Source organism: Tachyglossus aculeatus, assembly GCF_015852505.1.
Source record: "Tachyglossus aculeatus isolate mTacAcu1 chromosome 12 unlocalized genomic scaffold, mTacAcu1.pri SUPER_6_unloc_1, whole genome shotgun sequence".
Classification (NCBI taxonomy): domain Eukaryota; kingdom Metazoa; phylum Chordata; class Mammalia; order Monotremata; family Tachyglossidae; genus Tachyglossus; species Tachyglossus aculeatus.
Window position 1 is genome coordinate 17,451,751 of NW_024044828.1, and position 68,181 is coordinate 17,519,931.

The following is a 68,181-nucleotide window of genomic DNA, read 5'->3' on the forward strand; positions in this document are numbered from 1 at the left end:
TTATTCTAAGCGCTTGGGTAATTACAAGCTAACCAGGCTGGACACAGTTCCTGTCCCACATGGGACTCACGGTCTTAATCCCCATTTTTCAGATGAGGTAACTGAGGCACAGAGAAGTTAGTTGAATTGGATAGGATAGGAGAGAAGGATAAATGGATAAGGATGAGATCTCGCATTGGTAATTGGGTCTGGTAAGATAAGCAGGGAAGGACTCCCCTGGCTGGAAGTACCTCCTGGAAAGGTTAGCGGGGAGTTGTGGCCTAGTGGATAGAGCTTGGGCCTGGGTGTCAGAAGGACCTGGGTTCCAATCCCTGCCCTGCCACTTGTCTGCTGTGTGACCTTCAGCAAGTCACTTAACTTCTCTGTGCCTCGGTTATCTCATCTGTAAAATGGGAATTAAAACTGTGAGCCGCACGTGGGATATGGACTATGTCCAACCTGATTACCTTGTATCTACCCCAGCACTTAGAACAGTGTCTGCTACACTGTCAATGCGTAATGAATACCATTAAAAAAAAAAACCACCAAAAAATACTTGGTTCCAGGAAGGCCCTGCCTCGTGTCAGCCCAGATTTGAAGACCGTTTGGGGGGCCATTGAAGGACCGGCCCTTTGACCTCTTTCCTCGGCTAAGCTCGAGGACACCAGGCCCAGAATAAGGGGCCCAGAGACCGAAGCTGAGGAGGGACGGAAGCCAGGGGGACACTGAGCCACGGGCTGGACCTGGCTCTATCTGAATCCTGGCATCCTTGGCACCCTTTTGTTTTACGATATTTGTTAAGCACGTACTATGTGCCAGTTGCTATTCTAAGCGCTTGGGTTAGCTAACCAGGCTGGACGCAGTTCCTGTCCCACGTGGGACTCACGGTCTTAATCCCCATTTTTCAGATGAGGTAACTGAGGCACAGAGAAGTTAGTTGAATTGCCCAAGGTTACCCAGCTGGGACTAGAACCCAGGACCTTCTGACTCCCAAGCCTGTGCCCTTTCCACTAGGCTACACTTCTTCTCTTCTGCTACGAGTTAGGAGGGTCTGTCGGAGGTCTGGGGTCCCCCAGGTAGGGGGGGCACTGCAGGGGACACAAGAGTCCCCGTGAGCTGACGGGGCTTATGGCAGGAGCCCGGCCTATTCCCGGGACCCCCGCTTTTACCCCATCTCCCCGCATCTTTACCCAGCGACCCCGCCCGCGCATCCTCTCCCGGGCTCCTGTTGCCTGGCTCGAGTTCTCCTTCTCTGCCCGCCCGCAGCCTTCGGGGCGGAAGCTGGGGGTCCGGCCCAGCCCGCCCCACACTCCCCGTCCTTGTCCCGCAGGCCTGGCTGCAGCAGTATGGGTACCTGCCCCCCGGAGACCTCCGCACCCACACCCAGCGCTCCCCGCAGTCTCTTTCTGCCGCCATCGCCGCGATGCAGAGGTTCTACGGGCTGCGGGTCACCGGCGCGGCCGACGGGGACACCATGAAGTGAGTGATGGACGCTTGGCCCGGAGTGTGCACGGGGACACACAAACACACAAACACACATCCCAGCTGGCCTCTATCCCCACCCCCTCACCGACCTATCTCCTTCCCCTCCCTCCACCCACACTAATCCTGTCCCCTACAATCCTGTGCCTTGACCCTCCCCCAGTCCCACCCTGGACTGCCCCCTTGCCCTCTCCCTCGCCCCCCACTACCCTGGACCGACCCCCTCCCTCGCCCCTCCAGGGCCATGAAGCGTCCGCGCTGTGGGGTCCCGGACAAGTTTGGTGCCGAGATCAAGGCCAACGTGCGGAGGAAACGTTATGCCATCCAGGGCCTGAAATGGCAGCACAATGAGATCACCTTCTGGTGAGTCCCGGAGGGGTTCAGATCCCAGCCCACGGCAGATACAGGCCCCACCCCACTGCAGCACAGACCCCAGCCCAAAGCAAGACCCCACAGAAATCCCAGCCCTAAACAAGACCTCAGCCCACAGCAAGCAGTGTTGATGATAACAAGGAACGTAGCCTAGTGGAAAGAGCTCGGGCTTGGCAGACAGAGGACTTGAATTCTGACCCTGGCCTAACCATTTGTCCGCTGCGCAAGTCACTTCACTTCTCTGTGCCTCAGTTTGCACTGGCAAAATGGGGATTAAGACTGGGAGCCCCGTGTGGGAAATGGACTATATCCAATTTGATTGTCTTGTATCTACCTCAGTACAGTGCCTGGCACACAGTAGGTGCTTAACAAATACCATTAAACACACACACACAAAAACCAAGACCCCAGCCCGAGACAAGACCCAAGTCCACAGCAAGTCCTTGGCAGCACAGAATCCAGCCCACAGAGATAGTGATCCCAGCCTTCCTCAGGGATCCTGATACACCTAGGGAAACCGAGACATCTTGCCTCAGGGAGCAGAGATGAGTAAAGAAGCACGGACCATCCCGGGGGGACCACGGCAGGGAGGGAGCGACGGGGCAGGGGAGCAGCGATCGCTCTGACCCCCGCCCGCCCTCCCGCCCTCCGGGCCCTCTCTCTCCCTTCCCGCGTTTGCCAGCATCCAGAACTACACGCCCAAGGTCGGGGAGTACGCCACGTTCGAAGCCATCCGCAAGGCATTCCGGGTGTGGGAAGGGGCCACCCCGCTGCGCTTCCGCGAGGTCCCCTACGCTTACGTGCGCGAGGGCCACGAGAAGCAGGCCGACATCATGATCTTCTTCGCGGAGGGCTTCCACGGCGACAGCACGCCCTTCGACGGCGAGGGCGGCTTCCTGGCCCACGCCTACTTCCCCGGGCCCAACATCGGCGGCGACACTCATTTTGACTCCGCCGAGCCCTGGACCGTCCGCAACGAGGATCTCAGTGGTGAGTCGGGGTGGGCGGGCACCGGGGCACGGCCTGGGGGAAACCGAAGCACGGGGGGTGTCAGGGAAGGACTCACGAAGTTGTGGAGCAGTGGGCCTGTGAAGAGGAGCGCAGCGGTAACTCTCACGGTGGAGTAAAGACACCAGGGCCTCTCTCCCCTCTGGCTCTTTCTGAAGTCCGGGACGTCCTCCTCCTCCTCCTCATCATCAATCGTATTTATTGAGCGCTTACTATGTGCAGAGCACTGGACTAAGCGCTTGGGAAGTACAAATTGGCAACATGTAGAGACAATCCCTACCCAACAGTGGGCTCACAGTCTAGAAGGGGGAGACAGACAACAAAACCAAACATACTAAACGAAATAAATAGAATAGATATGTACAAGATAAATAAGTATCTCCAGAGCAGGCCAGAGCCAGAAGTCGATCCCTGCCAGGTGAACGGTAGATTGCTCGAGAAGCAGCATGGCCCAGTGGATACAGAAACGGGCCTGGGCGTTATACTAAGCACTTAACAAATACCATCATCATCGTTATCTTGTATCTACCCCAGGGCTTTGTACAGTGCCTGGCACACAGTAAGCGCTTGACAAATACCATTAAAAACAAACAGAAAAAAAAAACAAGGCCCCACTCCAAGACAGCACAAACCACAGCCCCAAACGAAACCTCAGCCTGTGGCAACCCAGCCTCCAACCCGGCTCTGCTAAATGTCTGCTGCGTGAGCTTGGGCAAGCCACTTCGCTTCTCTGTGCCTCGGTTACCTCATCTGTAAAATGGGGATTAAGACTGTAAACCCCAGGTGGGACAGGGACTGTGTCCAACCCGATTAGCTTGTATCTACCCCAGAGCTTAGAACGGTGCTTGATACATAGTAAGCGCTTAACAAATACCCTCATCGTTATTATTATTGTTTCATTCCCCCTGGGCCTCCTGGGGAGGCTACAGCCCACTGGACCAGACCCTGCTGCGGGCAAATGGAGAGAACCGATCGAGAGGGGGCTGAGGACAGGACGGGGGCCAGGCGGAGAGGATCCAGACAGGAGGGTGATAGTCCAGGCCTCCCCTTCCTCCTCTCCCCCCTCCAGGCAACGACATCTTTCTGGTGGCGGTGCACGAGTTGGGCCACGCTCTGGGCCTGGAGCACTCCAACGACCCCTCGGCCATCATGGCGCCTTTCTACCAGTGGATGGACACCGAGAACTTCGTGCTGCCTGAAGACGACCGCCGCGGCATCCAGCAGCTCTACGGTGAGCCCTCTCCACTCCAGGCATCCCCTGACCTCCAAATGTAGTCTCTCTCTCTGTCCCTCACATGCGTTCACTCCATCTCTTCACACCCTCTCAATCCATGCAGCTCCTCAAACGTGGTCTTTCCAGCTCCTACACCTTGTCTGTCTGCCCATCTCCTCACATGCCATCTCTCTCCTCACACTCAGTCTACCTGACTCCTCACACAAAATCTGCCTGTCTCCACACAGCCTGTCCGTTTTCTCACACCCAGTTTGTCCATCTCTTCGAACACTGTTTCTGTCGCCTCACACCTGGTCTGTCTGTCTCCTCACACCAGGCTGTCCACCTTCTTGCACCCAGTTTGTCTTCTCTCACCAAGCTGTGTCTCCTCACAATCTGTCTGTCTTCATCCGTCTGACCATCCCCTCGCACTCCGTCTGTCTCTTCACACCCTGTCTGTCTCCTCACACTCGGTCTGACCGTTTCCTCACATATTGTCAATCTCGCTCCATCTTCGTCTCTCCAACTCGTCACACCCTGTCTGTCTCCTTACACCTCAACTGTCTCCTGGCATCCCGGAAGTCCATCTTTCCCTAACCTTCCTTCTCCTCCCTCCATCCATCTTCATACTTTGTACCCATCCCCTCTCGTCTCCTCACCCCCTGCCCCAGGTCCTGGACGGTTACCCCCTTCCCCTCGACCAGTTCTGGAGGGGGTAACATCTGTCCATCTGCCCAGCCCCTCCCTCCCTCTCCCCTCCTCAAACCACTGTTGCCTGAAATGCCGCTTGTGTTCTGTGCCCTAGGGAGCGAGATGGGACATCCCACAAAGGCGCCGGCTCCCCCAAGGACAACTTCCCGGCCCGTGGCCCCGGACAAGCCCAAAAACCCAACATATGGACCCAATATCTGTGACGGGAATTTTGACACCGTGGCCATGCTGCGTGGAGAGATGTTCGTGTTCAAGGTGAGGGGGCGGGGAAGGTAGAGGGGCCCAACTGGGTGAATGGGTGAGCTGGAGGGGCCAGGGGTCAGAGGGCATGGGGGGTGGCACAGAGCCATCTCCATTCCAGGCCCATACTGGGCAGCTGGGGTACAGGGGGGAAGAAGAGGTAGAGTGGGGTGTGGGGAGACCGAATGGGGTGCTTGAGGGTGCTGGGGAACCAGGCTGGACGTGACTTGCCTCCTCCTGGGTTTCAGGAGCGCTGGTTCTGGCGGGTCCGAGACAACCGGGTCATGGACGGTTACCCCCTTCCCATCGGCCAGTTCTGGAGGGGGCTGCCGGCCTCCATCAACACTGCCTATGAAAGGAAGGACGGCAAGTTCGTCTTCTTCAAAGGTAACCGGGGCCGGGGTCCCTCCCGGCGGGGGGATCGGCCCGGGAACCCTGTCCCAGGGTCCCTGCCCAGTCAGGGCCTGCACCGACTCCCCTCCCACCCCCGCCCGCAGGAGACAAGCATTGGGTGTTTGACGAGGCCTCTCTGGAGCCCGGGTACCCCCGACACATCAAGGAGCTGGGCCGTGGGCTCCCCACCGACAAGATCGATGCCGCCCTGTTCTGGATGCCCAACGGCAAGACCTACTTCTTCCGTGGGAACAAGTGAGGCTCCGATCCCCTTTGACCCCTGCCCCAGGACCGAGCCAGTGGCTTGTTCCCAGGAAAGGGGGGAGGCTCTTGGGCCGCCGGGCCGCTCCCTGCCGAAGCCCAGCATCCCCCAGGCCCCGAGACCAGTCATTAGGGCCCCTCCCGCCCCCGGCTCCTCGGCCCCCGCTGCCCGGGCCATCTGGCCTTCCTGCCGGCTCTGTCATTAAGGCTGGGACGGTTCCTGGATGGGTAATGACGGGTGGCACGGGGACACTGTCCCCTGGCCGCCTCCTCCCCCGCCCTGCTCCCTTCCAGAAGAGGATGGACTCCTCACGCCCTGGGGGGGATGCCCGGGGGGGATGCCCAGGGAAGCCTCCCGCCCCCCATTCCCACCTCACTCGTGCCCCTCCCCCAGGTATTACCGCTTCAACGAGGAGATGAGGGCCGTGGACAGCGAGTACCCCAAAAACATCAATGTCTGGGACGGTATCCCGGAGTCTCCACGGGGGGCCTTCATGGGCCGGGATGAAGGTGAGGCCGGGGGTGAATGTCTGGGGACCCCGGGTGAGGGCACTGGCCGGGTGCGGGGCGGAGGGACGACTCCACGCAATGCAGGAGAAGGTGTGGGTCTCAGAGTGACCCTCTTGGGGCCCGCCCCCTGATTCCTTTCCCGACCCCCCCCACCTCTCCGGGGACCCCCTTCTTTCTCGCCTCTCCCCCGTCACCCCCACTGACTCCGCTCCCCCTCCTCCCCGCCCCGGCAGTCTTCACCTATTTCTACAAGGGGAACAAATACTGGAAATTCAACAACCAGCAGCTCAAAGTGGAGCCAGGGTACCCCAAGTCCGTGCTGCGGGACTGGATGGGCTGCCCGGCCGGGGGCCGGCCCGACGAGACCAAGGAGGAGACGGAGGTGATCATCATCGAGGTGGACGAGGAGGGGGGCGGGGCCGTGAGCACGGCGGCCGTGGTGCTGCCCGTCCTGCTGCTGCTGTGCGTCCTGATCCTGGGCCTCGCCGTCCTGTTCTTCAAGCGTCACGGGACCCCCAAGCGACTGCTCTACTGCCAGCGCTCCTTGCTGGACAAGGTCTGACCCCCGCCCGCCCGGGCTGGGGGGCTGCTGTCCCTCCCCCGCCTGGCCCCGCCACACGAACATTGCCTCTGGGGGGGCGGGGGGGAGGCGAAGGGGCAGACGTCATTCCCGGGTCATTCCCCCCCAACGCTCTTTTTGGTGGCCCACGGCTCCCCCTTTGTCTCCCCCCACCCCCTGCCTCTTCCTCCTCCCTGCTCCTGACCAATCTTTCCACGCTGCCTTGCTTTTCCTCTCCCCCGGTCCTGGGGGCTCGGTGGTACCCAGCTGGGTTCCCCTGCTCAAACCCTCTCCAGGAGTTCCCCTGTTTGGTGCAGCACCCTCTCCTCCCCTCCACCCCCCAGCTGGACATCCTGGGGGCTCTATTTTGGAAGGCCAGGGCCCCCTGACCTCGCTGGTAAAGGTCAAGTTTGGGGTCCCCCCCCCCTCCTGTTTCTCCCCCCACCTCTTCACCTTTCATCTCTAAACTTGGATCTCAGGAGGCTCCCAAGATTTCTAGCCCCGCTGGCCCAGGGGCTCCACAAGGCAGCCTCCCCAGTGCCTTTTTGGCCTAAACGAGCCCCTTTGAGGGATTGGGGGGTGAGGAGGGGGAGAGGCTCTCCTGGGGGCCAGACGGGGCAGGGACGTCAGGGGGCTGGAGCTTGGTAGCCATCTGGTCCCCGGGGACTCTTCCCCCATTCAGCCACCCCAGGGAGCTTCCTGGAGTCAAATGTCCAGTGAGGGATCCTTAGCTTCTCTCCCCAATCCCCCTCAAACACTTTTTCCCTCACTTTAATCTTGGGGGTACGAGGAGTCCGAGGTGGGAAATGGGAGCCCCTCGGGACAAAACTGATGAGGATGGGCTGGAAGAAGGGCAGTTGTCTTCAAAAAGCGGGCATAGGGGATAGGGCTGCTGGGAGTTAAGTGGCTGGAGACCAGGGCAGTCCTGCTGGGGCAGGGACTGATAAGAAAGGGATTGGGGCCTGGGTGGAAAGGGGCAGGGATTTGGGGGTCAGCGGGTAGGGCCTGGGGCCTGATCTACGGAGAGTGGGGTCAGCTGAGCTGAGAAGATAGAAAGGTGAAATGTGGGGTGCTGTGGAGGGGCGGAGCCAGAGTTGAAAGTGGATGAGGAGAGGAGCGGTTTCCAGAGTTAGGAGCGGGAGGGGCGGTCAAGGGCAGTCCTGGGGACCCCAAAATTTCCAGAAGACCCCCACCCCAGCTGGACTGATTCATCGAAGACAGCCACCTCCTAAGGTGGGGGTCTTGGTGTCACGGCTCGGAGCCTGGGGGGGAGTCTTGACTGGCAGGGTTGGGGGTGGAAGTAGCAGCCCCCCACTTCTTTTCAGCTGGCCTAGGCACACACCCCCCTCTGACCTCAACTTAAAATCCTATGTCCTGTCTCTCCACCCCCACCTGCCCCCTTCCGATCTCCCTCAGCCACCAGAGAGGGTGACTATGGTACCAGGGGACCCAGGGGAGGGGGAGGGTCTTGGGGGGGGGGGTAGGAACGGGGTTCAGGAGGGAGGGGGCGGGGGGCATAAGGGTGGGGTGAACGGTGCTGGCAGTTCGGCTAAATTCCTGATTCTGGTTCGTTTTTTAATGTGTATATTTTTATTATAATTATTATATATAAATTTCATTAATAGTTCCCTTTTGTTAACGAGGGGCATGGGGAAGGGGGGTGGGAGGGTCGAGGGCGTCGGACCCCAGGAACCTGCAGGGCGGGGCTGGGTCATGCACCTCTTAAGAGGACATTTTTGACATTGTTAAGTCTCCACAGAGAATAAACCTTTGTTTCACATTCTGGCTGTTGTCTCTAGGGGTGGGGGTTGAGAGTTAGATTGGCGGTGGATGGGGGCAAAGGTGATGGGCCGGGGGAGGAGGTGATGCATCGTGATGCTCTCCTCCCCCCGGGTTTCGGGGGCCTTTTTCCGAGGACGGTCCCACCCGGGGAGGCTGGAGGTCAGGCCTGCTCTGAGCTGCTTCCCCAGGGTTTGGGCCAAGGGTCCCGTGAGGGGAGGGGATTTCCTGGATCCAGACCTAGCCAGGGCCCGGGGGGCCAGGGCGTAGCAAGTGCTCGGTCTTGGGGGCCAGGAGGAAGCGGTCGGTCAGTAGGACCGGTGGCCTCTCAGAAAAGTTCCCGGCCGGCCATGTGATTCAACCGCAGATTCCCATTTCTCCTTCTCCAGCTGGGGGAACCCCGTGGCCCATCAGCTTTTCCTGGCAAAGTCAGTCAGTCAGTCATTCAATCGCACTTACTGAGCGCTTATTGGTTGCAGAGCACTGTACTAAGTGCTTGGGAGAATACAAGAGAACAATAAAAAAGATACATTCCCTGCCCACAGTTACCTTACAGACTGGAGGCGGAGAAGCCCCCCACCAGGGGCAGGAACTAGGGTCCTCCCCTCCACGGGCACAGAGAGTGGCCCCCATCCCCTCTCTCCACAGAGGGATTATTCCACCCCCAACCCTGCGTCTCGGGTCCCAGGGCTGAGCACTGTGTGCCAAGTCAGCCAGCTGGAGAAGCCCCCCCGTCCAAGGAGGGAAAGAGCCCTCGCCCCTGCCTCCTGGCCTAGATTAATGCTCAGGGCCTGCAGAAGCATTGGAGGAAAGCTCGCCCCATCAACTTCGTTCCCCTCGACCCATCCACCCCCAGTCACCTAGTTTTTCCAGCTGTCTCTTTGGGGTTGGGCTGATTTTTCCGTGAAGGAGAGGTTTCTCCCACCTTCCTGCTGTCCTCCGGGAACCCTAGCCCCAGGCCCACCCACTCCCCGTCCTTACAGCTGTTGAGCTGGCCGCCAAACTCCGGAGCTGGGCCTGGGTCACCCGGCAGCCCCTCACCTGGGACTTTCCATCTGGGAAGAAGACTTGGGGAGGGGGCGGAGGGGGGATAGATGGCCTGGTGGGGTGGGGAAGGGTCCAGGCCCGGGTCAGGGCATGTGGCAGGGTGCTCGGAGATGAGCTCATAGCCCCTTTTGTGTTTTTGTGTCCCACATCTGGAGGCAATTACAGATCTTATCCAGTGGGAGTTCTAAAAAACACAGTTGGAGCCAGTGAGGGAGCGTGGTGGAGCCTAGAGGGGAGGGGGGAGGACGGTGAGGCCGGGGGGGAAGGGAGGGAGGGGGCTTCTGCCGCTGGACTGCGGTTTCCCCATCACGAGGAAATTGTTTGGAGCTGATTCTGGAATCACAACATACCCTCAGCAGCCAAGGGGGAGAGACTGGGTTGGAAAGTGACGGGGAGGGGAAAATGAAGGGGAGATGGGGTGAGGTGGACACGGGGAGCGGGAGGGAGCCAGCTAGCGGGAGAGGGTGTCGGAGGCCTCCCCTGGCCCGGAATGACCCACTTTCCCTCCTTCCAAGTTCCTTTATTCGAAAGCAGCGGCTCAGCACGTGTGGGAAAGGAGCCCAAATCAAACGGCGAGAGGATGGGTGGGGATGGAAGAGGGACAGAGGGGTGAGGGGGGTGCGGAGGAGGCCCAGGGGTGGGTCAGGTCTGGCGTCCCAGAGGGAAGGGGGGGGCAAGGCAGGACTCCCCTCAGCCTTGTCTCCTCTCCTGCTCCCGCAGTCCTGTGGTCAGCCAGGCAGCCTGCTGGCCCCCCGGGAATCTAGCCAGGCGCTGGGTCAGCAGGATGGAGAGGGAAGGACCCGCCTGGCCAGGGAGCCCCCAAGCAGTGCTCCTCCTCTTTTTCTTTAAATGGTATTTGTTAAGCGCTTACTAGGTGCCAGGCGCTGAGCTAGATACAAGCTAATCAGGATGGATACGGTCCATGCCCCACGTGGGACTCACAGTCCTAATCCCCGTTTTACAGATGAGGGAACTGAGGCCCAGAGCAGTGAAGTGAGTTGCCCGAGGTCACACGGCGGACAAGTGGCGGAGCGGGGATTAGAGAAGCAGCATGGCTCAGTGGAAAGAGCCGGGGCTTTGGAGTCAGAGGTCATGGGTTCAAATCCCGGCTCCGCCAATTGTCAGTTGTGTGACTTTGGGCATTTCTCTGGGCCTCCGTTCCCTCATCTGTAAAATGGGGATGAAGACTGTGAGCCCCCCGTGGGACAACCTGATCGCCTTGTAACCTCCCCAGCGCTTAGACCAGTGCTTTGCACACAGTAAGTGCTTAATAAATGCCATTTTTAAATGCCATTATTAACCCAGGTCCTTCTCACTCCTAGGCTGGTGCTCTAGTCAGTAGGCCACACTCCTCCCTAGCCCCTTCCTTCCTCTCACCTCACTAGGGGCCCAGGGCCAGTCCGCCCACCCCACCCTGGGGTCTCCCCTCCCTGTGGGTCTCCCCTCCCCCTGGTCTCCCCTCCAAGCATCCTCCATCCCTCCACTGGGAAACCTCTCCCCTGCTCCTCTCTGCCTTTCCCTCCTCGTCCACGGCCACTCAGGGAACTCAGCATGTAGTTTCCCCTCCTTCAAAGCCTTACTGAAGGCACATCTCCTCCAAGATGCCTTCCCTGACTAAGCCCTCATCTCTTCTTCTCCCACTCCCTTCTGTGTCGCTCTTGCACTTGGATTTGCTCCCTTTATTCACCCCTCCCTCAGCCCCACAGGATTTATGCTCATCTCTGTAATTCATTTATTTATATTAAAGTCTGACTCCCCCTCTAGACTGTAAACTTTTTGTGAGCAGAGAAAGTGTCTACCAACTCTGTTATATTGTTATATTCATTCATTCAGTCATATTTGTTGAGCGCTTACTGTGTGCAGAGCACTGTACCAAGCACTTGGGAAGTTGGCAACATATTAAGACGATCCCTACCCAACAGCGGGCTCACAGTCTAGAAGAAAATGATTTTATGGTATTTGTTACACACTTACTCTTTGCCAAGCACTGTTCTAAGTGCCTGGGGAGATACAAGGTAATCGGGTTGTCCCACGTGGGGCTCACAGCATACTCTCCCAAGCGCTTAGTACAATGCTACGATTGACTGATTGATTATTTGCCCATGAGAGGGAAGGTAAGAGGGTGATTGAGTGGACTTGGATGTCCAGGGGGCCTGGGGGTCCAGAGGGCCCTGGGTATGGTGTCTGTGAGGATATTTAGTCATTTGTGTGCGTGTGCATGTGTGTGCGTGTGTGTGACAGGGTGTGGATATGCCTGCACGGGTTTCTGGGACTACGTGTGGCTGCAGCTCTGTATTTGTGTAGCTGTGTATGTGTGTAGCTCTAGGGTCCACAGACCCTGTTTCATCATCCCTGCCATTGGCCACTTCTTTCCGTGGTTGTTGCGTTAGGATTTGCATCCTTTATTCACCTCTCTCTCGGCCCCACAGCTCAGCACTCAGCGCTTACAACAGTCCTTGGCACATAGTAAGCGCTTAACAAATGCCACCATCATCATCATCATCATCATTATTATTATTATTATTATGTACCCAGCCGTAATTTAATTTAATTTAACGTCCATCTCCCCCTCTTAGACTGTAAGCTCACTGTGGGCAGGGAACTGCCCAGCTACTCTGTTACGCTGTACTCTCCCAAACGCTTAGTACAGCGCTCTGCCTAGAGTAAACGTTCAATAAAAATGATTGATTGATTGATAAAATGGGGGGGAGGGGGAGAGGGGAGGCCCCCTCCCTCCCCCTCCAGGAAACCTCAAGCAAAAAGCCCATTCTCTCCTGGGGCGGAAGTGGTGGCCACTACCAGGCTTCTCCATTGTTCCTGTTACCCCGCGGCCCCCCTTTCCTGCCATTTCCCTCCCACCTCCCCACCAGAGCGAGCCCTGACTTCCCATCCGCAGGCTGTTCCCACGCACCCAGCCCTCTCCCTGGGGCCCCCCAGGCTGTGGTCCCTGCTCCCCACAACCCCCACTCTCCGGAGAAAAACGGAGAGCAGCACTGGGAAAGGCAGGGGGAGAGCCCGGCCCCTCTCCAAGTGAGATCACTCCCACATACTTTCCACCCTGGCCTGGGGCCGCCTCTCTCCTCCTCTCCCGCCAGGCTGGGCTTGTCCTAGCCAGAGCCCGGCCCTCTCCCCAACCCCCTCTGGCCTCCACTCCCTCCAATTTTAATTTTCCTTGCCTCCAGAGAACCTAGGCCTGGGCAGGCCAGAGCCAATTCTCTTTCTGGGGCAATCTGTAGGACCCTTTAGCCCCTGTCCACCCTCCCCTCATTGTGGCTAAGGGCCTATAGGGCCCTAGGCCCCAAGCGGGTGGCTCGGAAGGGAGGCAGAGGAGCGGATGGGCTTCCTGGGAGACATTGTGACTCACAGAATGGGGCGGGATACAATAATAATAATAATGATGGCATTTATTAAGCGCTTACTATGTGCAAAGCACTGTTCTAAGCTCTGGGGAGGTTGTCCCACATGGGGCTCACAGTCTTCATCCCCATTTTACAGATGAGGTAACTGAGGCCCAGAGAAGCGAAGCGACTTGCCCAAAGTCACGCAGCTGACAATTGGCCCGGCAGGGATTTGAACCCATGACCTCTGACTCCAAAGCCCGGGCTCTTTTTCCACCGAGCCACGCTGCTTGGCAGGGGATGCCCAGACACGCTCTCTCTCTCCGTCACATCCTGAACGTTCACCCCACTTCGCGCTCAGCATTTCGGACTCATATCCTGAACGTTCACCCCACTTGGCGCTCAGCATTTGGGACTCGGAAAGAAGGTCCCACCGGACAGGGGGATGGCCAGGTGGGGAGGGGTCACGGACAAAAAGGGACCTCAGCACATTCCCTCTTACGTAAGGGCTCACTCATAGACATATCCTCCTTTCCAGAATTATTCTTAAATTACCCGGTAGATTGTCAGCTCCTCGAGAGCGCGGATCAGGTCCACTTGCTCTACTGAACTTTGTACAGTGCCCTGCCCAGAATAGATGCTTAACAAAGGCTATCGATGACTGTGAGCCCGCTGTTGGGTAGGGACTGTCTCTATACGTTGCCGACTTGGACTTCCCAAGCGCTTAGGCCAGTGCTCTGCACACAGTAAGCGCTCAATAAATATGATTGATTGATTGATGTTTACTCAAAATTCACTGAGCGCTTACGGTGTGTAGAGTCCCACACTAAGCTCTTGGGAGGGTACAATATAGTAGAGTCGGCAACCATTTCCCTTGACCACAGTGTTCTTACAGTCTAGAGAACTGTCAGTTTTCTGTGGCTGGAAATCCACTGACTCAACCAGGTAGTTGGGCAACAAGGCTGGCAACTGGCCGCCCAGCCCCTCCAGGCATCTCTCGTGCCAACGTGGTGGGGTGGACTGGTTGGATGGATGATACTATCTTGAGTTTCCTCCCCAACCCCCAGTCAACTTTCTCTTTATAGTTTAGATACTCTTCTCCCACTCCACCCCAGTTTGCCACTCCTCTTCTCTTGAGCCAATCCTCGTCCCTCCGGCTGCTCACACCGTCCCTCCCTCCCGCTTCACATCCACCAGAGCACAGCTCTCCCCCATCTTCCAAGCCCTTCTGGGTTTTTTCCCCCCCCCTGTGGTACTGGTTAAGTTCTTACTATGTGCCAGACACTGTACTAAGCTCCGGGCTAGAAACAAGCTAATTCGGTTGTACACAATCCATCAATCAATCGTATTTATTGAGCGCTTACTGTGTGCAGAGCACTGTACTAAGCGCTTGGGAAGTACAAATTGGCAACACGTAGAGACAGTCCCTACCCAACAGTGGGCTCACAGTCTAAAAGGGGGAGACAGAGAACAGAACCAAACATACCAACAAAATAAAATAAATAGGATAGAAATGTACAAGTAAAATAAACAAATAAATAAATAAATAAATGAATGAATGAATAAATAGAGTAATAAATAAATAAATAGAGTAATAATACACAGTCCACGTCCCACGGGGGACTCACAATCTTCATCTCTGTTTTACAGATGGGGTCACTGAGGCATGGAGAAGTTAAGTGACTTGCCCAACCGAGGTCACAAAGCGGACGAGCGGAGGAGTCGGGATTAGAACCCAGGTCCTTCTGACTCCCCAGGCCCGTGCTCTAGCCACTGGACCACGCTGCGTCTCCAGGAGGGCACTGCTTCCTTCCCACCAGATGAGCTGCCAACCTCTTGCAACCAGGCCCTACCGAGGGAATCAATCAGTCAATAGCACTGATTAACCACTCGCTCGTTGCTGTGCACTGTACTAAGAAAAATTAATTGGGGGAAAGCCTCCTGGAGGAGGTGGGCTTTCGAAAGCGGTTCGAGGTTGGGGAGAAACGTGCGATAGTTACTTTTTAGGGTGTGCGGCAGAAGCAGTGTGGTCTAGCGGTAAGAATCCGGGCCTGGGAGTTGAGTGACTTGGGTTGTTATCCTGATTCTGTCACTTAAATAATAATAAATAATGATGGCATTTGTTAAGCGCTTACTATGTGCGCTGTTCTAAGCGCTGGGGTAGATACAAGGTGATCAGGTTGTCCCATGTGGGGCTCACAGTCTTCATCCCCGTTTTATAGATGAGGTAACTGAGGCCCAGAGAAGTGAAGTGACTTGCCCGAAGTCACACAGCTGACAAGTGGCAGAGGCAGGATTAGTAAAAACACGTGGCACTTTATAGGACCAGGCAAATATGGCTCATTTCAGGAATATATGGGTGCTTGCTCTGTGACCTTGGGCAAACCACTTATGTTGCCGACTTGTACTCCCCAAACGCTTAGTGCAGTGCTCTGCACACAGTAAGTGCTCAGTAAATACGATTGAATGAATGAATGAACTTCCCTGGGCCTCCATTTCCTCAACTGTGAATTGGGGATTAAACCCAACTCCCTCCTACTTGGGTGGCAGCATGGCTCAGGGGAAAGAGCCCGGGATTTGGAGTCAGAGGTCACGGGTTCAAATCCCACCTCTGCCAATTGCCAGCTGTGTGACTTTGGGCAAGTCACTTAACTTCTCTGTGCCTCAGTTCCCTCATCTGTAAAATGGGGATGAAGAATGTGAGCACCTCCCGGACAACCTGATCACCTTGTAACCTCCCCAGTGCTTAGAACAGTGCTTTGTACATAGTAAGTGCTTAATAAATGCTATTATTATTTAAACTCTAAACCCCATGGGGCACAAGGGACTGCGTCCAACCCGATAAGGCGTATCGCACCCAGCGCTCAGCACAGTGGCGCTTAACCAATACCACAAAAAAACCCAGGCTGCCCCACCTCTCTCCATGTTTTGTTTTGTTTTGTTGTCTGTCTCCCCCTTCTAGACTGTGAGCCCGTTGTTGGGTAGGGACTGTCTCTATATGTTGCCAACTTGTACTTCCCAAGTGCTTAGTACAGTGCTCTGCACACAGTAAGCGCTCAATAAATACAATTGATTGATTGATTGATTGACTGTCTCTATATGTAGCCAACTTGTACTTCCCAAGCGCTTAGTCCAGTGCCCTGCCCACAGTAAGCACTCAATAAGTACAACTTATTGTATATAAGTTGTAATAAATGAATAATAAATGAACTTCCCTGGGCCTCCATTTCCTCAACTGTGAATTGGGGATTCAACCCTACTCCCTCCTACTTGAGCTCTAAACCCCATGTGTGGCAAGGGACTGTGTCCAACCCGATAAGGCGTATCGCACGCAGCGCTCAGCACAGTGCTTGACCCCTAGTGAGAGCTTAAGCAATCCCACAAAAAAAACCCAGGCCGCCCCACCTGTCTCCATGTTTTGTTTTGTCGTCTGTTTCCCCCTTCTAGACTGTGAGCCCATTGTTGGGTAGGGACCGTCTCCGTTGCCGACTTGTACTTTCCAAGCGCTCAGTACAGCACGCTGCACACAGTGAGCAGCGTGGCTCAGTGGAAAGAGCCCGGGCTTTGGAGTCAGAGGTCATGGGTTCAAATCCCAGCTCCGCCGCTTGCCAGCTGTGTGACTCTGGGCAAGTCACTTCACTTTAGACTGTGAGCCCACTGTTGGGTAGGGACCATCTCTATATGTTGCCAACTTGTACTTCCCAAGCGCTTAGTACAGTGCTCTACACACAGTAAGCGCTCAATAAATACGATTGATTGATTCTCTGGGCCTCAGTTCCCTCATCTGGAAAATGGGGATTAAGATTGTGAGCCCAGAAGCAGTGTGGCTCAGTGGAAAGAGCCTGGGCTTTGGAGTCAGAGGTTGTGGGTTCAAATCTTGGCTCCGCCACTTGTCAGCTGTGTGACTTTGGGCAAGTCACTTCACTTCTGTGGGCCTCAGTTACCTCATCTGTAAAATGGGGATTAAGGCTGTGAGCCCAGAAGCAGCTTGGCTTAGTGGAAACAGCCCGGGCTTTGGAGTCAGAGGTCGTGGGTTCAAATCTTGGCTCCGCCACTTGTCAGCTGTGTGACTTGGGGCAAGTCACTTCACTTCTGTGGGCCTCAGTTACCTCATCTGTAAAATGGGGATTAAGGCTGTGAGCCCCCCCGTGGAACAACCTGATCACCTTGTAACTTCCCCAGCGCTTAGGACAGTGCTTTGCATGTAGTAAGCCCTTAACAAATGCCATCATTTGTTAAGGGATTGATGATGATGATGATGATCATCATTATTATTATTATGGGACAACTGAGCCCACTGTTGGGTAGGGACTGTCTCTATATGTTGCCAACTTGTACTTCCCAAGCGCTTAGTCCAGTGCTGTGCACACAGTAAGCGCTCAATAAATACGGTTGATTGATTGATCACCTTGTATCCTCCCCAGCGCTTAGAACAGTGCTTGGCACATAGTAAGCGCTTAACAAATACCAAAATTAGTAGTAGCAGCAGTAGCAGTATTCTCCCCCTCGTCCCCCTCTCCATCCCCCCATCTTACCTCCTTCCCTTCCCCACCGCACCTGTTTATATGTATATATGTTTGTACACATTTGTTACTCTATTTTACTCGTACATATCTATTCTATTTATCTTATTTTGTTAGTATGTTTGGTTTTGTTCCCTGTCTCCCCCTTCTAGACTGTGAGCCCAGTGTAGGGTAGGGACTGTCTCTATGTGTTGCCAACTTGGACTTCCCAAGCGCTTAGTCCAGTGCTCTGCACACAGTAAGCGCTCAATAAATACGATCGATGATGATGATGATAGTGGTAAGCGCTCAATAAATACGATTGAATGAATGAATGAATGAATGAATGAACGAACGGCCGCTTCTGCACCCCGCCCCCTGGCGCATGCGCATTGTCCCCCCCGTGCGGGTCTGCAGGGCAGCAGCGCCCCCTGGTGGTGGGTAGGTAGAGCACCGGCAGGGGGAGGGGGCTGCTGCTGCTGCTGCGCCGTCCCTTCCCCCTCCATGACCTCTGACCCCCGCCCCCATTCCAGGCACCTGTATTTAAGGAGGCAGGAAAACCAGGAGGAGTTTCCTGCAACGTTGGATGGGAAGGCCAGGAAGCCGGCCCTTTCCTAAAGCTGCGGAGAGACACATGGGGGTGAGAGAAGACAGGGGAAGGGGCTGGAGAGGGGGCTTCCCGGGACTTACCCTGCCTTTTCTCACGTCCTCAAACCGCCCCCCACCTCCGTCAGCGAGGCCTCGCCAACTTCGGGGTCGTCCTGAAGTCCCAGGTCCCCCAGGAGGCCTTACCGGAGTCATTTTTCTTCTCCCTAAATAATAATAATAAATAGTGATGGCATTTCTTAAGTGCTTATTATGGGCCGAGCACTGTTCCAAGCGCCGCAGATAATAATGATGGTAGTTGTTAAGCGCTTACTAGGGGCCGAGCACCGATCTAAGCGCTGCAGATAATAATGATGGTAGTTAAGCGCTTACTATGGGCCGAGCACTGTTCCAAGCGCCGCAGATAATAATGATGGTAGTTGTTAAGCGCTTAGTATGGGCCGAGCACTGTTTTTAGACTGTGAGTCCACTGTTGGGTAGAGACCGTCTCTATATGTTGCCAACTTGTACTTCCCAAGCGCTTAGTACAGTGCTCTGCCCACAGTAAGCGCTCAATAAATACGACTGATGATGATGATGATGTTCCAAGCGCTGCAGATAATAATGATGGTACTTGTTAAGCGCTTACTATGGGCCGAGCACTGTTCTAAGCGCTGCAGATAATAATGATGATACTTGTTAAGCGCTTATTATGGGCCGAGCACCGTTCTAAGCGTTACAGATGAATGAATGAATGAACCCATGACCTCTGACTCCGAAGCCCAGACTCTTTCCACTAAGCCACACTTCTTCTCTGTATTAATATTATTATTACGGTATTTGTTAAGCGCTGCAGATAATAATGATGGTATTTGTTAAACGCTTACTATGGGCCGAGCACCGTTCTAAGCGCCACAGATAATAATGATGGTATTTGTTAAGCGCTTACTATGGGCCGAGCACCGATCTAAGCGCTGCAGATAATAATGATGGTATTTGTTAAGCGCCTACTATGGGCCTAGCACTGTTCTAAGCGCTGCAGATAATAATGATGGTATTTGTTAAGCGCCTACTATGGGCCTAGCACTGTTCTAAGCGCTGCAGATAATAATGATGGTAGTTGTTAAGCGCTTATAATAGGCCGAACACCGATCTAAGCGCTGCAGATAATAATGATGGTAGTTGTTAAGCGCTTACAATGGGCCGAGCACCGATCTAAGCGCTGCAGATAATAATGATGGTATTTGTTAAGCGCATACTATGGGCCGAGCACTGTTCTAAGCGCTGCAGATAATAATGGTGGTATTTGTTAGGTGCTTACTATACTGTTCTAAGCGCTGCAGATAATAATGGTGGTATTTGTTAAGCACTTACTATGTGAAAGCACCTAAATCCTGTGAGCCCGTTGTTGGGTAGGGACCGTCTCTCTATGTTGACGATTTGGGCTTCGCAAGCGCTTAGTACAGTGCTCCACATACAGTAAGCGCTCAATAAATACGATTGAATCTTCCCCAAATTACCACCTTGCCGCCAACTACGCACTTAAGCAATCCACCTCCACCCGTAGCTCTTCTGTACACGTCGGTTTTCATACCCTATGATTTAAGGCCGAACTCTTCGAAAACTCCGTTTTTTCCTTCCTCTACTACCTGAAACAATTTTCATCTCTTTCACCCCCGCTAAACCGCACCCTCCTTGAGGGACAGGGATCACGTTTTCCAATCCTTTTGAACTGGCCCGAGTGCTTAATACAGTGTTTCACCCAGTTAGTATAAATACCACAATTATTGTTATTATTGTCAGAAGGTTGTAGGTTCCAATTGTGGCTCCGTCACTTGTCTGCCGTGTGACCGTGGGCAATTCACTTCACGGGGCCTTGGTTTCCTCCTCTGTAAAATGGGAATTGAGACTGTGAGCACCACGTGAGACGAGGTTGTGTCCAACCCGCTTTGCTTGTATCCACCCCAACGCTTAGTACAGTGCCTGACACATAGTAAGCGCTTAACAAATAAAGCAATTATTATTAGTTAGCTCTAAAAATAGAGCACGAGTCACATAAGGGCCAGAGTTGGTGTGAGCCTTCTACACTGTGAGCCCACTGTTGGGTAGGGACTGTCTCTATATGTTGCCACCTTGTACTTCCCAAGCGCTTAGTACAGTGCTCTGCACACAGTAAGCGCTCAATAAATACGATTGATTGATTGGTGGACTCCAGAAGGAAAGGAAAGGCAGACCGCGCCCCCCTCCCCCTCCTGCCTTTGTCCATGGAGCCTGGGGATAATTTATGGGGTGCCTTGCCCTATGGCCTGTCCTCTTTGAGATGGAGAAGCAGTGTGGCTCAGTGGAAAGAGCATGGGCTTTGGGTTCAAATCCCGGCTCCGCCACTTGTCAGCTGTGTGACTTTGGGCAAGTCACTTCACTTCTCTGGGCCTCAGTTCCCTCATCTGTAAAATGGGGATTAAGACTGTGAGCCCCCCATGGGACAACCTGATCACCTTGTAACCTCCCCAGCGCTTAGAACAGTGCTTTACACATAGTAAGTGCTTAATAAATGCCATTATTATTACTATTATTATCATCCTCTAACGCCATGGGACATAAGGGGTTATGTCCCCCCCCTTCCACCCTGCACTTTTGGGCAGCTTTGCCCCACATTGTCCCCTGGGATGAGGGCCCATTTCTCAGAGGGTGAAACTGAGACTTCCTGCCTTACGAGGGAAGGAGGTCGGCAAGGCTATCTGTAACAATCCGGAAGTCAGGGACAGGGTTTAGCTTAAAAAACCAAACACAGCAGGGTGCTTCTGGGTATTTCCTGAAGGCTGCCCTCTTCCCCCGCCTCCTTCCCCAGGAGTCTCTCAGGGACCTAAAGAGGACTGAAGAGCTAAGGGACTGGTCGTGGCCCTGAAGAGGTTAAATGAGGAAGGGCATTTAAAGGGGCAGATGTAATCCCAGCCCTCCCCCCCTTCTCTGTGAGAAGCCCCCGTGGGACAGGGAAAGGGTTAATGAGGACAGGTGGGTGGAGCCTTGGGGGATGATTGACGGGGGGGTGGGGCCAGGGCTGTCGTCACGGCCCCCCCCTCCCAAATATCCGCCCACCCCACTACCGGGACGTCCTGGGCTTGGGAAGTTGGGGGCCGACCCTCAGCCCGGTCCTCTCCACCAGCCCCTTGACAGGAAGGGGGTCTGGCCCCTTCCCAGTGGCCCCCGTGGAAGCCGGACAGAGGAGGAAGTGGCCCCTGGTCCCCTGGGAAAGGGCTGGCCAGGCCCAGCCAGGGGGCATTGGCCAGTCCCCTTCACCCCCTGGCACAGGGGCACCCACCGTCTGTCACCCCCAGCCTCAGCCCCGGCGTCAACGCCTCCGTCGCCGAACTGCCGCCGCCTCGGGCCCGGGCCCCCGGCTTCCGGAACCAACCCCAGAAGGAAGTGCGGCGGGGAAAACAACTCTGAAGTTGGCGAGAGGCACCGCCCCAACAACAGGACCGCGGGCACCACCCGTCCACGTCGCCCTCGTCGGGGTCCCGGGCGGCGGGCAGCGCGGAGGGAAGGGGATGGGGTCCGAGCCGGGAGACCGCCGGGACGTCCGGGTGCACTCTGCGGGCCCGGGCCTGCGCTGACCTCCCGGGCGCCTCGGTGAGCGGGCAGCAGCCGCTGGCAAAGATGGCTCCCCCCGGATGCCCCAGGATGCTCCCTGCCCTTCTCCTCTTCCTCCTCAGTGGTAAGACTCTAACTTGGCCTTGTGGCCCCGAATCCACCTGGGACCCCTGCCCCTTTTCAGCACCCCCATCCACTTGTAGCCCTCTGCCGGCCCATGTCTCTGGTCATGTCATCCCAGCCGTCACTCTCCTCACAACCTTCCTGATCTCTCGCCTGTCACCTTAGCCCCGTCCCTCCTTACCCCACAGGCCCCTCGGCCGCCGGCCCCTCAGCCGCCTCTGGCCCATTCCTCCTCCTCCTCCATCCCTCACTCCTCCGCGCTGCCCCTCATTCCTTTCCGGCCTGACCCTCTCGAGCCTCCCCTCCCGCCCCCCCAATTTCCTGCCAAGGGGCCTCGGGTCAGCCCCTCTCCCCATCCCGGCCTGGCGCCCCTGACAAACCCAAACAGTGAGTCACTCTCCCGACCTCTCCCTGCTTCCCCAGGAGGTGCTGCAACCCATCTCGACAGGCCGCCCTTCCCCAGCCGAGGTGAGTCTGGGGGTCTGGGAATTGGGGGGGATCACGGGTTGGGGGTGGACTCGGCTCTGGAGAAAGGAGCACAGTGGGAGTGGGTGGAAGGAGGTGATTCCCACGCTTTGGGAGGTCCCTGGACTCACGGGAATTCTGAGAGGGGACACTCGGGCCCTTCCCCTAACCCATCATCCCACCTGGAGCCCAGGGCGGAAGGTCCCTGTGAGGTGAGAGGAGCTGAAATCCCTCCCCACCCACCCCTTCCCTGCAGCGTGCGAAAGGGTACCTGTGGCCCTGCCCGGGGCTCTGGGCACTCTGCAACGTCCCCTGGGCCGGGAGAGCCGCCTGCGCCCCGTCAACTGCAGCTGGGTCATCGTGGGCAGCGAGGAGCAGATGGTGACCATCAGGTGAGCCTACGAATGGAGAGGGCACGGCCCCTGGCTTTAGGTCAGAGTCCTGGAAGGAAGCACGCTCGCTTCAGCCCAAAGCTCGTGGTGGGCAGGGACTGAGTACCAAGCGCTTAGTAGAGCACTCTGCACCCAGTAAGTACTCAATAAATACGACTGACTGGCAAACCCCTGCCCCATCTGGGCTCTGGTAGGGAGCGGAAGCCAGGGAGCAGCAAATTGGGGGGCCTTTGACGTGTCCGGATGGTAACTAGGCCTCAGTGGCTTGAGGCCTTTTCAGAGTGGATGGGTACGGGTGGGTTGTGCGGAGGTCAAGGGATGATTCATTTCTTTTATTAACGTGTCTCCACCTCTAGACCGTAAACTTGTCATGGGCAGGGAATGTCTACCAACTCTTATATTGTACGCTCCCGAGCACTTAGTACAGTGCTCTGCACACAGTTAAGTGCTCGGTAAATACGACTGATTGAGTGATGGGGGCCTGGGGCAGCAAAAGCAGGGAGAGTTGGGGAGCAGAAGATTCTGGGACAGAAGGGCTGAATGCTTTCTGGGTGCAATCAGCTGTATTAAGTGCTCAGGCAATACAAAACGTAGAAATGACAGGTCACCACCTACAGCGAGCTTCCAATCCAACAGGGAAGGCGAGATTATTATTATTAATAATACGGATTGGGGTATTTGTTAAAGCACTTCCAATGTGCCAAGCACCGTAGTAAGTGCTGGGATAGATACAAGATAATCAGGTCCCACGTGGGACTCGCAGTCTAGGCAGGAGGGAGCGCAGGTATCAAATCCCCATTTTACTGAGGGGACCGAGGCCCAGAGAAGTGACTTACCTAGGGTCACGCGGCATTCCAGCCGGCTCTCTTCCCGCTAGGCCACGCCGCTGTAACGGCGGGTGCGGTTCTTCGGTCCCGACAGGTTCCAGAAGCTGCACCTGTCGTGCCCGTCGGAGCACCTGGTGCTGCGGTCCGCGCTGCAACCGCCCGTCTCCCTGTGCGAGCTGCCCGCGGGGCCGCTGCAGCTGCCGGGAGGAAACGCCACCATCACCTACAGCTACGGCGGGGGCAGCCGGCAGCCGGGCCCTGGCTTCCTGCTCTCCTACGCCAGAGGTGCGGCCCCCCCGGGGAGCGGGCCAGGGTGGGCATTTGGGGAGCGGGAGGGGTGGCGCTCAGGTCCCCAGCGCACATCAAGAGAAGCGGCGTGGCGGAGTGACCAGAGCCCGGACCCGGGAGCCGGAAGGTCATGGGTTCTAATCCTGGCTCTGCTACTTAATAATGGTGGCATTTATTAAGTGCTTTCTGTGGGCAAAGCACTGTTTTAAGCGCTGGGGAGGTTACGAGGCGATCAGGTGGTCCCACGGGGGACTCGCAGTCTTCATAATAATAATAATATAATAATAATGTTGGCATTTGTTAAGCGCTTACTATGTGCAAAGCACTGTTCTAAGCGCGGGGGGGGGGGGTACAAAGTGGTCAGGTTGTCCCATGTGGGGCTCACAGTCTTAATCCCCATTTTACAGATGAGGGAACTGAGGCTCAGAGAAGTTAAGTGACTCGCCCGAGGTCACACAGCAGACATGTGGCGGAGCGGGGATTTGAACCCATGACCTCTGACTCCAAAGCTCTTTCCACTGAGCCACTGCTTCTTCATCCCCAGTTTACAGATGAGGGAACTGAGGCACAGCGAAGTGACTTGCCCGAAGTCACCCAGCTGACAAGTGGCGGAGCCGGGATTTGAACCCGTGACCTCCGGCTCCAAAGCCCGGGCTCTTTCCACCGAGCCACGCCGCTTCTCACCCGCTGCCGTGTGGCCGTGGGCGAGTCACTTCTCTGGGCCTCGGTGCCCTCGCCTGCGAAACGGGGATTCAGAGCGTGAGCCCCACGTGGGACGGGGACCGTGTCCAACTCGATTCGCTTGTATCCACCCCGGTGCCCGGCATAGAGTAGGCGCTTAACAAATCCCACCGTCGTTATCGTTACGTCTCTCCCCGCCCCTCCGGCAGAAGGCCCCGAGTGTTCGCGCCGGGAGTTCCGGTGCCCGAACGGGCGTTGCGTGCCTCAGGCCCGGCGCTGCGACGGCGTGGACTCCTGCGGCGACGACGGCTGGGACGAGGCCGGCTGCGGCCCCGCCCGCCCCTGCAACCGCACCCTGGAGGGCTTCTACGGGGTCTTCTCCTCGGCCGGCGGCCCGGGCCGGGCCTGCGTGTGGCGGCTGGACCCCCACGACGGCCGGCGGCTGGCCGTGCGCTTCACGGCCCTGGACCTGGGCTACGGCGACGCGGTGCGGGTCTACGACGGCCTGGGCCCCGCCGACGCCGCCCACCTGCTGCGCAGCCTCGACTACCTCAGCAACGGCCAGGCGGTCGCGGTGGAGACGCTGTCGGGCCGGGCCACCGTGGCCTACGAGGCGGGCCCCTGGAGCTCCGGCCGCGGCTTCAACGCCACGTACCACGTGCGGGGCTACTGCCCGCCCTGGGAGCGGCCGTGCGGACCGGAGGGCGAGGGCCCGGGCGGCGACCGCTGCTTCGGCGAGGCCCAGCGCTGCGACGGCACCTGGGACTGCGCCGACGGCGCGGACGAGGAGGGCTGCCCGGGCTGCCCCGAGGGCCGCTACCCCTGCGGGGGCGCGGGCGGGGCCGCGGGGGCCTGCTACCCGCCCGCCGACCGCTGCAACTACCAGACGTTCTGCGTGGACGGGGCGGACGAGCGGCGCTGCCGCCGCTGCCAGCCGGGCAACTTCCGCTGCCGGGACGAGCGCTGCGTTTACGAGACGTGGGTGTGCGACGGGCAGCCCGACTGCAGCGACGGCAGCGACGAGTGGGACTGCGCCTACGCCCTCCCGCGCAAAGTGGTCACCGCCGCCGTCATCGGCAGCCTCGTCTGCGGCCTGCTGCTCGTCGTCGCCCTGGGCTGCACCTGCAGACTCTACGCCATCCGCTCGCACGAGTACTGGTCGCGCGGGGGGCCGGGCCGCGGGGGTGGGGGGCGGCCGGGCCCGGGGAGGGGGACGGTCACCCCCACCGGCCCGCCGTCACTCTCGCCCTACGGCCGGCGGGCGCTGGGGGAAGCCGGAGACCGCCGGGAGGGCTGCCGGGAAGAGGGGGCCTCCGAGCCGGGACCGTGACGCCTCCTCTCCCCCTCAGCATCTTTGCCCCGCTGTCGCGGGTGGAAGCTGAGATGGTTCAGCAGCAGGCACCCCCGTCCTACGGGCAGCTCATCGCGCAGGGTGCCATCCCGCCCGTGGAGGACTTCCCCACCGACAACCCCAGTGACGTAAGTCACCCGTCCCCCCATCCCCTCGTGCGCGGGAACAAACCCCAGCCCATCCACCCGGCTGAAAAGCGGGGGTCTGGGGGTCGGAAGGACCTGGGTTCTAATCCCAGCTCCATCACACCTGCCGTGGTGGGCAAGTAATAAGCGTGGGAGAAAGTTCGAGATAATTGGATTGGACGGTCCCTGTCCTGCACTGGGCTCACGCTCTTATTCCCCATTTTACAGATGAGATAACAGGCCCAGAAAATACTAATGATGGTATTTAAGTGCTTACTCTATAATAACGGCACTTATTAAGCGCTTACTATGTGCAAAGCACTGTTGTAAGCGCCGGGGAGGCTACAAGGTGATCAGGTTGTCCCACGGGGGGCTCACAGTCTTAATCCCCATTTTACAGATGAGGGAACTGAGGCACAGAGAAGTCGTGACTTGCCCCAAGTCACCCAGCTGGCAATTGGCAGAGCAGGGATTTGAACCCATGACCTCTGAGTCCAAAGCCCGGGCTCTCTGCGCCGAGCCGCGCTACGCCCAGCACTGTTCTAAGCGCCGGGGTAGATGCAAGTTAATCAGGTTGGACACAGTCCCCGGCCCGCCTGGGGCTCACAGTCTTAATCCCCATTTTCCAGGTGAGGTAACTGAGGCCCGGAGAAGTGAAGTGATTTGCCCAAGGTCCCACAGCAGACAAGGGGCAGAGCCGGGATTAGGACCCAGGTCCTTCCGACTGCGAGGCCCGCGCTGCATCCACCAGGCCGTGCTGTCGCTTCACCTCTCTGGGCCTCAGTTCCCTCACCTGTAAAATGGGGATTATAACTGTGAGCCCCACGCGGGACAGGGACGGTGGCCAACCCGATTAACTCGCACCCGTTCCAGGGGTCAGAACAGGGCTTGGCACGTAGTAGGCAGCCGACAAGTACCGTAATTAATGGCTGTCATCATTCCTCTGCCACCGCCGCAGAACTCCGTGCTGGGGAACCTGCGTTCCCTGCTGCAGATCCTGCGCCACGACGGGGCCGGGGGGGGGCCGGGCCGGGGGCTCCCGCCGCCGCCAGCGCAGCCGCACGGTGCGCCGCCTCGTCCGCCGCCTCCGCCGCTGGGGCCTGCTGCCCCATTCGGCCCCCCCGGCCCGGCCCCCCCGAGCCCGGCCCCCCGGGCCCCCCCGCCCCCCTCCGCCTCCGCGGCCCCGGAGGGCGCCGCCCTCGAAGGGGGCGCCGCGGGAGGACGGGACCCCGAGGAGGCCCCCGCGCTCCCCGTCAAGGTGCCGCCGCCGCCGCCGCCCGCGCCCCCCGCCCCGCGGCCCCCCGGACGCCCCCGCCGCCCCGCCTCCGTCCCTGCTGTCCGGGGTGGTGCAGGCCCTGCGTGGGCGCTTCCTGACGGGCCCGCGCCCCCCTGACGCCACCGCCCCGGCCGCCCCCAGCCCCCGCGGGGGGCTCCCTGTCCTCGAGGACGAGGACGACGTTCTGCTCCTGCCCCTGGCCGAGCCGGGCCCTTGGGGGGCTGAGGACGAGCCGCTGCTGCCCTGAAGCCGGGCCCCCCCCGGGCAAGGCCTGGTCCTCGCGGCTCCGCACGACTCAGGGAACAGTAGGGCGCTACCCACTCCTTGGCTTGGGAACAAGTCTGCCCACACTCTTTCTGTCCCAGCGACTCAACCCTGTGGGGGGGTCCCACGGTGGGAGAGGATGCCTGGGGCCCCCTCCCGCCGCTTCCACCTTCCCACCCCGGCCCCGAGCAGAACGATTCCCCTCCCGCCGTCCTTGAAGCCAAAGAGGCCGATCGGCTGGGGGCCGTGGCCGACTCCCGGCCGCACGGGGGGAGCGGAGGATCTGGAGTTGGCGGCAAATATTGAGGAAGCAATTCAACAAATAAAGTGGTTTGTTTTTTGGGGGGGTTAAAAAAAAATCAAGGGACTCTCTCTTTTGAGTGGGGGCAAGAGACCAGCTGCCATCTCCTCTGCCACGACTCTTGGCACTGGGACACGGTGCCACACCCTCCCTCCTGCTCCCCTCTGGGCTGGTGCCAGGCCCACGCCGTCGACCCCGACGAGCTCTGCCCGGCCCTCTCGGACAGCCTGGTCAAGGGGGTCTGGGGTGGGAGGGAGGGGAGACTTGAACCTCGGGGATGTTGTAGGTTTGTACCCCAGCTCCCTGACCCGTCAAGAGTGCATGAGAGGTGGACAAGACCGTGAGAGCCCAGGGCCGCTAAAATCTGTCTCCTCCCACCCTCCTCAGACTCGCCCTAGCAGGTGAGAGTTTTGGAGAACAGGTAGTAAGTAGGTGGTGGCCATTTCGGCCTCCTGTGGAATCAGGGACAACCACCAGATCTGCACAGGGGGTAGAGGGAACCAGAATTCAAGACCCTAAATAGGGAAGGGAGGAGAGGAGGTGGAGGGGGTCAGAAGTGAGGCGAGGTCTGACTGGTGTCTCTGTCCCTTTTTTTGTTATTTACAGTGTTTACTATGTGCCAGGCGCTGTGCTAAGTGCTGGGATAGCTAATCGGGTTTGACACAAGTCTATGTCTTACAGGGGGTTTATGGTCTTAATCCCCATTTTACAGATGAAATAACTAAGGCACAGAGAAGTGGAATGACTCGCCCAGGGTCGCCCAGCAAACAAGTGTCAGAGCAGGGATTAGAACCACTTGGCGGCTTTGTGAACTTGGGCAAGTCACTTCACTTCTCTGGGACTCAGTTTCCGCACCTGTAAAATGGGGATGGGGACTGAAAGCCCCATACGGGGCAGGGATGGGTCCAACCTGATTTGCTTGTATTCACCCCGGGGCTCGGTACAGCGCGTGGCAAGTGTAAGTGCCTAACAAATACCATTATTACTAGAGAAGGAGCGTGGCTCAGTGGAAAGAGCCCAGGCTTTGGAGTCAGCGGTCATGGGTTCTAATCCTGGCTCCGCCACTTGTCAGCTGGGTGACTTTGGACAAGTCACTTAACTTCTCTGGGCCTCAGTTACCTCATCTGTAAAATGGGGATGAAGACTGTGAGCCCCCCCGGGGGACAACCTGATCACCTTGTAACCTCCCCAGCGCTTAGAACAGTGCTTTGCACATAGCAAGTGCTTAATAAATGCCATTATTATTATGGGCTTGGGAGTCTGAAGATGTGGGTTTGAATCCCGGCTCTGCCACTCGACTGCTGTGTGACCTTGGGCGAGTCACTTCACTTCTCCGTGCCTCAGATACCTTATCTGTAGAACTGGGGATTGAGACTGTGAGCCCTCCGTGGGACCGTCTGATTGCCTTGTATCCACCCCGGCGCTTAGAACGGTGCCTGGCACATAGTAAGCGCTTAACAAATGCCATTACTGCGATTAGGTCTCTTGACTCATCATCATCAGTCGTATTTATTGAGCGCTTACTATGTGCAGAGCACTGGACTAAGCGCTTGGGAAGTACAAATTGGCAACATACAGAGACAGTCCCTACCCAACAGTGGGCTCACAGTCTAAAAGGGGGAGACATCATCATCATCAATCGTATTTATTGAGCGCTTACTATGTGCAGAGCACTGTACTAAGCGCTTGGGAAGTACAAATTGGCAACATATGGAGACAGTCCCTACCCAACAGTGGGCTCACAGTCTAAAAGGGGGAAACAGAGAACAAAACCAAACGTACTAACAAAATAAAATAAATAGAATAGATATGTACAAATTAGAGTAAAAAAAATATGTACAAACATATATACAAATACACAGGTGCTGTGGGGAAGGGAAGGAGGTAAGATGGGGGGATGGAGAGGGGGATGAGGGGGAGAGGAAGGAAGGGGCTCAGTCTGGGACTCGCCTCCCTTCGTTCTTTCTAAGCCATCAGGACGCTTCCCTGGCTCTTTGGGAATTCAGCACGATGGGCCTGGGTATATGTGGGGGGGAGAGGATGCCAGCTGGGGACTCCCGGGAGGGAAGAAGGACAAAGGGAAGATGGGGAGGAGAGGGAATCCCGATGACATCAGCGCTCATTAGCATGTGTGAGCTCAGCACGGGGAGGGGCCTCCCCCCAGGTGCCTGGGGGGCGGCAGGGAGGGAGGGAGGGAGGGGGTATTTAAAGGGAAAAAGCTGACAGCGCCACTGAGGGAGCGCTGCCTGCACACGGAGGAGCCTTGGAGACACACACGGAGACCCCCGCCATGGACACGGACACGGCCGCTCTGTGCCCCCCGGATGGCCGGGCTCCTTCCCCACAGCTGCAGAAGCCAGGTGAGAAGGGGGGAAAGGGGGAAAGCACAAGTCTGGGAGCTGGGACTAGAAAGGGGGGTTTTTTGGGAGGCGAGCCCACCTTAAAGCCCCCACGCTTTGCTTTGGGGAAGGGGCTCAGGGCGTCCTGCACACCGGAGGGGGTGGGGGGGGAGACTAGTCCAGAATGGGGGACGCGTCTGGGAATCCTTTGTCCTGGCTTCTTCCCCTGTCTGCCAACCTGGGCTGCCGCCAGCTCCCTTCCCTCGGCAGATCTGGTGCTCCGACTCCGGGGAGCCCGGCGGCCCTCACCCTCCTCGGCCCCCCAGAGCGACGCACATTGGGAATGTCACCCGGACACCCAAAGGACACGCACTCATACACATCCTCCCCAGCATGCCCGGGCCACACACATCCTCAGGGCCATGTGCCGGCAACACACCGATAGCCACCACAGCGACCGGAGCCCACCCCCTCTTCGGCCCCCCTAGAGCGAAGCCCACTGGGACTGGCACGGAGCAACACCTGAACGCAGGACATACGCTCACGCAAATCCTCAAAAGCCAACAACAGCGTGTACCGGCAACACCGATACACACAACAGTCCCCGGCTCGCCGACGTACACACATCCGCTTACCTAGATCGCTCACGTTTCCCCCAACACACACACACACACCACCTCCACACACAGACAACACTCTCTCCCACACACGGGGACGCGGAACAGATTCTTACACACATTCCCTCCCCTCCACTCGGGAACCTCGAAGAAACGGCAACGTTCACACCTTGGCGCTTTCCGCCCCAAATTACGCGGCCTCCCCTAAGCAGCCCAGCCTCTCCGTCCCCAACCCCACGACCGACCCCAGAACTCAAAAACCCTGGGCGGGGGTCGTGAGCAGGGAGCGGGGGGAGTTTGGGGGTGCTTCATTTGCAGAGTTGCCCCCCGGGTAGTGGGGTCTGGGCTTGGGAGAGGCCTGGTCGCCCGAAGAGGGGGAGGTGGGTTGCGTGAGCACATGTGTGTGACTGTGGGTTCTGTGTGTGTGTGTGGTGGCGAGGTGCGGCATGCGTGCCAGTGTGTGCCAGGTTTGAGCGTGGGCGGGCTGGGGATGTGGGAGTGATGAGGGGTTCTGTCTCTGCTGCCTGTCGAGTGTGTGATGTCTGTCCCGATGCGGGCGAGGGGGTGGGGGTGCTGGAAGGAGAGAGCTCCAGTGGCGGGGGCGGGCGTGGCAAAGGGGTCTCCTTGAGGAAACTGAGGCCGGGCGTCTCAGACCCAGGTTGAGCTCCCTAAAGTCCCTCCGGGCCTCCTCACCCGCCGGCCCAAGCTGGTCTCCCGGCCTCAGCTCCTTCAGGGACTTGGGGGCCTCCCGAGTGGGCAGGCCGGGGGAGACCCTCCTCACAGCAGCCTCTCTGCCCCGCTTCCCCAGCGGCAGATGCCACCACGCCGATGGGGCGGGAGAAGCTGCTGGCAGGGCTGGAGCGAGGGCAGGGCGGGCTGCCCCCAGCCCCCGCGGGGCCACGCCGGCGGGGGAGCATGCCCGTCCCCTACAAGCACCAGCTGCGGAGGGCCCAGGCCGTGGACGAACTGGACTGGCCCCCTCGGGCCTCGCCCTGCGGCTCCTCGGACTCCCTGGGCTCGGCGGAGGGCACCTCAGCCCCGGGGGGCAATGTCTTCAAGGTGATGCTGCTGGGCGAGAGCGGCGTGGGCAAGAGCACCCTGGCGGGCACCTTCGGGGGGCTCCAGGGGGACCCCGCGCACGAGCCCGAGAACCCAGGTACCGAGCCCAGGCTGGGCGCGTTGGGGGGAGGTCCGACGCCCCTGGATTGGCGGGGGGCGGGCCACCAGGGACCCCTCTGCCCCCGGAGCTGGAGACGACGGGCACCAGCCCCGTCCCTTTCTGACCCCCACCTCATCGCTAGAGGATACCTACGAGCGACGAGTCGTGGTGGATATGGAGGAGGTGACGCTGATGGTCTACGACATCTGGGAGCAGGTGGGCACAGCTGTGGGCCCGGGCCGGGCAGGGCAGGAGAGGCAGGTTGGGCCAGGGGCTAGAAGGATGCTGCTGCTGATGATAATGGCATTTATTAAGTGCTTACTATGCGCAAAGCACTGTTCTAAGCGCTGGGGAGGCTTCAAGGTGATCAGATTGTCCCACTGGGGGGCTCCCAGTCTTCATCCCCGTTTTCCAGATGAGGGAACTGAGGCCCAGAGAAGTGAAGTGACTTGCCCACAGTCACACAGCTGACAATTGGCGGAGCCGGGACTTGAACCCATGACCTCTGACTCCAAAGCCCGGGCTCTTTCCACTGAGCCACGCTGCTTCTGCGTGTGTCCACGTTGTGGACTGGTCCTTCCCACCCTTCCCCAGGAGCCCGCCTGAGCTGGAATGCCATCCTAACTGTGCTAAGCGCTGGGGTTGATACAAGATAACGAGGTGGGACCCTGTCCCTGTCCCCCCTGGGGCTCACAGTCTAAGCGAGAACAGGTATTGGATGCCCATTTGGCAGATACAGAGGCCCAGAGAAGTTAAGTGACTTGCCCAAGGTCACGCAGCGGGCAAGTGGCAGAGTCGGGATTAGAACCCAGGTCTCCTTAACTACGAGGTGTGTGCTCTTTCCACGAGGCCACGGATTTGTAGGCCAGAAGGGGTACCACGACCTGGACCAAAACAGGGATGGGAGAGTAGTTTTTGAATTTTGACTTCAAGTTGCTTGAGGGTCATTTGCTTTCACCTTGCAATTCACTGGCACAGTACAGAGAAGCAGCGTGGCTCAGTGGCAAGAGCCCGGGCTTTGGAGTCAGAGGTCATGGGTTCAAATCCTGACTCTGCCACTTGTCAGTGGTGTGACTTTGGGCAAGTCGCTTCACTTCTCTGGGCCTCAGTTACCTCATCTGGAAAATGGGGATTAAGACTGTGAGCCCCCCGTGGGACAACCTGATCACCTTGTAACCTCCCCAGCGCTTAGAACAGTGCTTTGCACATAGTAAGCACTTAATAAATGCCATCATTATTATTATTATTACTGCAGAGGAGCAGTATGGGATAGCGGGTAGAGAACTCACCTGAGAGGCAGACGGTCGTGGGTTCTCATTTCAGCTCTCCCACTTGCCTGCTGTGAGACCTTGGGCAAGTCGTTTCACTTTGCTGTGCCTCAGTTACCGCATCTGTAAAATGGGGATTGAGACAGTGAGCCTGTGGATCATTCATTCATTCAATCGTATTTATTGAGCGCTTACTGTGTGCAGAGCACTTGGGAAGTATAAGTTGGCAACATAGAGAGACGGTCCCTACCCAACAATGGGCTCACAGTCTAGAAGGGGGAGACAGATGACAAAACATGTGGACAGGTGTCATCACAATAAAAAGAAATAGAGCTAGATGCACATCATTAACAAAATAAATAGAATACTACACATGTACAAGTAAAATAGAGTAATAAATCTGTACAAACATCTATACAGGTGCTGTGGGGAGGGGAAGGTGGTAGGGCGGGGGGGATGGGGAGGAGGAGAGGAAAAAGGGGGCTCAGTCTGGGAAGGCCTCCTGGAGGAGGTGCAGGGACTGTGTCCAACCTGATGGGCTTGTACCTACCTCAGCGGTTAGTACAGTGCCTGGCACATAATAACGCCTCTGCACATCTGCCAAACTAGCTCTCTCCCTCCCTTCAAAGCCCTACCGAGAGCTCACCTCCTCCAGGAGGCCTTCCCAGACTGAGCCCCCTCCTTCCTCTCCCCCTCCTCCCCCTCCCCACATCACCTGTATATATGTCTGTACAGATTTATCACTCTATTTTATTTGTACATATTTATTCAATTTATTTTAATTTGTTTTGTTGTCTGTCTCCCCCTTCTAGACTGTGAGCCCGCTGTCGGGTAGGGACCGTCTATGTTGCCGACTTGGACTTCCCCAGCGCTTAGTCCAGTGCTCTGCACACAGCGAGCGCTCAATAAATACGGTTGAATGAGCGAATGAGTAAGCGGGTCACAAACCCCCACGGTTATTATTGTTAGTATTACTAGGGCTCTGTCGCCCCGCGCCCCAGTCCCTCCCGTATCCCCACCGCCATCCGGGCCAAGGCCCAGTTTTGGGTCCGGTCCGGGTGACGGCCCGTGTACCCCGTGCAGGGGGAGTCGGGGGGCCGGCTGCGGGAGCACTGCGTGCAGGAGGGAGACGCCTTTCTCATCGTCTTCTCCGTCACCGACCGGCGCAGCTTCTCCAAGGTGCCCGAGACGCTGCTGCGGCTGCGTGCTGGGCGGCCTCACCACGACCTGCCCGTCATCCTCGTGGGCAACAAGAGCGACCTGGCCCGCTCGCGCGAGGTCTCCCTCGAAGGTAGGGCACGCGGGCCGGTCTCCCCCTCATCAGTCAATCAATCGTATTTATTGAGCGCTTACTGTGTGCAGAGCACTGGACTAAGCGCTTGGGAAGTACAAGTTGGCAACATAGGCAACCCCTCATCGGGTTTCCCGTGCCCCCTCGGGGCCCCCCAGGCACGTGGCATAGTGGATAGCGCTCGGACGTCGGAGTCAGAAGGTCATGGGTTCAAATCCCCGCTCCGCCACTTGTCAGCTGGGTGACTTTGGGCAAGTCACTTCACTTCTCTGGGCCTCAGTTCCGTCATCTAGAACATAGTCTCCCCCTTTTAGACTGCGAGCCCACTGTTGGGTAGGGACTGTCTCTATATGTTGCCAACTTGTATTTCCCAAGCGCTCAGTACAGTGCTCTGCACACAGTAAGCGCTCAATAAATACGATTGATGATGATGATGATGATAGTCCCTGTGGGACAGGGGACTACGTCCAACCTGATCAACTCGTATCTACCCAGCGTGGCTCGGTGGAAAGAGCCCGGGCTTTGGAGTCAGAGGTCATGGGTTCAAATCCCAGCTCTGCCACTTGTCAGCTGTGTGACTTTGGGCCAGCCATTTCTCTGGGCCTCAGTTCCCCCATCTGTAAAATGGGGATTAAGACTGTGAGCCCCCCGTGGGACCACCTGATCACCTTGTCACCTCCCGGGCGCTTAGAACAGTGCTCTGCACATAGTAAGCACTTAATAAATGCCATCATCATCATTATTATTATTAGCCCAGCGCTTAGCATAGCGCTCGACCCCTCACGATCATCCCGTGGCCGAGCCCCGGTGGCTGAGCGTGCAGGCCCCGTGTCTCCCCAGAGGGCCGCAGCCTGGCGGGCACGCTGAGCTGCAAGCACATCGAGACGTCGGCCGCCCTGCACCACAACACGTGGGAGCTCTTCGAGGGCGCCGTGCGTCAGATCCGGCTGCGGCGGGGCCGGGCGGAGAGGCCGGCCGCCACGGGCAGCCCCGAGGGCCCCAGCCTGCTGCCCCGCCGCGAGAGCATCACCAAGAAGGCCAAGCGCTTCCTGGCCAGCCTGGTGCCCCGCAACGCCAAGATCTTCAAGCAGCGGTCCAAGTCCTGCCACGACCTCTCCGTGCTCTGAGAGCCCCCGGACCACCACCGCTGTCACCGCCGCCGCCGCCGCCACGCTCTCCTTCTCCCTCCCTCCCCAGCCTGGGCGTCCCCAACTCTCAGGATGCCCTGGTTCGACCGGCTGGCACAAGGCCCCCGTGGCCTGGGTGACTGCCACGGGAAGTACCGCCCGAGCCCGGGCAGGAGACCCAAGGGCCCCTTGAAGGGCCCCTCCAAGGCAAGGACTGTGGGGGTCTCGTGGGGCAGGAAAGTGCTTGCGAAGTCATTAACTGTGCCTGTGAAGAGAGTCCCCTAAAACCACGGCCCCCAGAGGCCCTCGTGATGGACGCCTTTGCAGGATTTACCTCTTTTGTCCTCAACACGTGTTTTGCCTCCCCTTTAAGAGATTTCTTAAAGGCAAGGACCTGGAAACCCGTCTTTCCTGAGACTTGACAAGCTGCCTTCTGGACCCCTCTGCCGCACTCCCCACCTCCCCTTCCTTAAAGACGGAGATCCGGAACCAGTTCTCTAGAGACTTGGAATTTGCGATCTGCCACTGCACCTGTCCGCCTCCCCTTTTAAGGCTTTGAAGGTCAAGGCTGGAAATAGCCCCCCTGCCCGCGGCCAGCCTGGTGGCCCACAGCCTTAGCCCTGCTGAGGGAAATGCCCAGTTTGGGGTCCAGCCCTTTTCAATAAAGGAATGTTTTTCTACAGTCACAAATCAATCAATCAATCATATTTATTGAGCGCTTACTGTGTGCAGAGCACTGTACTAAGCGCTTGGTAAATGCCCCGTGCCATCCCTGGCAGGGGGGCCGAGGCTAATCCATGGAGAAGCATCGTGGCCTAGTGGAAAGATCCCGGGCCTGAGGCTAATCCACGGAGAAGCATCGTGGCCTAGTGGAAAGATCCCGGGCCTGAGAGGCGGGATCTTGACTTCTCTGTGCCTCAGTTTCCTCAACTGCAAAATGGGGATTAAACCCCCGTTGTCCCGCCTACTCTGCCCGAGCGGCCCATGTGGGACCAGGGACTGAGGCCGACCTAATTAACTTCGGCTTAGAACAGTATTTGACACGTAGTAAGCTCTTAACAAATACCGTTAAAAAAGAAAATGGGTGGGTGGGAGACAGGGACCCAGCAAGCAAAGCAGAGGCAGAGGCTTGCGTTATATTGTGGTCTGTCACAAAGGTGTCACGTTACCTGTTCAAGGTGCACAGAATTCATCTCCCCCTCCACCCACCCAACTGGCCATATGACTCCAGTCCAGCCTGTGGAAAGCCCTGGGCTTTTCCCCTTTCCTCCCTTTGGTCCAGCCAGATTCCTGAAGTCTAGAGCCCCCCACCTTGGAGAAAGGAAGACCCCCCCAGCAGAAGGGGGAGCAGTATGGAGATCCTGAGGTAGCTACTGGCTGCCCAGGGTTTCCCATCAAAGAGAACGAGGGTTGGCAGGGTTGCCAGCTCTGCGTGGTCACCCTGGTGCAGCTCAGGTCCTTCCCCAGCCCCAGGGCAGAAGGAAGCATCCTCTCGCATTATGCCCACAGCTGCGGGCCCTTGTGAAGGAAATGAAACCCCCCCCAAAGCTGCCCTCCCCCTCACCCAACCGGCCCGGCCCATCTGTGTGTTCTCTCCCAACGCCCACGGGAAGCAACTCTGAGCAGCAGAGCTGGAGCAGCCCCCTCCCCGCTCAGACTAGTGGGTCAGAACCCCTTCCGGGGCAGACCCACCCTTGACGTGGTCTTTCCAAATGACAGAGCCCCCAACCTAGGAGGGATTTGCGGCCTTCCCCCTCTCCACGGTCACACCTTCACGTGGGGCCTGTGGCTTCCCGTTCCCCCTGCCGGTCCCCACTCAACCTCTAAGCCACTATCCCTTCTCCAGCCTCTCAACCAGACTTCTCTTCCTCCATTCTCGGTCGGAGTTGGGTCACGCCAAGGTTCAAAGTCCTCCGGGCGCCCACGGAAGGCACAAAGGTACATAAGCGGACAAGTAAACAAAGGTCCCCGCTGTGGGGGCCGTCTCCCCTTCCTGCCTCCCTGGGGTACCAAGGAGAGAGGGGCAAGGGCAGAGCTGCCCGGCTGAACCAAGTGGGGATGGGCCTCCCCCTTCCCGGCAGTGGCCGGTTGATCGAAGTCTTTAGCTTTTCCAGCTATTGACCATGGCGGGCTCCAGTTGCCCAGATCCTCATCTTTCCCCCTAGGGAGACGGCCCATCCCCGCACCTGCTAATGCCTCTTCGGAGGCCTCAGCCAAACCCGACTACTCCGAGGGCGCAGGCCAACTCGGGCCCTCGGCCCATTTCCCTCATTTCCTTCCAGCACCTGCCCCAGGTACCCCCGCCCACCCACCATCCTGAGGGGGACACCCCCAGAGCGGTTCCCCGGGCCAAGGGTGACAGTCTGCCCGGTCGGACGGAGCGGCGGCCCCCACCTGCTCCTCTGCCCCGACTCCCTCTTCCTGCTCCGACCCAGCGGGTTGACTTCACCTGGTTGCTATGGGAACATCAGTTTTTCCGGCAGAGCCAACTGCGCTTTCAACAGAGGGGCATTGTGAGTAACCATGGAAACGTCCAAAGAGCGGCGCCTCATCGCCAGTGGAGGGGTGAGGGGGGTGCTTCTGGGGTTCAGGGTGGGCTCTCACATCGGTGCCCATTTTAAAGGTGAGAGGAAGTAGGCCCTGACCCCCAAAACTTCTCTCTGCCATGTTCCCTCCCCTCTTCTTCACTTTCTCCCAGACAGCCCTGGCTTGTATTTCTCCCTCCCTGGCAAGCCTCACTTTCCTTCCTCGCTGCTCCTCTTAGCCTGCCTGGGCACCTGGCCCATTGACTGCCCACCCCTCTAAGGGGACCTGGTCAGCCCTGAGGCCACAGAGTAGGAAACAAGCCAAGAACCCATCCAATGGCACCGCATACTGAGGGGGTGAGGGCGACTTAGGCCGCAGCCGGCACCACGGGAGCTGCCATTAAGGTGGGAGACCCACGGCCTGAGCCTCCCTTGGCTCCCTCGCTCTTCCCCCAGTTCCCCGGGGCCTGCGGAGGGATGAGTAACGAGGCAACGCGGAGGCGCTGAGTCACAAGGCGCCGCCGTACACCAGGACGCCGTCACCTTCCCTCCACGGGGGCGGGGGACATCTCCGTGCCCGTGGCTCCGGACTCGCCGGGCAAGGGGCACGGCAGAGAGCGGGGGCGGAGGGCACCGGGAGCCAGGCGGTAGACCCGCGGTGCAGATCGGAGTCCAAAAGGCACTCCCACAGCCCGACCCCACTGAAGAGAAGCGCTGGCCCCCATCCCAGCTCCTCACGATGCATTAGCAGCCGGATCGATGGGGAAGTTGGGGATGGGGAGACGGTGAGGGAGACCAGGACCGACTAAAAATAGAGCGGGCCCCGGTCCGAGAGCAGGAACCGGGTCTGAGGGGGTCCGCGGCACCCCACCCCTCTCCTGCGGCCAGGAAGCCCGTGGGGGTGGAGGGAAAGGCGACGGGGAGGAGGCAAGTCGTGCTGGAGACTCAAACCCCGAGCCCCGGAGCCCGAGTCCTGACAAAGGAATTAAAACACGATGGCAATTATTCATATTTTTAGACTGACACAGGGGACTGTTTAACATTTGGTTGCCATAGCAATGAGCCAAGAAAGAATCGAAGCACCCCCCTAGCTTCGGCTCTGCCCCTGCCCAACCTCGCGGGCCGGGCCGGGGCTGCCGCGCCGCGTGGGACCCCCGGACGCCGTGCCAGCTCACGCTGCCTCGTTCGAGGGACCAAAGGGGAGCCTTTATCCGTATGCTCCTCTGACACGGGGCTTGTGGACCCAGGCTCCAGGGACCTTCCAAGCGCTCGAGGAGACAAAGCAGCAGCAGCAGGAATGCCGGTAGTCAGCCCTGAGGCTGTGGGGCACCCCTGAAGGGCCCCATGACCTCTTCAGCCGAGCCGGAAGAGAGCTTAGGTGTGGGCACTGGTGAGAGGAAGTCAGCTGGCACGGAGGTGGCATCGGAAGCACCCTGAGGTCCTGCTGTAGGGAGGAAAACCAACAGGCCCCGCCTGAACCTACCTGGCAGCCTCTGCCCAGGGTGGTGGCATCGGTGGTCCTAACACGGGAGCCTGTGGCTGACACTGCCCCCTCCTAGAGAGAGAGGAGAGGTGGGCGACGGTCAGCAAGGGGCCCCTCCGGAGTGCGGGTTGGGGGGGAAGAGGAGTGTGGACCCCCGGGGTGTGAACCCCCATCCAGGAGCTGCGCCGTGGGTACAGAAGGGGAGTCCAGCCCAGCGAAGAACCTTTTGTCCATTTTATTTCTTTAGAGAAAGCCAAAAAAAAAAAAAAAAAAAAACCAAACCAACCCCCCCAACCACTAAAAAACAAAAAAAACCAACCCCACCCATCCCGAAGAACAAACGAACAAAAATACCCGAAAGGAGGAAAGAAAGAAACGACTGCGGTACAAACGTTTTATCCCCGGAACTGTCCGTGGTTTTCCTTGTGAGAAGTTAAAATCGAGAGACAGACAAGGCGGACGGACCGGGAGAGATAGCAGACGCTTGGGCAGCGGTTGCCGCCCCGAGGCTGCCCTTTGTACAAAGTTTATATATATTTATATACACAGACACAGGGGTAGAAAATCCAGTGAACCGCGGGGGGAGGGGGAGGGTGGTGCCCGGCCTCCGGGGGGGCCAAGATGGTATCGGCTCCCCGCCCCACCCTCGGCCAGAGGGATGACCGGGTCCCAGGGAGAAACGGCAGGGGCTGGGGTCCCACACCCAGGGGGCCTGGGTGGGGGGTAGAGGGGGTTCGGGACCCCCCGCCGCCATCGTCCGCTCCACTCCCGGGACCCCAAAGTATCAAGACTGGCTCGGCGGACAGATGGCACACGGCTGCCTGCCTCCTCCGGTCCCGTGCTGGGGTTTCAGACGTCCTAGCCCGGACCCGGCCTTGCCCTCCGGCAGCCTCCCTCTCCACCCACATCCTGGGCGCCCCTAAGTTCCCCCGGGCAGGACGGGGGAAGGAGAGACGGGGGGCGGGGGGAGGCGGGCCTCGGACCGCCCCGATGGTCAGACGGAAGTGGGGGGGAGCGGGCAGTGAAGGGCACCCAGGGAGACGTTACACAGAGACACTTGTATTCAACGTATGTACAAACTCTGCTTCCCCGCCCGAGACTGGGGGGCTTGGCTCAGCACAGAGTCCGGCCCCCGGACCGCGGGGTGGCTGTTCTTCAAAGTGTCCAGCGCAGGCCCTGCTCCCGCCACCCCCCCCGCCCCCGGGGAGGCATCGTCCGTGCCCGTAGGCTGGCGTGGTCCGCGACGGTGGGAGGGAGGGGGGACGGGGGGAGAGAGACGGGGCGGGCGCGGAGAGAAGTGGGGTGGGCTGGGCGGGGCCTAGAGGCACGGGGGAGGCAGCGCTGAGCCATCGTGTTACCTGTGCGGAGAAGAGACACAGACGGGTCAGAGAGGGGGGGAGACGGCGACAAGCGCTTATTACAGTGCTCCGCATACAGTAAGCGCTCGACAAACACGATCCAACACACACTGGGCGGCACCCGGGACTCACATGGTCTGGGGGGTGAAGAGGCTGGAGAGCTGGAAGCACTGCGAGGCGATGGCCTGGGACGCCAGGTTCAGAGCCGGACTGAGCGCTAGGGAAACAAGGGGGTGGTCCGGGAGGGTCAGCCCCGCCAACGGGGGCATTGCTCCCGCTTCCTCCCTCCTCCCGTGGGCCTGCCGACCCCTCACACCCGGCCCCGGGCGGGCACTGACCGGTCAGGGCGGCAGGGTTCAGGGCCCCCAGGGGCACGGCTCCGTTCAGCTGCAGGGCGGCAGCCTGGGCCGCGGCGGAGGTGGGGAGTTGGATGCCGGAACCTGTGGGGGGAGATAGGAGCGTACGGTGCCGGGGCCCCCCCGCCATCCCCGCCCCGGCCCCCGGATACCGGCCGCCGGACTCACCCTCGGCCAGCTTGGCCATGAGCTGCAGACGCCCCCCGGCCGTCCCCAGGTCCAGCTCCTCGCCCCCGTCGGGGAAGGTGATGTCCGTGCCGCCGTCCAGCCGCTCGGTCACGTGACCCACCCGCATGGGCCGCCCGGCCAGCTCGAAGCCGTTCAGCTGCTCCAGGGCCCGTCGGGCACACTCGGAGTCGGAGAACTGTTGGGAGCACGGACCGCCGTCAATGGCTCTGGCCCACCACTCTGACCCCCGACCTTGGGGGCAGGTGTTTACCGCGGGCACACTTTCTTCCCCGCGACTCCAGCCCTGGCCTGGGGTATCGGGATGCCCTCCTCTACTTCCCAGCTCCCCGACCGTTCCAGGTAGAGGCGGGCCGGGCTCCCCACTTGGCCAGCAGGACCCGCGGACGGAAGAGCCGTGACCCCTGAGTCACCCCCCTCCCTCAGTTTTGATTCCCGGGGTGGGGCCCGGCCCCGCGGGAGAACCGGTTTCACGGTTCCTTCCAGCCGATTCCACGGAGGTGAGCAATAGCTGAGGGGGGCAGGGGATCGGATACCCCTCATTCCAGGGTGACAGATGGGGCGGAGGCGGAAAGTGTGGAGGGGACCAGGTGAATTCCCAGGGCTCCCACCTTTCCACGCTGACCCAGTTCTGATGCGGTGTTTGGGGGGAGGCTACAAGCGGGAAACTCACCGTCAGGAAGCCAAAGCCTTTAGAGCGGCCAGTGTCTGGATCCTTCATCAGGACGATATTATCGATCTGGGGAAAAACGTAGAATGAGAAAGATCAGTTTCTCAGTTGTCCCCTCCCCTATGGTGACCGATGACCCTCTCCCCCATTTCGACCACCTCTTCCCCGTCACTGCTGAAATCCCCCTGCTCTCCGGCCCAGCCCCACACCACCCGGCCTCCGTCTGGAGTTTGTTTGCATCAATCTGATGGCGGGCACCCCGGGCGGTTCAGGCCCAAGGCCGTCTGCCCTCGAGGCGCTGACCTTGCCGAACGGCTCGAAGATGCCCCGCAGCATGTCCTCCGTGATGTTGAAGTGCAGGGAGCCCACGTAGAGACGCATGGGGCCCCCGCTACCCTTCTGCAGGTTGTTGGCCATGGCCGCCAGGCGGTTCTTCTCGGCCTGGGGGTGGGAGAGAAGTGATGAACCAGAGGGCTGGTTCCCCCCCTCCACCTCCCCCAAACCAGCTCACTCTCTCCCGCCGCCCACCTGGGAAGCCTGGACGATGATGGGAACGCCCAGCAGGCGCTGTCCCGTCAGCCCGATGGCCAGGGGCACGGACTGGATCTCGCAGAACTCCACGTAGGCGATGCCCTTGGAGCGGCGGGAGTTCCGGTCCGAGATGATCCGCACGTCACGCACCTGCGAGGGTCACACGGGGAGGAAAAGCGGCCAGCTAGGGATGAGCAAGGGGGAGCGGGCCCCGGCCACCCTTTCCTCCCCTAACGCCCAGGGGTTCCGGGGGTCGGGGCGGGAACGTACCTTCCCAACTGCCGAGAAGAAGTCCTCCAGGTCTCGGGGCCGGATGCGGGCGGCCAGCTGCATGCAGAAGACGGTGCGAGCGTCGCGCTCCTCGGGGCTCAGGTTATCGATGGGCTCCCTGTGGAGGAGAGCGAACGGTTGTGAGAGTGCGACAGTGTGGGACGGACTGTTTTTTTTTTTTGGGGGGGGGGGGGGGGGACACCAACACCTGCAAACACTCACCTGACTGGGCTCTTCTCTCGGTAATGGGGGCTCTTGCTGTGTCCGTACCGGCGCCTGGAGGAGCGGCAATAATAATAATGACGGTATATGTTTAGCGCTTACTATGTGCAAAGCACTACTCTAAGCGCTGGGGAGGATACAAGGTGATCAAGTTGTCCCACGGGGGGCTCACAGTCTTAATCCCCATTTTTACAGATGAGGGAACTGAGACCCAGAGGAGTGAAGTGACCCACCCGAAGTCACACAGCTAACAAATGGAAGAGCCGGGATTAGAACCCTCGACCTCTGACTCCCAAGCCCGGCTCTTTCTACCGAGCCACGCTGCTTCATAATGACGGTGTTTGTTAAGCACTTGCTGTGTGCAAATCACCATTCTAAGCACTGGGGAGATTACAAGTGATCAGGCTGTCCCACGGTCTTCATCCCCATTTTACAGATGAGGTAACAGGCACAGAGAAGTGAAGTGACTTGCCCAAGGTCATACAGCTGACAATTGGCGGAGCCGGGATATGAACCCACGACCTCTGACTCCAAAGCCCGGGCTCTTTCCACTGAGCCACGCTGCTTCTCAAGAGGTGAGGAGGGGCCCAAGATGAGTTATCATCATCATCAATCGTATTTATCGAGTGCTTACTATGTGCAGAGCACTGTAGTAAGCGCTTGGGAAATACAAATTGGCAACATATAGAGACGGTCCCTACCCAACAGTGGGCTCACAGTCTAAATGGGGGAGACAGAATAATCGAGGTTCACACACACACATCCTGGCTGGTGACATCACGTCAGTCCCCCCCCTCCAACTCCAGCAGCTCCCAGATGCTCAGCGACATATTGAGCCCCACGCTCTCCCCGCCGACTCCGAGGATGCCCTGCAGCTGCAGAGACCGTGAGCCCCGAGGGACCCTTGTCTGTGGCTAATCCCCACCCGTGTACTCTTTCCCCATGCCCTCGTACACAATAAACGCCTACTGTTTCCCAAGCAGGTGGTGCATCGAGCGGGCACACTTTCCCCCTTCCTCTCCCGCCGCCCGGGTAGGTCCCAGGCCTCCCTGAGTTCAGCAGACCGCCAAGCGGGACGTGCCCCGTGACCCCGGCCCTTACCCGGCGGCGGGAGGGGGGCTCCTGTAGCGCACACGTTCCTCGCGCCGGCGGTCCCGGCTGCGCGACTTGCTGCTGCGCCGGCGGTCCCGGCTGCGGCTGCGGTGGCGTCGCTGGCGGTCGCGGCTGCGGCTGCGGCTGCTCCGCCTCCGGTGTCGGTCCCGGTCCCGGCTGCGGCTGGAGGGGCGAGAGGCCGGGGGTCCGGGCTCACGTTCCCCCACCCGGCCCGGCCCACCCCGCCTGCCCCGGGAGGCGGCCCCCGCTCACCTGCGCTTCCGGTCCTTGCTTCTGCTGTGGCTGCGGCTCCGCTTCTTCCTGCGGGAGGATTGGAAGTGAACCTCCCACCTCGGGGTGGGGGGTCGTCACCGGCCTGCCCCAGAGCCGGCCGGTTCGTCCCCGCCCTCCCCACTCGGCCCTCGTCCTCCCGGCCGGGTCACTCACTTGCTCGTCTCCCCGCTGGTGTTGCTGCCACTGCTGCTACTGGCGCCGCCCGCGCCGGTGCTGCTGCTGCTGCTGGTAGTGGTGGTCGTGCTGGGGCTGTCCTTCTTCACCTCCTTCCTCTGCTGCTCGGCCCACGGAGAGAGGCCGTGAGCGAAAAAAAGCGCACCTAGCCCACCGAGAGACCCTCCCCGCCCTTCGTGGCCGGCCCCCCGCTCACCTCTGGCCCCGGGAGCGTAAAGAATCGGGCCACCGCCCTCCCCTTAATCCCCGGGGGCCACCCCTCTCCCGAGGAACGGCCCTCACCTCCTCTTTCTTGTACGGGGCCTCCAGCATGGCCTCGATCACGATGTCGAAGTCGTCGGATGCCATCGCGTCGGCGTCTGCGGAGAGGCGGGAGGCGGGTGAGGGGCTGGCCGGCGGCAGTGGGTCGCCACACGCCGAAACCCACCCGGAGACGGGCCTCGGGAGCCGCCGCTCTCCGGCCCCCGGGTCAGACCGCCGGGGGCCGAAGCCAACCCGGGACCGTCCCCGGCTCCTCCCCGGAGGTGGGACTCGGGGCGCCAAGGGGCCGGGACCCCCACGGGAAGTTCGGCTCCTTCCCCAAAGCCACCGCACCCAGCCCCCGCCCCGGGGCCCGGCCGGAGTCGGAATACGGGGCCGCCCCAACCGACGGGGTAACATCTCAGATCCCAAACTGGGATCCGAGGACCGGGAAACGGCGCAGATACGTCCCAAACTCCTCCCTCCGGCCTGAACCTTACCAGTTAGCAGGCCTTTAGCACCAGGGTTTTGGAGCCATTATCAACTCAACAGAGACAATAAGGTAATGGAAAGAAAACAGTGGGTTAACACAACAGGCCCAACGCCCTTTTACAAGCTCCTGCCGGGAAGCCTTTCCAGACTTGGTGAGCCAGAGTGAGGCCCCAGGCCTCCCCCACGGACTCCATGTCTAGCACTCGTCTTCCCCCTAGAAGTCCACACCAAGTCTGCCAAATAAGAAAAACGGAAGAGAAAAACTGAGTATGAAAAGCACAGATCCCTCACAGGTAGCGTCTGGATCAACGAAGCGCGAAGCCCCGGGGATGCCCGTTGGGAGAACGCCTTACGGGTGGGGCACACGTCTACCACATAGTTCTGTTCATCAATCGTATTTATTGAGCGCTTACTATGTGCAGAGCACTGTACTAGGCGTTCTGTTGTCCGGCACGCTCCCAAACGCTCGGCACAGTGCTCCGCACACGGTAAACGTTCAATAGGTACGACTGCCTGACTGGGAAGGACCCAGTCCTTATTTATTTTACTTGTACATATCTATTCTATTTATTTTATTTTGTTAGTATGTTCGGTTTTGTTCTCTGTCTCCCCCTTTTAGACTGTGAGCCCACTGTTGGGTAGGGACTGTCTCTCTATGTTGCCAATTTGTACTTCCAAAGCGCTTAGTCCAGTGCTCTGCACATAGCAAGCGCTCGATAAATACGATTGATGATGATGATGATGACCCAGTCTAAAAGGGGAAGGACCCTTTTAGACTGTGAGCCCACTGATGGGGAGGGACTGTCTCTATATGTTGCCAATTTGTACTTCCCAAGTGCTTAGTCCAGTGCTCTGCACATAGTAAGCGCTCAATAAATATGACTGATGATGATGATGACCCAGTCTAAAAGGGGAAGGAGGCTTTTAGACTGTGAGCCCACTGTTGGGGAGGGACTGTCTCTCTATGTTGCCAATTTGTACTTCCCAAGCGCTTAGTACAGTGCTCTGCACCTAGTAAGCGCTCGATAAATACAATTCATGATGATGATGATGACCCAGTCTAAAAGGGGAAGGACCCTTTTAGACTGTTAGCCCACTGTTGGGTAGGGACTGTCTCTATATGTTGCCAATTTGTACTTCCCAAGCGCTTAGTCCAGTGCTCTGCACATAGTAAGCGCTCAATAAATACGATTGATGATGATGATGATGATGACCCGGGCCCGTCGAGCGGAAAAAACCCAGAAAACGGTGGGCCCGACGGATACCACTCTTTTTCCGCCCCCTTCGGAGTTGGCGAATCCGGCTACCGGGTTTTCCCAAGTTTGGGAATAAGACCTCCATTCTTTAGTGGCAAGAGTTATGACTTTCTGTCTCCGAAAGCTCCTCCTCGTCTGGGAATAGCACGGGGGGGGGGGGGGGGGGGGGGGGGGGTTGGGAAGAAGTACGTGAATTCGGCTGAAAAACAACCTCCCTCTAACGGGACTCGGTCAGTGGCCGCAACCCCAGCCGCCCCACACAGAAGTTTCCCTATTCAGCCCCGGCCAGCAGTGGCGAGGGCGTGAATCCCGGATCGGAGCCCAGGGGAGGTGGGGACCGCCCCCATCCCAGAAAAATGGGATGAGATTCTGGAGGAGGTGGGATTCGAACCCGGTGCCAACCCCCAGACCGGCGACTGGGAGGGGGCTGATGGTGGCACCATCTCGACGGTCCGCTCACCATCCGGGGCCCGGGCACCTCCAGACTGAAGAACATAACCAAGAAGAGCCCCGGTATCTGGCGGAGGCGGGATTCGAACCCGCGACCTCTGACTCTGGAGTCAGAGGTCGCGGGTTCGAATCCCGCCTCCCCCACAGGTCTGCTGTGTGATCTTGGGCAAGTCACTTTACTTCCCTGAGCCTCGGTTACCTCATCTGTAAAATCTGTAAAATGTGGGACAACTTGATCACCTTGTATTCCCCCCCCTCCCCACAGCGCTTAGAACAGTGCTCCGCACATAGTAAGCGCTTAACAAATGCCATCGTGGCACCGTCTCGACGGTCCGGTCACCATCCTAGGCCCGGGCACCTCCAGACTGACAAACATAACCAAGAAGAGCCCCGGTATCTGGCGGAGGTGGGATTCGAACCCGCGACCTCTGACTCCGGAGTCGGAGGTCGCGGGTTCGAATCCCACCTCCGCCACAGGTCTGCTATGTGATCAAGTCACTTCACTGAGCCTCGGTTATCTCACCTGTAAAATGGGGATTAGGACTGTGAGCCCCCGCGTGGGGCAACTTGATCACCTTGTACTCCCCCCCCCCCACAGCGCTTAGAACAGTGCTCTGCACATAGTAAGCGCTTAACAGATGCCACCGTGGCGCCATCTCGACGGTCCGGTCACCATCCAAGGCCCGGGCACCTCCAGACTGAAGAACATAACCAAGAAGGGCCCCGGTGGGATTCGAACCCGCGACCTCTGACTTCGGAGTCGGAGGTCGCGGGTTCGAATCCCACCTCCGCCACAGGTCTGCTGTGTGATCAAGTCACTTCACTGAGCCTCAGTTACCTCATCTGTAAAATGGGGATTAGGACTGTGAGCCCCCACATGGGGCAACTTGACCACCTTGTATCCCCCCCCCCCCCCCCCAGCGCTTAGAACAGTGCTCCGCACATAGTAAGCGCTTAACAAATGCCATCGTGGCACCGTCTCGACGGTCCGGTCACCATCCTAGGCCCGGGCACCTCCAGACTGACGAACATAACCAAGAAGAGCCCCGAACTCCGGAGTCGGAGGTCGCAGGTTCGAATCCCACCTCTGCCACAGGTCTGCTGTGTGATCAAGTCACTTCCCTGAGCCTCGGTTACCTCATCTGTAAAATGGGGATTAGGACTGTGAGCCCCCATGTGGGGCAACTTGATCACCTTGTATTCCCCCCCCCCCCACAGCGCTTAGAACAGTGCTCTGCACATAGTAAGCGCTTAACAGATGCCATCGTGGCGCTATCTCGACGGTCCAGTCACCATCCTAGGCCCGGGCACCTCCAGACTGAAGAACATAACCAAGAAGAGCCCTGGTATCTGGCGGACGGGATTCGAACCCAGACCTCCAGAGTCAGAGGTCATGGGTTCGACTCCCACCTCCGCCGCAGGTCTGCTGTGTGATCAAGTCACTTCACTGAGCCTCGGTTACCTCATCTGTAAAATGGGGATTAGGACTGTGAGCCCCACGTGGGACAACCTGATCACCTTGTATTCCTCCCCCAGCGCTTAGAACAGTGCTCCGCACATAGTAAGCGCTTAACAAATGCCATCGTCATTATTATCATCTCCGGAAGGGCCTCCCCTCGCCGCCCCCACCTCATCGGGAGGAGCATGGCCGCTGGGGAGGACGAGGATGAGGCCTGAGGAGCGTCGGGCACGAGTGTTTTGTGTTGGCTCAGTGGAAAGAGCCCGGGCTTTGGAGCCAGAGGTCATGGGTTCAAATCCCAGTTCTGCCAATTGTCAGCTCTGTGACCTTGGGCAAGTAACTTCACTTCTGTGCCTCAGTTACCTCAACTGTAAAATGGGGATTAATACGGTGAGCCCCCTGAGGGTCAACCTGATCACCTTGTAACCTCCCCAGCGCTTAGAATGGTACTTTGCATATAGTAAGTGCTTAATAAATGCCATTATTATTATGTTTTGGGTCATGGGTTCAAATCCCAGTTCCGCCAATTGTCAGCTCTGTGACCTTGGGTAAGTCACTTCACTTCTCTGGGCCTCGGTTACCTCAGCTGTAAAATGGGGATTAAGACTGTGAGCCCCACGAGGGACAACCTGATCACCTTGTAACCTCCCCAGTGCTTAGAACAGTGCTTTGCACATAGTAAGCGCTTAATAAATGCCATTATTATTATGTTATGGGTCATGGGTTCAAATCCCAGTTCTGCCAATTGTCAGCTCTGTGACCTTGGGTAAGTCACTTCACTTCTCTGTGCCTCAGTTACCTCAACTGTAAAATGGGGATTAAGACTGTGAGCCCCCTGTGGGTCAACCTCTGATCACCTTGTAACCTCCCCAGCGCTTAGAACGGTGCTTTGCACATAGTAAGCGCTTAATAAATGCCATTATTATTATGTCATAGGTAATGGGTTCAAATCCCAGTTCTGCCAATTGTCAGCTCTGTGAGCTTGGGTAAGTCACTTCACTTCTCTGGGCCTCAAGTTGCCTCATCTGTACAATGGGGATGAAGGCTGTGAGCTCCCCCGCCGTTGGACCACCTGATCACCTTGTAACCTCCCCAGTGCTTAGAACAGTGCTTTGTACACAGTAAGCACTTAATAAATGCCATTATTATTATGTTATAGGTCATGGGTTCAAATCCCAGTTCCGCCAATTGTCAGCTGTGGGACCTTGGGCAAGTCACTTCACTTCTTTGGGCCTCAGTTGCCTCATCTGTACAATGGGGATGAATAATAATAATAATAATAATGATAGCATTTATTAAGCGCTTACTATGTGCAAAGCACTGTTCTAAGCGCTGGGGAGGTGACAAGGTGATCAGGTTGTCCCACGGAGGGGGCTCACAGTCTTAATCCCCATTTTACAGATGAGGTAACTGAGGACCAGAGAAGTGAAGTGACTTGCCCAAAGTCACACCGCTGACAAGTGGCGGAGTCAGGATTTGAACCCATGACCTCTGACTCCAAAACCCGGGCTCTTTCCACTGAGCCATGCTGCCTCCAATGTTCATCTGTACAATGGGGATGAAGACTGTGAGCCCCCCCACCCGTGGGGCCACCTGATCACTTGTAACCTGCCCAGCACTTAGAACGGTGCTTTGCACATTGTAAGCACTTAGTAAGTGCCATTATTATTATATTATTGGTCATGGGTTCAAATCCCAGCTCCGCCAACTGTCAGCTGTGTGGGCTTGGGCAAGTCACTTCACTGGGCCTCAGTCGCCTCATCTGTACAACGTGGGGGCCACCTGATCACGTCGTAACCTCCCCAGTGCTTAGAACGGTGCTTTGCACATAGTAAGCGCTTAATAAGTGCCATTATTACTATGTTATAGGTCATGGGTTCAAATCCTGGCTCCGCCAACTGTCAGCTGTGTGGGCTTGGGCAAGTCACTTCACTGGGCCTCAGTCGCCTCATCTGTACAATGGGGACGAAGCCCACCTGATCACGTCGTAACCTCCCCAGTGCTTAGAACGGTGCTTTGCACATAGTAAGCGCTTAATAAACGCCACTATTATTATGTTATAGGTCATGGGTTCAAATCCCAGTTCCGCCAACTGCCGGCTGTGGGACCTTGGGCAAGTCACTTCATTGGGCCTCAGTCGCCTCATCTGTACAACAGAGAAGCAGCGTGGCTCAGTGGAAAGAGCCCGGGCTTTGGAGTCGGAGGTCATGGGTTCGAATCCCGACTCCACAACGTCTGCTGTGTGACCTTGGGCAAGTGACAACTTCTCTGAGCCTCAGTTCCCTCATCTGTAAAATGGGGATTAAGACTGCGAGCCTCACGTGGGACAACCTGATCACCTTGTAACCTCCCCGGCGCTTAGAACAGCGCTTTGCACATAGTAAGTGCTTAATAAATGCCATATTATTATTATGGGGATGAAGACGTGGGGACCACCTGATCAGGCTGTAACCTCCCCAGTGCTTAGAACAGTGCTTTGCACATAAGCCGCGTGGCTCAGTGGCAAGAGCCCGGGCTTTGGAGTCGGAGGTCATGGGTTCGAATCCCGGCTCCACCACGTCTGCCGTGTGACCTTGGGCAAGTGACAACTTCTCTGAGCCTCAGTTCCCTCATCTGTAAAACGGGGATGAAGACTGCGAGCCCCACGTGGGACAACCTAATCACTTTGTATCCCCCCAGCGCTTAGAACAGTGCTTTGCGCATAGTAAGCGCTTAACAAATGCCAACATTATTATTATTATAAGCGATTAATAAATGCCGTAATTATTGTGGGTGTGACTGTGGTGGGGGGGGGGGAGGGAGGACCTCCTCCAGGAGGCCTTCCCAGACTGAGCCCCTTCCTTCCTCTCCCCCTCGTCCCCCTCTCCATCCCCCCCATCTTACCTCCTTCCCTTCCCCACAGCACCTGTATATATGTTTGTACATATTTATTACTCTATTTATTTTACTGGTACATATCTATTCTATTTATTTTATAAGTATGTTTGGTTTTGTTCTCTGTCTCCCCCTTTTAGACTGTGAGCCCACTGTTGGGTTGGGACTATGTTGCCAACTTGGACTTCCCAAGCGCTTAGTCCAGTGCTCTGCACACAGTAAGCGCTCAATAAACACGATTGATGATGACGACGAGGACGCCATCATCTCCTTCCCCCCGGCCTCGGCTCCTCCTTGACCGAAGTGGCGTCTTCCCAGAGGCCACCGCGGCGGGCCCGGGGGCTGATGGGAAGGCTCGAGGCGGCCACTTCCGGGGGCCCCAGCGGCTCCATTACTGCCCGCTGGTGACGTCAGGGGGAGGCGCCGCCGCGCGGTGACGTCACGCGCGGGTGACGTCGTGGCGGACGGTGTTGGGGGGGAGGGGGAGGGGAGAAAAAAGAGGGTTGTCGGGTTTTGGGGGGATCCCTTACCGGCTCCGGGTCCCCGCGCGGGGGTCCCGGGTGTCTCCGTTCCGGGGGGCGGGTGAAGGCCGCTGAGCCCCGCTGGTTCTCGAGGGGGTCTGAGCCGGAGGAAACGGCACCGCCGCCGCCGCCGGACCAGCTGCCGTCCCCGCAAGATGGCGGCAGCTCCGCTGGCTTCCAGAACCTTCCCCCGTTCTGCGCAGGCGCGGCACGGCGGCGGGGGCGGAGCCGTCTCGCGGCCACCGCCTCTCATTGGCCGAGGACGCGGGGCCGGGCCCCGCCGTCGCCCGGCAACGGGGAAGAGCCCTCGTGATTGGCCGGGCCCTGCGTCAATCATGGAGGGCGGTGCCTCGCCCCGAGCCTTTGTTGCCTCCCCTCGCCCGCTCATTGGTTGGCGCCCCCACGTGAGCGCGGAGCCCGAGGAAGGAGGACGCGGCGCGAGCCGAGCGCCCACCTGACCCACTCCGGGCTCTCCCATTGGCCGAGACGGGGGACGGGGGGCCGCGCCAGCTCTTCCCTGATTGGTCGAGAAGAGGGTCAACCCCCCCCCCCCCCCCGTAACCATCCCTGCCCTGTAACAACCTTGATGGGCTCGAAGCCCACTGCCTGTTGGATACGCGGCCGGAGAACCCCACTCAATCAATCAATCAATCAATTAATCAATCAATCAGTCGTATTTACTGAGCGCTTACTGTGTGCAGAGCACTGGGCTAAGCGCTTGGGAAGTCCAAGTTGGCAACATAGACGGTCCCTACCCAACAGTGGGCTCACAGTCATCATCATCATCAATCGTATTTATTGAGCGCTTACTGTGTGCAGAGCACTGTACTAAGCGCTTGGGAAGTCCAAGTTGGCAACACATAGAGACAGTCCCTACCCAACAGTGGGCTCACAGTCTAAAAGGGGGAGGCAGAGAGCAAAATCAAACATACTAACAAAATAAAATCAATAGAATAGATATGTACAAGTAAATAAATAGAGTAATAAATATGTCCAAACATATATACATATATACAGGTGCTGTGGGGAAGGGAAGGAGGTAAGATGGGGGGATGGAGAGGGGGAGAGGAAGGAACGGCTCAGTCTGGGAAGGCCTCCTGGAGGAGGTGAGCTCTCAGCAGGGCCTTGAAGGGAGGAAGAGAGCTAGCTGGGCGGATGGGCAGAGGGATTGGGGGCATTCCAGGCCCGGGGGAGGACGTGGGCCGGGGGTCGATGGCAGGACAGGCGAGAACGAGGCCTAACGGTGAGGAGATAAGCGGCAGAGGAGCGGAGGGTGCGGGCTGGGCTGGAGAAGGAGAGAAGGGAGGTGAGGTAGGAGGGGGCGAGGGGATGGACAGCCTTGAAACCCAGGGTGAGGAGTTTCTGCCTGATGCGCAGATTGATTGGTAGCCACTGGAGATTTTTGAGGAGTGGAGTAACATGCCCAGACAAAATAAATAGAATAGATATGTACAAGTAAAAGAAATAGAGTAATAAATATTTACAAACATATAGAGACAGTCCCTACCCAACAGTGGGCTCTCAGTCTAGAAGGGGGAGACAGAGAACAAAACCAAACATATATTAACAAAATAGAATAGATATGTACAAGTAAAATAAATAAATAAATAGAGTAATAAATATTTACAAACATATATACATAGATAACAGGTGCTGTGGGGAAGGGAAGGAGGTAAGACGGGGGGATGGAGGGGGTACGATGGGGGGAGGAAGGAGGGGGCTCAGTCTGGGAAGGCATCCCCTGGGCACAGCGCAGGGAGAGGAAGGGCCGGGCCTGGCAGCGCCCCCAATCAATTAATCAATCAATCGTGTTTATTGAGCGCTTACTATGTGCAGAGCACTGTACTAAGCGCTTGGGAAGTACAAGTTGGCAACATATAGAGACAGTCCCTACCCGACAATGGGCTCACGGTCTAGAAGGGGGAGACAGAGAACAAAACCAAACATATTAACAAAATAAAATAAATAGAATAGATATGTACAAGTAAAATAAATAGAGTAATAAATATGTACGAACATATATACATAGATACAGGTGCTGTGGGGAAGGGAAGGAGGTAAGACAGGGGTGATGGAGAGGGGGCTCAGTCTGGGAAGGCATCCCCTGGGCACAGCGCAGGGAGAGGAAGGGCCGGGCCTGGCAGCGCCCCCAATCAATCAATCAATCAATCAATTAATCGTATTTATTGAGCGCTTAGTGTGTGCAGAGCACTGGACTAAGCGCTTGGGAAGTACAAGCTGGCAACATATAGAGACGGTCCCTACCCAACAGTGGGCCCCACCCCGCCCAGGACTGCCCACGGCCCCATGGGGGGAAAGGTGGCCGTGAGACACCTCTGCTCCCCCTTGTTTATGCCAGTCAGTAATGCCATTTCATTCATACATTCTCTCAGTCACGTTTCCGCAGTTAATAATAATAATAATAATAATAATAATGGCATTTATTAAGCGCTTACTATGTGCAAAGCAAATTTGGCATTGCCCGAGGGGAGAAGCAAGCCCCCAGGAATGAATATTTATTCATTTTACTTGTACATATCTATTCATTTTATTTTGTTAATATGTTTTGTTAATACGTTTGGTTTTGTTCTCTGTCTCCCCCTTCTAGACTGTGAGCCCACTGTTGGGTAGGGACCGTCTCTATATGTTGCCAACTTGTACCTCCCAAGCGCTCAGTACGGTGCTCTGCACTCAGTAAGCGCTCAATAAATACAACTGATTGATTGATTGATTGACTGCCCACGGCCCCGTGGGGGGAAAGGTGGCCGTGAGACACCTCTGCTCCCCCTTGTTTATGGCAGTCAGTAATGGCATTTATTATTATTATTATTATGTTATTATTTCATTCATGCATTCATTCTCTCAGTCACGTTTCTGCAGTTCATTCATTCATTCATTCAATCGTATTTATTGAGCGCTTACTGTGTGCAGAGCACTGGACTAAGCGCTTGGGAAGTACAAGCTGGCAACATATAGAAATGGCCCCTACCCAACAGCAGGCTCACAGTCAATAATAATAACAATAATAATAATGGCATTTATTAAGCGCTTACTATGTGCAAAGCACAGTTGGCATTGCCTGAAGGGAGAAGCAAGCCCCACCCCACCCAGGAATGAATATTTATTTATTTTACTTGTACATATCTATTCATTTTATTTTGTTAATATGTTGTGGTTTGTTCTCTGTCTCCCCCTTCCAGACTGTGAGCCCACTGTTGGGTAGGGCCCGTCTCTAGATGTTGCCAACTTGTACTTCACAAGCGCTTAGTACAGTGCTCTGCACACAGTAAGCGCTCAATATATACGATTGAATGAATGAATTCATTCTCAGTCACGTTTCCGCAGTTAATAATAATAATAATGGCGTTTATTAAGTGCTTACTATGTGCAAAGCGCAGTTGGCATTGCCCGAGGGGAGAAGCAAGCCCCACCCCGCCCAGGAATGAATATTTATTTATTTTACTTGTACGTATCTATTCTATTTTATTTTGTTAATATGTTTTGTTTTGTTCGCTGTCTCCCCGTTCTAGACTGTGAGCCCACTGTTGGGTAGGGACCGTCTCTATATGTTGCCAACTTGTACCTCCCAAGCGCTTAGTACAGTGCTCTGCACTCAGTAAGCGCTCAATAAATAAGATTGATTGATTGAATGCCCACAGCCCCGTGGGGGGAAAGGTGGCCGTGAGACACCTCAGCTCCCCCTTGTTTATGGCAGTCAGTTATGGCATTTCTTTCATTCATTCATTCAATCGTATTTATTGAGCGCTTACTGTGTGCAGAGCACCGTACTAAGCGCTTGGGAAGTACAAGTTGGCAACATATAGAGACGGTCCCTACCTGACAGTGGGCTCACAGTCTTGTTACTAATAATAAATAATGATGGCATTTATTAAGCGCTTACTATGTGCAAAGCACTGTTCTAAGCGCTGGGGAGGTTACAAGGTGATCAGGTTGTCCCACGGGGGGCTCACAGACTTCATCCCCATTTTACAGATGAGGGAACTGAGGCCCAGAGAAGTGAAGTGACTTGCCCAAAGTCACACAGCTGATCAGGTTATCCCACGGGGGCTCACAGACTTCATCCCCATTTTACAGATGAGGGAACTGAGGCCCAGAGAAGTGAAGTGACCTGCCCAAAGTCACACAGCTGACAACTGGCGTAGACGGGATTTGAACCCCTAACCTCTGACTCCAAAGCCCGGGCTCTTTCCAATGAGCCACTCTTACTCTCTCCCCCTTCTAGACTATGAGCCCGCTGTGGGGTAGGGACCGTCTCTATATGTTGCCAACTTGTACTTCCCAAGAGCTTAGTACAGTGCTCTGCACACAGTAAGCGCTCAATAAATACGATTGAATGAATGAATGAATGAATGTGCCAAGCACTGTTCGAAGCGCTGGGGGGATACAAGGTAATCAGGTTGTCCCACAAGGGGCTCACAGTCTTCATCCCCGTTTTACAGATGAGGTAACCGAGGCCCAGAGAAGTGACTTGTGCAAAGTCACACAGCAGACAAGTGGCGGAGCCGGGATTAGAACCCACGACCTCTGACTCCCAAACCCGTGCTCTTTCCACTGAGCCATGCTGCTTCTCAATAATAATAACTACATAATAATTGCAAGAACAAATAATAGTATTTGTTCATTCATTCATTCAATCGTATTTATTGAGCACTTACTGTGCGCAGACCACTGTACTAAGCGCTTGGGAAGTACAAGTTGGCAACATAACATTTGCCAACATTTGTTAAGCGCTTACTACGTGCCAAGCACTGTTCTAAGTGCTGGGGGAGATACAGAGTAATCAGGTTGTCCCACCTGGGGCTCACAGTCTTAATAGAGAAGCAGCGTGGCCCAGTGCAAAGAATATGGGCTTTGGAGTCAGAGGTCATGGGTTCTAATCCCGGCTCCACCACTTGTCAGCTGTGTGACTTTGGGCAAGTCACTTACCTTCTCTGGGCCTCAGTTCCCTCATCTGGAAAATGGGGATGAAGACTGCGAGCCCCATGTGGGGCAACCTGATTACCTTGTACCCCTCCAGTAATTAGAATCAATCAATTGTATTTATCGAGCGCTTACTGTGTGCAGAGCACTGTACTAAGCGCTTGGGAAGTACAAGATGGCAACATATAGAGACAGTCCCTACCCAACAGTGGGCTCACAGTCTAAGAGTGCTTGGCACATAGTAAGCACTTAACAAATACCATCATTATTTTTATTAATCCCCATTTTACAGATGAGGTAACTGAGGCACCGAGAAGAAGCAGCGTGGCTCAGTGGAAAGAGCACGGGCTTTGGAGTCAGAGGTCATGGGTTCGAATCCCGGCTCCACCACTTGTCAGCTGTGTGACTTTGGGCAAGTCACTTACCTTCTCTGGGCCTCAGTTCCCTCATCTGTAAAATGGGGATGAAGACTGCGAGCCCCATGTGGGGCAACCTGATTACCTTGTATCCCCTCCAGTCCTTAGAATCAATCAATCGTATTTATCGAGCGCTTACTGTGTGCAGAGCACTGGACTAAGCGCTTGGGAAGTACAAGATGGCAACATATAGAGACGGTCCCTACCCAACAGTGGGCTCACAGTCTAAGAGAAGAGTGCTTGGCACATAGTAAGCACTTAACAAATGCCATCGTTATTTTTATTAATCCCCATTTTACGGATGAGGTAACTGAGGCACCGAGAAGAAGCAGCGTGGCTCAGTGGAAAGAGCACGGGCTTTGGAGTCAGAGGTCATGGGTTCGAACCCCAGCTCCGCCACCTGTCAGCTGTGTGGCCTTGGGCAAGTCACTTAACTTCTCTGAGCCTCAGTTACCTAATCTGTAAAATGAGGATTAAGACTGTGAGCCCCACGTGGGACAACCTGATCACCTTGTATCCTCCCCAGCGCTTAGAACAGTGCTTTGCACATAGTAAGCGCTTAACAAATGCCATCATTATTATTATTATTATAATGGTATTTGTTAAACGCTTACTACGAGCCAAGACTATTCTGAGCACTACAGATCAATCAGGATGTCCCACCTGGGGCTCACAGTCTTAATCCCCATTTTCCAGATGAGGTAACTGAGGCCCAGAGAAGTTAAGGGACTTGCCCCAAATCACACAGCTGAGAAGGGGCGGATCCAGGATTAGATCCCACCACTTCTGACCCCCAAGCCCGGGCTCTCGGCACGAAACCACGCTGCTTCCCTTGTATTTGTGAAGCTCTTACTATGTGCCCGGCTCTGTATTAGACGCCGTCGTAAATACAAGATAAATTGGACGCGGTCCCCGTTCCCCACGGGGCTCACGGTCTTAATCCGCACTTCACAGATGAGGTAAATGAAGCACAAGAGAAGTGACTTTCGTTCATTCACTTGATCGTATTTATTGAGCACTTACCGGATGCGGAGCACTGTACTATGTGCTTGGGAGTCAGAAGTGGGGGGATCTAATCCCGGATCCGCCCCTTATCAGCTGTGTGATTTGGGGCAGGCCCCTTAACCTCTCTGTCCCTCAGTTACCTCATCTGGAAAATGGGAATTAAGACTGCGAGCCCCAGGTGGGACATCCTGGTCGATCTGGATCTACCCCGGTGCTCAGAATAGTCTCGGCTCCTAGTAAGCGATTAACAAATACCATTATTATTATTAACTTCTCGGTGCCTCAGTCACCTCATCTGGAAAATGGGAATTACGACTGCGAGCCCCAGGTGGGACATCCTGATTGATCTGGATCTACCCCAGTGCTCAGAATAGTCCTAGTAAGCGATTAACAAATACCGTTATTATTATCAACTTCTCGGTGCCTCAGTTACCTCATCTGGAAAATGGGAATTAAGACTGCGAGCCCCAGGTGGGACATCCTGGTCGATCTGGATCTACCCCAGTGCTCAGAATAGTCTCGGCTCCTAGTAAGCGATTAACAAATACCATTATTATTATTAACTTCTCGGTGCCTCAGTCACCTCATCTGGAAAATGGGAATTAAGACTGCGAGCCCCACGTGGGACATCCTGATCGATCTGGATCTACCCCGGTGCTCAGAATAGTCTCGGCTCCTAGTAAGCGATTAACAAATACCACTATTATTATTAACTTCTCGGTGCCTCAGTTACCTCATCTGGAAAATGGGAATTAAGACTGCGAGCCCCAGGTGGGACATCCTGATCGATCTGGATCTACCCCAGTGCTCAGAATAGTCTCGGCTCCTAGTAAGCGATTAACAAATACCATTATTATTATTAACTTCTCAGTGCCTCAGTTACCTCATCTGGAAAATGGGAATTAAGACTACGAGCCCCAGGTGGGACATCCTGATTGATCTGGATCTACCCCAGTGCTCAGAATAGTCTCGGCTCGTAGTAAGCGATTAACAAATACCATTATTATTATTAACTTCTCGGTGCCTCAGTCACCTCATCTGGAAAATGGGAATTAAGACTGCGAGCCCCAGGTGGGACATCCTGGTCGATCTGGATCTACCCCAGTGCTCAGAATAGTCTCGGCTCCTAGTAAGCGATTAACAAATACCATTATTATTATTAACTTCTCGGTGCCTCAGTTACCTCATCTGGAAAATGGGAATTAAGACTACGAGCCCCAGGTGGGACATCCTGATCGATCTGGATCTACCCCAGTGCTCAGAATAGTCTCGGCTCCTAGTAAGCGATTAACAAATACCATTGTTATTATTAACTTCTCGGTGCCTCAGTTACCTCATCTGGAAAATGGGAATTAAGACTGCGAGCCCCAGGTGGGACATCCTGGTCGATCTGGATCTACCCCAGTGCTCAGAATAGTCTCGGCTCGTAGTAAGCGATTAACAAATACCGTTATTATTATTAACTTCTCGGTGCCTCAGTTACCTCATCTGTAAAATGGGGATTAATAAAAATAACGATGGCATGTTAAGTGCTTACTATGTGCCAAGCACTCTTCTTTTAGACTGTTGGGTAGGGACCGTCTCTATATGTTGCCATCTTGTACTTCCCAAGCGCTTAGTACAGTGCTCTGCACACAGTAAGCGCTCAATAAATACGATTGATTGATTGATAAGTGGCAGAGCAGGGCCAGGGAATGCCAGGGTGTAGTTGGGCCTCAAGCGGGACGGGGGCCCCATGGTAGAATTAGTTCCCGGCCTCCAGTTTCGCATTCAGACCTTTGGAGAGGGAAGACTTGGTACAACGCCTGGCACATAGTAAGCGCCAAATAAATACCATCATCATTATTACTGTGGAGGACACCCCTCCCTCCCCCCAGCCAGTCGGGGCTGGCAAGGGGGCATGCGGGTGAAGGACTAGCAGAGCAGATGTTTGGGAAGCAGCGTGGCTCAGTGGAAATTGCCCGGGCTTTGGAGTCAGAGGTCATGGGTTCAAATCCCGGCCCCGCCAATTGTCAGCTGGGTGACTTTGGGCAGGTCGCTTCACTTCCCTGGGCCTCAGTTCCCTCATCTGGAAAATGGGGATTGACTGTGAGCGCCCTGTGGGACCACCTGGTCACCTTGTAACCTCCCCAGCGCTTAGAACAGGGCCTTGCACATAGTAAGCGCTTAATAAATGCCATCATTATTATTATTATTTGGGCTCAGAAGGTCAGAGGGCCCTCACCCCCTCAGGTTAGGGTGGCATTGGGAGAAGCAGCGTGGCTCAGTGGAGAGAGCCTGGGCTTGGGAGTCGGAAGTCGTGGGTTCTAATCTCAGCTCTGCCAATTGTCCGGGATTGGGCAAGTCACTTCATTGGGCCTCAGTTACCTCATCTGTAAAATGGGGATGAAGACTCTGTGCCCCAGGTGGGACAACCTGATTACCTTGTATCCCCCCCCAGCGCTTAGAACAGGGCTTGGCACATAGTAAGCGCTTAATAAATGCCATCATTATTATTATTATTTGGGCTCAAAAGGTCAGAGGGCCCTCACCCCCTCAGGTTAGGGTGGCATTGGGAGAAGCAGCGTGGCTCAGTGGAGAGAGCCTGGGCTTGGGAGTCGGAAGTCGTGGGTTCTAATCTCAGCTCTGCCAATTGTCCGGGATTGGGCAAGTCACTTCATTGGGCCTCAGTTACCTCATCTGTAAAATGGGGATGAAGACTCTTGAGCCCCAGGTGGGACAACCTGATTACCTTGTATCCCCCCAGCGCTTAGAACAGAGCTTGGCACATAGAAAGCACTTAATAAATGCCATCATTATTATTATATTCACCCCACCCTCAGCTCCGCATTGTCCGTCTTTAGACTGTAAGCTCATTATGGGCAGTAGGAACGCACTTGCTAATTCTGTTATATTTTACTCTCCCGGTTGCTTAGTACAGGGCTCAATAAATACCATTGACTGATTAATTGATGTGCCACAGCCCCCACCGAAATGGACACTTGCCCTGAAATGCAGGGGGAAAAGGATGCCTGGGTCCTCACCCCCTGCCCCCCAGTTGCATTTAAGAGAAGCAGTGTGGCCTAACGGAAAGAGCGCGTGTCTGGGAGCCGGAGGACCTGGGTTCCGATCTCAGCTTCGCCACTTGGCCATTGCATAATAATAATAATAATGATGATGGCATTTGTTAAGCGCTTACTATGTACAAATCACTGTTCTAAGCGCTGGAGGGGATACAAGGTGATCGGGTTGTCCCACGTGGGGCTCACGGTCTTAATCCCCATTTTACAGATAAGGGAACTGAGGCTCCGAGAAGTGACTTGCCCAAGGTCTCACACCAGACGTGGCGGAGCCAGGATTCAAACCCATGACCGCTGACTCCAAAGCCCATGCTCTTTCCGCTGAGCCACGCTGCATGACTTTGGGCGGGTCACTTCAGTGTGCCTGACTTTCCTCATCTGTACAATGGGGTTTAAATGTGGGACGGGGACCGTGTCCAACCCCTTGATCTTGTACCCCAGCACTTAGCACAGTGCCTGGCCCCTACTAAGTACTTAAATACCACAATTATTATTGTTTACGAACCTATCTTTATAACCCCCGACCTATCACTTATTCGCAGTCGGTCCTGTCCTGGAGAACGGGGGTCCCATCTACTAATCAGTCAATCAACCGATGGTATTTATTGAGCGCTCATCAGGTGAGGAGGACTGCGTTCTCTGCCAGCTGCTCAGTACAGCCCCTCCTTTGCCTAGAGTCCGTGGCTCAGTCATTACTCTCGAAGGGCCCCAGGACCCAGTGGGTTCAGTGGGGACGTCACGAAGCAAAATCCGCACTCGCTTTTAATTTGGCTTTGACCCAGAAGCGGGATGCAACTCGGAGGCGGGTCCCGTGGGCGGAGGGGAAAAAAGGTGAGGCTCGGCACGACTCTTCCGGGGGTCTCGTCCTTCCGAGGCCCGTGCTGGTCGGAGGTGGGAATCAGACAAGGAGCAGACGGGGGTGGGAGGGAGCTCCGCTTTATTCGCCTTTCCCGGGGCCCAGAGCGGTACCACGAGAGGAAGTGAGCTGAATTCACCCAGTCCAGGTTGGCTTGGCTCCGTACACCGGCTCCCTGTGCCCCGGAGGGAAAGTCTCGAACGCGGCCGTTGGCCCGTCCGCTCGGGGCGGCCCAGCCTCTCCCCGTCCCTCGCCCCGAAGCGAGGGGCCGCGGGGACAGGCGAGGTCCCGGCCCCCGGGCCGGGCTAGAGGCCGATGGTGTAGGAGCGGCCCGTGGGGTTGTGGATGGCGGAGCAGATGGGCGCCGTCACGGCCCACTCGTACCACACCTTCTTGGAGTTGCTGCACCGCCAGAAGCGCACGCAGATGGTCTGGCCCTCTCGCACCGTGATGGGTTGCTGCCGGGACAGAAGCCGGCTGGGGTCGGTGGGGGACGGAGAGAGGGGGCAGCCCCCCTCTCTGGCTGACCGGTGGGCATCAGCGGCTTGGGAGAAGGCGCGGGGGCGGTACCCAGCTCAGGACCGGGAAGGGGAAGGGGTCCGTCTCCCGGAGGAGGAAGGAGCTTGGCTCACCACCCCCGGCTCTGCAGACCCCCGCCGGGGACTCACTCACCTTGATGGGGAAGAGGATGGGAAACCAGGAGAACATGCCTGGTGAATGCGTCTCGGGGCGGATGCCTGAGGAAAGAGGAAACTGAGGCTCTCCGAGCCCCACCTGGCCACGGGCCACCCCGCCACCTGCCTCTCGGCCCCCACCCGAGGCGCTCACTCAGGGTGATGTCCTGGTACAGCACCGTCTCGAAGTAGCCGGCGAAGCCGTGCAGGACCGTGTTCACCTCCACGGGATACTCCAGGGTCTGGTAGCGGTTGTTGTCGATCACGGGGTCTGGCGGGGAGAGGGGCCGGGGATCGGGGACGCTCGGTCGGGGGGGCGGATGGATAGGACACGGCGAGCCAGGAGGGGAAGCCCCCCCAGGAGACCCACCTCGGTTCGGGTGACTGAACGTGAAGCAGGGCTTCGGCTCGGCCAGCTGGTGGAAGTTGTGGAGCCGGACCACGTACGGCATCTCAAACTGGGCCTGGCGGGGCGGGACAGCCGGGGCTGGACAGCAGGGACGGGGACCGCTTCCCCGAGGGGGAGGGACACCGTGGGAGCTGCCTCGGGGTCAGACCGCTGTCCCCGTCACCCCCTCAACTCCCTCCCCATGGGAAGACAAGGGGCTGTCCAGTCCCCGGAGCGGGAAGCACAGGAGGACGGGCGGCGGAGGGGCGCGCTCCTCACCTCGGGGTCTCGGTCCTTCTCCCGACAGGCCCGGACCTCGTTGTAAAGCTTGGAGGAGGAGATGGGAGCCAAGTAGGAGGTGTACTCCCCGGGGATGCTCACCCCATCATCTGCGGCAAGAAGGGCCACTGAGTCCGGGGGAGGGGGCCCACCCGGCCCTCAACAGCGCGGGCCGGCGGCCCCTGCCCCTGCGTTCCCTCCCTCCCTCCGTCCCTCGGCGGGCACCTTTCAGGAAGTGCTGGGCCCCGTCCAGGCACTCGGGAGACAGCTCGTTGTCGGCGAAGGAGCCCAGGAGCTCGCTGACGATGATGTCCGCCTTCTCGGGCGCCGCCCACTCCCGCATGTCGGATGACACCACCGTCACCTGGCTGCCCCACTCCTCGAACTGCCAGTTCTCCAGCCTGCACGGGGCACAGTGGGTGGTGGAGGGGGCGGCGCGGGGCGGGGGCGGGCAGGCCGCACACCCGGCCGGGGAAGGGCTGGCGGGGGCACTCACGTCACCACGGCGTTGGGGTTCTTCTCGACGGCGTACAGCCTGACCCGCCGATCGGCCTGCTTGGCGGCTCGGAGGGAGGCGTTTACCAGGGGGCCCCGGCCGGCGCCCAGCACCATCAACACCCTACGGCGAGCAGACGGGGAGGTGGGGAGGGGGTCAGCGGCGACGGCGGGCTGGCCGCAGGCGAGGAAGACCCGGAGGGGCGGGGGACGGCGGCACTCACTGCACATTGGTGTCCTTCTCCTCCTCGGGCACCCGGTCCAGCAGGCACTTGTAGATGGCCTGCGGCGGACAAGAGCGGGCCCGTTCAGCGGGGACACCGGCCCCGCTCCCCCCCCGGCCCCCCGGCCCCCTTGCCCACCTGCTGGTACTGGGAATACTTGATGGGGTCTTTTTCAAACACCTCGTACGTCTGAGACTCCAGGTTGTCCATCAGCGGCTACGGAAGCGAGGGGCGGGAGGCCGAATCAGAACATTTCCCAGGAAGCGGGTGTCCTGGGCTTCCCCTCGCCACCCCCAGGCCCGGCGACGGTCCCCTCACCTGCAGCGGGGACTGCAGATAGTCCTCGTAGCCCTTGGCGAACAGCTCGTAGGCGTTGGGGGGTGGGCGGTTCTGGCTCAGGTACTCCAGGTACTGCAGGTAGGAGCAGAATTCCTTCTCCGAATGGTGGTTAGCGCCCGTGATGATGAACTGCACCTCCAGCTGCCGGGGAAGGGAGGAGTCTTTTAGACTGTGAGCCCACTGTTGGGTAGGGACCGTCTCGATATGTTGCCAACTTGTACTTCCCAAGCGCTTAGTACAGTGCTCTGCACAGGGTAAGCGCTCAATAAATACAATTGATTGATTGAGTCAGGCCACAGTGGCACCCGCCGCCCTTGCCACTTCAGAGCCCTCCCATCTCCCACGCAGGACCTTTGGGCTTGTCTCAGTATATTTACATCTGCAATTTATTTCTATTAATGTCCATCTCCCCGTCTAGGCAGTAAGCTCAAGGTGGGCATGGACTGTGTCTGTTATATTGGGCTCTCCCGAGCGCTTATTACAGTGCTGTGCGCACAGTTAGCGCTCAATAAATGACTGACCCGGGTTCGCTTGGCGAACTCTGCTCTACCACTTCAGGCACAGAGGGTGTGTTGGGGACCCCCAGACCCTGGGTTGCGGGAGAGGGGATGGAAAGCGGGGGGACGGACGGACGGACCCGAATCCAGCAGACCCCCCTCTTCCCCCAGTAGGCCCCCTCCTCCCCAGCTCCTCTGCCCTCCCTTCCTGGGGAAGAACGTCATGAGATCAGGGAAAGGGGGGAAACGGTCCCCCAACTCTCCCCGTCCCCCCCCACACCTTGAGGAGTCGAAAGATGAGCCTCTGGTGCATCTTGGAGAGGACCGGGAATCCCTTCTTATTGGTCAGGAAGATGCTGGTGGGCAGAATGGCTGCTTTGATGGGCTCCCCAAGCCAGCGGTCGATGATGTGACTGGATGGGAGGTCAGGGCCGACCTCAATAGCTACGGCCGAGGGGAGGAAGACCCGTTAGCCCACGGTCCCGGGGAACGGATCCTGGAGCCAACACTTTCTGAGCCCAATCTGGGGAGGGGTTGGTTCCAGGAACAGCCAGAAAGCTCTGCCTTTGGAGGCCCCCACATCCATCCCATCCCCACCCCAAGACATCCCAAGGTTTGCCAAAATGCCAACATCGGCCCTGGAGAGGGGACAGCAGGGAAGGTGGCAGGAGGGTAGCTTGTTGTGGGCAGGAATGTGTCTATTTGTGGTTATACTGTACTCTCCCAAGCGCTTAGTACAGTGCTTTGCACACAGCAAGCGCTCAATAAATACTATATTTAGAGAGAAGCGGCAGCGTGGCCTAGAGGAAAGAGCAGAGGACTTGGGTTCTAATCCCGGGTCTGCCGCTTGTCTGCTAAATTACCTCACCTGTAAAATGGGGATTAACCCTGGGAGCCCCACGTGGGACACGGACTGTGTCCGACCTGATTATCTTGCACCCACCCCAGTCCTCAGTACAGTGCCTGGTACGTAGTAAGCGCTTCACAGATACCATTTTGAAAAAACCAAAAACCCACGCCGAGAGGAGAGACGGAGAGGTTAGAGACTCACCCACTGCAATCCGCTTGCTGTAGTCACACAGGGTCCGGAAACCGTGCCACCTGCCCGGAGCCAAGCGCAGGGCACGGCCGTCATTCCCGCCGGTGCCCGTCCCCCACCCCCGCGGGCCCACCCCCGCTTTCTGGCCCCCCGCAGCCCGGCCACCTACCACATCCAGGTTTTCTCCTCCCCGGCGCACTCGTCCGTCCGCGTCGCCGGCTCGTTCTCGATGACGTCGTCCCGCAGGTCTTCGGGAGCCATCAGGGGCACCCGCATCCAGAACTGCAGGGGGAAGCCCCAGGGGCCCGCTTAAACCCCCTCCCTCCCGCCTAGACAGAACCGGACCCCCGGGGCGGGACTAGCTGCCCCTTTCATCATCATCATCATCAATCGTATTTATTGAGCGCTTACTGTGTGCAGAACACTGTACTAAGCTCTTGGGAAGTCCAAGTTGGCAACATATAGAGATGGTCCCTACCCAACAGTGGGCTCGCAGTCTAAAAGAGATGGGAAAGGAGGAGGGAAGGAGATGGGGAAGGAGGAGGAATGGAGAAGGGAAGGAGATGGGAAAGGAGGGAAGGAGATGGGAAAGGAGGAAAGGAGAAGAGGAGGAGAAGGGAAAGGAGGAAAGAAGGAGATGGGAAAGGAGGAAAGAAGGAGATGGGAAAGGAGTAAAGAAGGAGATGGGAAAGGAGGAGGGAAGGAGATGGGAAAGGAGGAGGGAAAGAGATGGGAAAGGAGGAGGGAAAGAGATGGGAAAGGAGGAGGGAAAGAGATGGGAAAGGAGGGGGGAAAGACCGATGCTCCCTCCGAGGACCGCGGCCCGCGCTTAGGGGTCAGAGGGCGCACAAACACGTCTCTCCTATTATCGGTCAGGCTGCTCTGCCTCCGATTACGGGCTGGGGTCGGGGCTGCCCCAGAGGGGATGTAACATGTCATTTCCCTCTTCACTGTCGGCCGGGCCCTTAGTACAGCACACCATACCAAAGAGGTGCTCAATAAATGCAACCACTATACCATTTACGGGCAGGGAACGCATATAGCAGGGGCTTCTGCTACACTTTCCCAAGCGCTTGGCACAGAGTGGTGGAGCCAAGGGTGCTCAATAAATACAGGCAACGCCTCTGCTGTATTGTTCTCTCCCAAGCTCTTACTGCAGTAAATGCTTAGTAAATACCAGTGATGATGGCGATAATATCCCTACTGCCAGTTATAATAATGATGGCATTTATTAAGCGCTTACTATGTGCAAAGCACTGTTCTAAGCGCTGGGGAGGTTACAAGATGATCAGGTTGTCCCACGGGGGGCTCACAGTTTTTCATCCCCATTTTATAGATGAGGTAACTGAGGCCCAGAGAAGTCGAGTGACTTGCCCAAAGTCAGCCAGCTGACAATTGGCGGAGCCGGGATTTGAACCCATGACCACTGACTCCAAAGCCCGGGCTCTTTCCACTGAGCCACGCTGCTACTATTACTGCTACTACTTGTTTTATCACAGCCAAGTACTGAACTGAATGTTCTTGGTTCCACTCCCAAGAGAACTAAGGCAGCGGCTCAGCTTCTCATGCCTTGGCACCAGCGAGAGGTTAATAATTATAATAACAATGATGGCATTTATTAAGCGCTTACTATGTGCAAAGCACTGTTCTAAGCGCTGGGGAGGTTACAAGGTGATCAGGTTGTCCCGCGGGGGGGCTCACAGTCTTCATCCCCATTTTCCAGATGAGGGAACCGAGGCCCAGAGAAGTGAAGTGACTTGCCCAAAGTCACACAGCTGACAAGTGGCAGAGCTGGGATTGGAACCCATGACCTCCGACTCCAAAGCCCGGGCTCTTTCCAATCAATCAATCAATCGTATTTACTGAGCGCTTACTGTGTGCAGAGCACTGTACTAAGCGCTTGGGAAATACAAGTTGGCAACATATAGAGACGGTCCCTACCCAACAGTGGGCTCACAGTCTAAAAGGGGGAGACAGACAACAAAACCAAACATACTAACAAAATAAAATGAATAGAATAGATATGTACAGGTAAAATAAATAAATAGAATA

The 68,181-nt window shown here is 57.1% G+C and overlaps 5 protein-coding genes across 9 annotated transcripts in view; 3 read left to right on the top strand and 2 right to left on the bottom strand.

Annotated features, from left to right (window-relative positions):
* MMP14 (matrix metallopeptidase 14) overlaps positions 1-8,172 on the top strand; it is a 12,283-nt gene extending 4,111 nt beyond the window's left edge. The window contains exons 3-11 of the mRNA XM_038741473.1: positions 1,310-1,458; positions 1,702-1,824; positions 2,516-2,823; positions 3,911-4,072; positions 4,860-5,020; positions 5,254-5,392; positions 5,503-5,653; positions 6,054-6,169; positions 6,403-8,172. Of these exons, the coding sequence (XP_038597401.1) occupies positions 1,310-1,458; positions 1,702-1,824; positions 2,516-2,823; positions 3,911-4,072; positions 4,860-5,020; positions 5,254-5,392; positions 5,503-5,653; positions 6,054-6,169; positions 6,403-6,731 (1,638 nt within the window). The 3' untranslated portion in view covers positions 6,732-8,172. The remainder of the gene's footprint in view (positions 1-1,309; positions 1,459-1,701; positions 1,825-2,515; positions 2,824-3,910; positions 4,073-4,859; positions 5,021-5,253; positions 5,393-5,502; positions 5,654-6,053; positions 6,170-6,402) is intronic.
* Positions 8,173-21,612: 13,440 nt separating this feature from the next.
* LRP10 (LDL receptor related protein 10) lies at positions 21,613-27,884 on the top strand. Its single transcript, XM_038741175.1, is given in 10 exon segments — positions 21,613-21,694; positions 22,117-22,161; positions 22,415-22,550; positions 23,472-23,662; positions 24,556-25,498; positions 25,696-25,825; positions 26,781-26,849; positions 26,851-26,980; positions 26,983-27,121; positions 27,123-27,884. Coding segments are annotated over 10 exon segments (2,064 nt in total). The 5' UTR covers positions 21,613-21,636; the 3' UTR covers positions 27,346-27,884.
* A 2,057-nt stretch (positions 27,885-29,941) lies between these two features.
* REM2 (RRAD and GEM like GTPase 2) lies at positions 29,942-36,111 on the top strand. Its single transcript, XM_038741379.1, has 5 exons — positions 29,942-30,023; positions 31,428-31,775; positions 31,921-31,994; positions 34,130-34,337; positions 35,178-36,111. The coding sequence occupies exons 1-5, from the start codon at positions 29,954-29,956 to the stop codon at positions 35,462-35,464; spliced, it is 987 nt and encodes a 328-aa protein (XP_038597307.1). The 5' UTR covers positions 29,942-29,953; the 3' UTR covers positions 35,465-36,111.
* A 3,741-nt stretch (positions 36,112-39,852) lies between these two features.
* Positions 39,853-52,081, bottom strand: RBM23 (RNA binding motif protein 23). Of its 4 annotated transcripts, XM_038741233.1 has the most exons (15): positions 51,927-52,081; positions 45,366-45,590; positions 44,908-44,984; positions 44,605-44,726; positions 44,431-44,478; positions 44,167-44,340; positions 43,066-43,119; positions 42,844-42,961; positions 42,571-42,723; positions 42,346-42,483; positions 42,046-42,111; positions 41,355-41,550; positions 41,169-41,270; positions 40,963-41,047; positions 39,853-40,830 (listed from the first exon to the last, which is right to left on the bottom strand). In XM_038741233.1, exons 3-15 carry the CDS (start codon positions 44,971-44,973, stop codon positions 40,827-40,829), a joined length of 1,326 nt encoding a protein of 441 aa, XP_038597161.1. In that variant the 5' UTR covers positions 44,974-44,984; positions 45,366-45,590; positions 51,927-52,081; the 3' UTR covers positions 39,853-40,826. The 4 variants fall into 4 exon arrangements, with proteins under 4 accessions (XP_038597161.1, XP_038597163.1, XP_038597160.1 ...); XM_038741235.1 differs by lacking the exon at positions 45,366-45,590 and having other exon boundaries at positions 44,167-44,262; XM_038741232.1 differs by lacking the exon at positions 45,366-45,590 and having other exon boundaries at positions 51,927-52,080.
* Positions 52,082-62,258: 10,177 nt separating this feature from the next.
* PRMT5 (protein arginine methyltransferase 5) overlaps positions 62,259-68,181 on the bottom strand; it is a 13,917-nt gene continuing 7,994 nt past the window's right edge. For both annotated transcript variants that reach the window (XM_038741135.1, XM_038741134.1), the window contains exons 5-17: positions 66,299-66,411; positions 66,142-66,191; positions 65,371-65,534; positions 64,573-64,734; positions 64,393-64,470; positions 64,255-64,313; positions 64,032-64,154; positions 63,761-63,936; positions 63,536-63,645; positions 63,239-63,332; positions 63,023-63,139; positions 62,867-62,931; positions 62,259-62,652 (exon numbers count right to left, since the gene is read on the bottom strand). In XM_038741135.1, the coding sequence (XP_038597063.1) occupies positions 62,500-62,652; positions 62,867-62,931; positions 63,023-63,139; positions 63,239-63,332; positions 63,536-63,645; positions 63,761-63,936; positions 64,032-64,154; positions 64,255-64,313; positions 64,393-64,470; positions 64,573-64,734; positions 65,371-65,534; positions 66,142-66,191; positions 66,299-66,411 (1,464 nt within the window). In that variant the 3' untranslated portion in view covers positions 62,259-62,499. The remainder of the gene's footprint in view (positions 62,653-62,866; positions 62,932-63,022; positions 63,140-63,238; positions 63,333-63,535; positions 63,646-63,760; positions 63,937-64,031; positions 64,155-64,254; positions 64,314-64,392; positions 64,471-64,572; positions 64,735-65,370; positions 65,535-66,141; positions 66,192-66,298; positions 66,412-68,181) is intronic.

Coding starts and splice junctions, on each gene's coding strand:
- RBM23 (XM_038741233.1), bottom strand. CDS start 44,973: ATGGCATCCGACGACTTCGACATCGTGATCGAGGCCATGCTGGAGGCC. Junction 43,120..44,166: donor AGCCCCCCTCCCGCCGCCGG/GTAAGGGCCGGG, acceptor CCGCTCCTCCAG/GCGCCGGTACGGACACAGCA. Junction 42,962..43,065: donor CGAGAGAAGAGCCCAGTCAG/GTGAGTGTTTGC, acceptor TCTCCTCCACAG/GGAGCCCATCGATAACCTGA.
- REM2 (XM_038741379.1), top strand. CDS start 29,954: ATGGACACGGACACGGCCGCTCTGTGCCCCCCGGATGGCCGGGCTCCT. Junction 30,024..31,427: donor CCCACAGCTGCAGAAGCCAG/GTGAGAAGGGGG, acceptor CCGCTTCCCCAG/CGGCAGATGCCACCACGCCG. Junction 34,338..35,177: donor GCGCGAGGTCTCCCTCGAAG/GTAGGGCACGCG, acceptor GTGTCTCCCCAG/AGGGCCGCAGCCTGGCGGGC.